Source organism: Ictidomys tridecemlineatus, chromosome 1, assembly GCF_052094955.1.
Source record: "Ictidomys tridecemlineatus isolate mIctTri1 chromosome 1, mIctTri1.hap1, whole genome shotgun sequence".
NCBI lineage: Eukaryota > Metazoa > Chordata > Mammalia > Rodentia > Sciuridae > Ictidomys > Ictidomys tridecemlineatus.
Window position 1 is genome coordinate 52,196,026 of NC_135477.1, and position 70,298 is coordinate 52,266,323.

Below are 70,298 nucleotides of genomic sequence, written 5' to 3' on the forward strand. Positions count from 1 at the left end.
GAAACCGCACGTGTCGGAGTCTGGAGCGTTCAGGGATGTTGGGAGGCCAGTGTGGCTGGAGCACGGACAGCCAGGGATCTGAGGAGCCAGACAAAGGCTTCAGCTTTCACCCTGAGGGAGAGGGAGGGAGAAGGCGCAGGCGCCCTGATCTGGCCTGGTGTTTTACTGGATCGCGGTGGCTGCTGGGTAGGAAACGGGCCATCAAGAGACCAGTCAGGAGGCCAGGAGTTTGGCCCAGGAGAGAGCTGACGGTAACAGAGAGGTGATGGAATCCTACAGGTGACTCGAAGGTGGCGCTAACAGGGTTTGATTGACAGGCAGGACGGCCACGCCCGACTCCAAGGGTCCTGGCCTAAGTAACTGGAAGTGAAGCTGGAGAAGTTGTCCCTGACCCAGGACAAGAGCTGCAGGGGGCCGTTTGGAGGGACCTTCAGGAAGGAGTCCGGAACTCTCAGGTGTGGGATGTTCCACTGGACATCCCAGGGCAGGTGCCGAGTGGTCAGCCTGGTCTAAGGGACAGAGGTCACTGTGGGAGTCACAGGTTCAGAGACGGTTTTCAAAGGCGGGATGAGGTCACCAAGAAAAGGCAGAGGAGGCCCTCAATGCAGAGAGGCTGGAGAGGAGGAGCCGACAGGTGAGACCCAGAAGGAGTGGGCGCAAGAAAGACCTGGCAGAGTCTTGAAAGACAGCGAGACCACGCTCTCAGAGAGGGGACCGTGACCAGCAGGCCAAGCTGCAGTCCAGGAGGTCAGGATGCCACGTGGACACTGGGCTTAGCAAGGTGCATATCACCTGTGACCGTCATAAGGGCAGTTTGGGTAGCAGTGTGGTGACAAGGGTCTAATCAGGGAGGCTCAAGAGTGAATGAGGCTGGGTGTGGCGGCGTACCCCTGTGATCCCAGAGTCTGGGAGGCTGAGGCAGGAGGATCGCAAGTTCAAAGCCAGCCTCAGCAATAGTGAGGCACTAAGCAACTCAGTGAGACCCTGTCTCTAAATAAGATATTAAAAAAAAGGGCTGGGATGTGGCTCAGAGGATATGCACCTCTGGGTTCAATCCCTGGTACAAAAAAAAAAAGTGAATGGGGTGGGCACCCTTTCAGAGTGTCCTCTGTATGTGACAGGGAGTGGGGGCGGGGTAAGATCAGAGAGCCGTGCTTTTACGTTAGTTTCACGATGGAGTAATCGTAGCTTGTCAATAGGGTCCAGCCTGTTCTTTGAGAAGATCCCTACAAATGAAAAACTCCTAACCCGACTCAGCAGGGAAAAGAGAGAAAATGACCAACGTCAGGAAAATGAGAAATGACATCACTGTAGATTCCAGGGTAAAAGGAAATGTTACCACCAATGCCGTGTCCCCCGAATGGGACCACTTGGATGAGTGGGTGAATTCCTTGAAGGACTCAATGGGGCAGGCTCTCAGGAAGAAAGGAAGGACCTAAATGCCTTGACTATGTCCACTAAAGAAACTGGATTCAAAGTTAGGAAATCTTCCTTCAAAGAAAACTCCAGGCCCAGGCGGCTTCGTTGGTGAATTCCATCAAACTTCTAAGCAAGAAATAATTCCAGTTCGACACGAACTCTTTCAGAAAATCGAATAGGAAGGAATACTTTCCACGGAATTCTACGAAGGCAGCCCAGCTCTGCAAAACCGAAGGAGACCCAGTGAGAGCCCGCCCTCCTGAACAAAGATGCAGAATTTCTACACAAAATTTTAGCAAATAAAATCTAACGATGTATTGAAAGGGTGGTAGGTCCTCACTGAGCTACACCCGGGCCCATTCCAGGAATACAGGGTTGATTTAACATCAGAAGATCAATCAGGAGAACCCACCAGATTAACACATTTTGAAAGGTGCAAAAAAGCATACTGGAAATGGATAAATGCATCCGTGAAAAACCCATCTATGACATTAGAGTTGATGATCAGGATGGATGCTGTCCCCTAAGATGACAAACAAGCCGGATGTCTGCTCTCACTCTTTCTACCCAATGTGGAATGAAACAGAATGGAAAAGTCCAGAAATACAGCCACGAGTACCCGGCGATCAATTTCCAACAAAGGCACAAAGGAATTCGGTGAAGATAGGATCTCTCCCCAGGCCCAGCTGGAGCAAATGGAACTGCACACACAGAATAAGTCAACTCTGACCCATACTCTGTACCATTCAAAACACAAACCCAAAATGAACCACTGACTTAAACATCATCATTTTTATATACTGACATAACTCTAAACTGCTAAAAGAAAATGCAGGAGAAAACCTCCGTGACCTTGGGTTAGGCAAAGATTGCTGAGCTATCACACCAAAACGAGATGCCCCCAAAAGAAAGATTGGTAAACTGGATTTCATCAAGTTAGAAACTTCTGCTTCTTTTGCTGGGTACAGTGGTGCACATCTGTGATCCAGACTTGAGAGGCTGAGGCAGGAGGATTGCAAATTCAAGGTCAACCTGGGCAACTGAGTGAAACCATGTCTCTCTCTCTCTCTCTCTCTCTCTCTCTCTCTCTATATATATATATATATATATATATATATATATATACATATATATATACATATATAAAATAAAAAGGCCTGGGGCCATACATAGCTCAGTCGCAGAGCACTTCTGGGTTTAAACCCCTGTACCCGCCCTCTACCCCCCCCAAAGAAAAAACTTATGCTTTTTGAAAAACACCATTAAGAAAACGAAAAAACAAGCCAGTCTGGGAGAAAATATTTGCAGATCATATATATTTGATAAAGAATTTGCATCCTGCACACCTGTAATCCCAGTGGCGTGGAAGGCTAAAGCCAGAGGATCTCAAGTTCAAAGCCAGTCTCAGCAATTTAGTGAGGCCCTAAGCAACTCAGACCCTGTCTCTAAATAAAATAAAAAAGGGGCTGGGGATGTGGCTCAGTGGTTCAATGCCCCTGGGTTCAATCCCTGGTACCAAGAAAAAAAAAAAAAAAAGAATTTGCAGACAGAATATAAAAAAAAAAAAATCTCAAAACTCAATAATATGAAAACAAAATAATTTTTGAAAGGCTTTCAACAAATGCTTTACCAAAAAAATTATATGGATGGCAAATAAACCCATGAAAATATACTCAGCACAATTGTTAAGGAAATGCAATTCACCACCCCAGTGAAATATCACCATGGACCCATTAGAATGGTCCCAATTCAGGCTGACCATGCCAAGTGCTGTCAAGGTGTAGAGGAACTGGGACTCTGGGAGCTGCAGGTGGGGACATAAAATCATGCCACTCTGTTGGACAGCAGTTGGGAAGTTTCTTAAATAGACAGACACTTACCAGGCGATCCAGCCATTCCACTCTTAGGTGTTTATTGAAGAGAAATAAAAGCATGTTTTCATAAAGACATGTACACAAATGTTCATGGCAACTGTTTTTTTTGTGTTTTTTTAATATTTTATTTTTTTAGGTGTAGATGTACACAATACCTTTATTTTATTTATTTATTTTTGAGGATCGGACCCAGGGCCTCCCACGTGCTGGGCGAGCGCTTTACCATTGAGCCACAACCCAGCCCAGCTTTATTTGTCGTAATAGTAAAATTGTAAGCAACATAACTCTCCATCAATTGGTGAGGAGCTAAATTAACTCCATTCAATGGATGGGACAATTACATAGACAATGACACAAGAAGGAACTACTGATATATGCTACAAAATGAATGAATCTTAATTGTGTCAAACGAAGGAAGCAGAAAAAAAAAAAAGAGTGCATACTATACAAATCCACTTTTCTTCTTTTCTTTTCTTGGTACCAGGGATTGAAAGTAGGGGTGTTTATTCACTGAGCCACATCCCCAGCCCTTTTTTGAATTTTATAGAGAGACAGGGTCTCACTGAGTTGCTTAGCGCCTCACTTTTACTGAGGCTGACTTTGAACTCACGATCCTCCTGTCTCAGCCTCCAGCACCACTGGGATTACAGGTGTGCAGCGTCATGCCCGGCCATGTATAAAACCACTTTTATAAAATTATAGAAAATTTGAAGTAATTAATGGGGAAAGTAGATGCTGGCTGGGGAGGGTGACAAAGGATTCTGAAGGGACAGGAGGAGGTCTTCGAGGTGGTGGACATGCCGGTTATCTTGACTGCGTTGAAGGTTTCCTGGACACCTATATTTGTCATTTTAAATATAGACAATTTATTTTGTCATGTGTACCTCAATGAATAGGTTAAATAAAAAAGTAAACAGGTAAAAAAAAAAAATCCAGTTGTCTTTGGAGTCTTTGTCCTGTGAGTTTTCCTTAATGCATTTTTTTTCTTCTAACAACAACAAAAAACACCTAAAATTGAAACCCACCGATCTCCTCTGCTTTCACATACATGGTGGATGGCACAAACACTGGCATTCCCTCTGTGTGCTAGGGATTGAAAAAAGCACCCGTTTGCAGGGCCATTCCTCAGTGAGACAAGGTGGCAAGGTGATGACGGTGACCTTGGAGCACAAAAAGGGGCAGGAGCAGGGCGTCTCGCCACAGCACAGGTGTGGCCATTGGAAAGAGTGACCCTGGAAAGGGAAATACAAGGTGCCCTGGTCTCCAGCTTTCAGAGTAACATCATTATTATTCTCTGCAAGGCCAGGTGGGACCCGAGGGCCTCACCCACTGGGTGGTCTCCACTGAGCCCGTCCTCAGCCCTAACCTGACTTGCACCAGCAGACTCCAGAGCAGCCCCAAGCCCTCCTCAGGGCCTCTGCCATCTTGCTGTCCCCCAAGGCACTCACCCTCTCTCTTATGAGCACCGAGAGAATTCTCAGAGTGCAGCTGGGGTCGTGAGGCCACCAGCCACCCAGAGCCTGCCCTGGCCTGGTGTCTGGGTCAACACGGGGACCAGAGGCCCAGCAGAGGCTGCAGCGGCCCCGTCATGGGAGGCAGGACATGGCAGCCCAGCCACACCTGGCCGTGCACGCCCAGAGGCAGGTGCACACGGACCCTGGGAGGCAGCAGCGGCCGCACGGCCAGCCATAGGCCTTGGCAAGGGACGTCCCCACCCTGCTTCAGTTCCCCATCCACAAAACGGAGACAGCAAGAACTACCAGCGAGGAGGCCGTGTTTAGAAGCTCCTGGCACCCCGTGCGGTCTGCTTGCCGTTTTATTTCCATGGCCCTGGCTACCAAGAACCTCCCTGGAAATCTACGACTCCTGCCTGGGGCAGGAGAGTGGTGGACTGGTGTGTGCAATCCCTGGATTCTCCAGCAGGGGGCGATCGGCACCAAGCTTTCCTTGGCACCAGCCACAGAGGGAGAAACATACTTGAACTTTTACAGTTTGTAAAGGCCCAGGAGGGTTTGAAGGCGCTGCTGCTCACCAAATCCTTGACTGTCCTGCTTCCTCGTCGTGGGACTGCATGCCATGCATCACCCAGCCTCAGTTTCCCAAACTGTAAAATGGGTGTAGTCGTCTTCTCTGCCTCCCCCTCTGAGATGTTCCCTGGCCTCCGTGTCCCAAACTACCAAATCTTCACCCCTGGGTGGTCCTCCTTCTATCCTTGCCCTCACGAGGGGCTTCCAAGTCCAGACTGAGCCCACCTCCTCCTCCCCTCCCCACCAAAGCAACAGCAATGAAAGACCAAAAAAAAAAAAAAAATCGTGTCTTTATTGTTTGATTAATGAACTGACTTGGAGCCAAAGCAGGAAAATGCCCGGCTCTGCACAGTCAGAAAGTCCTGTGAACTCTGCACAGAACATGAATGTTACAAAACTCACATAGAAAACAGGTCAGCAAAACAGCTGCCCCTGCAGAGGGCTGAAGGCACCTACGGAGGCTGAGAAATGGCCCGACCTCATCTGGGGCGTGGGAGGGATACCCCCTGCCCCTCCCGCCACTGTCTCCCCAAACTGGCAAATCACAGCAGAACTGCCCTTGAAGGGCCTACTGACCGCAAGCCCAGGGCACCGCCGGAAATACAGTGGGCCCCGAGCTGAGCCCCAAGTTCCTCTTTCCCTCATGGCCCAGATCCAGAGCAGGGACGCCACGCTCTCTCTCCTGGCAGGGTGGGCACGGAACCCAGAGTGTGCGGCCTGGAGAAGCCGTCCACAGGGGCACTCTACCCAGGCACAGGGCCGTGGTGCAGTCCTGTCCAGCCCCTAAGTGGACTGAGAGGTGCCACCCAGCCAGGTCCTGCTGGAGTGGGTGTCCAGGCCCTGGCCCTAATTGGGGTAGCACAAGCAGCAGCCTGTGCCCGCTGTGTCCGCGCTGGGCTTGGCGTCCGGGCCCAGGAGTCCGTCGGTGACAGAATGCTCCATGATGATGTCCTCCACGCGGGTGATGTACAGGAGTGTCAGCAGCACCCCCAAGAACTGAGAAGAAGGAGCAGGTTGGGGAGAGCCTCGTGGCCCCCAGGCAGCCCTCCCTGGCAGGTCCCGGCTCCAGAAACACAAGCAGCCAGTGCGGAGCCCTCCCAGGAGCTCCTCCCTGCACCCCACGACCTGGCAGCCCCAGCCTGGGCCTCCCGGGCCCCCCAGAAACCTCAGAGGCCTCCCGGGTCCCACCAGCCAGGGCCCCTGCAGACTGGGAACCTGCTCCCCACCCAGCTCTGCCGTGGCCCATCTAGCAGGGCTTAGGCACGTCACTTCACCTCGCCGAGCCTCAGTTTCCTTCTCTGTAAAATGGGAATGATCATCCCACTCCCTCACAGAGAGCCGGAGGAGAAGGTGCCTGTGAAGCACCTCAGACAGCTCAAGACCCCACGCTCCAGCCTCCTGGCCTCTCCTCCAGCCCTCCCAGAGCCCCCCCACCCCCTCCTTTCCTGCAATCACCCGGCTGCACAGGGGACCCTGGGGTTCCCACCTGGGGGAGCAGGATGCCCAGCAGGAGGCCCGCCATGATGGTGTAGTTATCCATGAACCAGATGAGCACAGCGTTGGTGCAGCCTCGCACGTAGATGACGTCCTGCACACTGAGGCGCTGCAGGGGGGAGGCTGGTCAGCCCGACAGCACGTCCCCCCTGCCACTCACCAGAGGTCCAGGTCAATCCTTTGGCCACTCTGGGCCTCTGCTTCTCCCATGCAATGTGGGAAGACGGCCACAGACCACTGATTCTCTAGTACCACTCCCCTAGAGAGCACCGGGGACACGGCGGTGGCACCTTGGTGTCCAAATGATCAGGGCTGGGTACTGGAGGACTGCAGAGCTCAGGGTGACCCTAGTCCACAAACACTCGCCCGTGTGCACGCCTCTCAGATGGACCCCTGGCCTGCCCACGGCCACCTGAGCCAAAAGCCTAACTCCAGGTATGTAGGAGGGAGAAAAAAGGTTTTTTTGGGGCATGCATGGTTTTAATGTACAAGGAATCTTCTAGAACGACTACTATGTAAATCAAATAATGATTATAAAGGTGGAGCATCCCCAATCCAAATCCCCAAATCTGAAATGCTCCCAAATGATGCACTTTCTCACGTGTTCCCACAGGGCCGCTGCTGCAGGGACCCCCCCAGTGCTCAGGAAGCTGACCCCGGGTACCCCCAGGGGCTCGCTGTCCTCCTGGGTCTCAGGCAGAGGTGAGCTGTCTGCAAACTGGCAACTCCACGGGCAGAAGCAGGCTGGGAGGGGGCAGAGCCAGGGACACAGTGTACAGGGGGTGCCTGCAAGGGCCACCGTCTCTCGTGCACAAGACTGAACGAGGAGCTCAGCAAACCTGGCAGGTGGCCTCCCCCAGACCCAGGGACGCGAGGACTCCTGGCTCCCTGAGCCCTTCTGGGTCTGGCAGGCCTGTCCCCGGCTCACAGCCAGGAGTGTGGCGAGTCACTACAGCAGGAACCCCACCTCTGGAAACCCCTCTGTCACCCTGGGGGAGGGACAGGAAGAGCCAAATCCTGGGACAAAGGAATTTCAAAGACGTTACCTCCTTGTCGATGGTTTTGTAGCCGCACATGGTGTTGACAACATCTGTCTGAAACAGAAAGGTGCGACCGGTGACCCTCCAGGGCGCACACTAAGACCCTTAGTCACCCATTTTACAGCAGGAAGGACTGAGGCCCAGAGAGTTGCACCATGGAGGAGGGAGCCGAGGGTCTGCCCAAGTGGCCCAGCTTGAGTCTGTGCCTAAACTGTCCCCTCCACCCGCAGGAGCCAGGCGGTGCTGTCCCAGGATCCCCAGCTGTTCCAAGAGCCACTAGGGTCAGACGCCTCTAAGAGGCTGGGGCCGGGCTCTTCCTGCTCCACTGGTTCCCATGAAGGAAAACCTCAGACCACAGCTGGGACCCTGCCGCGGGGTCCACCCTTCCCTGGGCCACTGGCCACACGTCCCTGCCACACGGCCTCAGCAGCGAGAGCACTGTAAGAGCTGGCCCCAGGGCTCCCGGCTGCTGGTCGACTCAGGCACAGAGAGAGCTGTGACCAGGCCCTGTCCCATCCCTTCCAGACAGGCGCCAGGGCACAGGCTGCAGGGGAACTTTCTGTCACCACCTGTGCCCTGCCTGATGCCATCTCCACTCATAAGGGGAGAGAGGTGGCCCCCAGGCCCAGCCCGTCCAGTGTGTCCCTCTATGTCTAAGTGAATGCCAGGGGGCCATGTGTGTCAGTGTCACAGAAGAGGCCACTGTGGCCTCCGGCATCACCCTCAACGGTTCCAGCTCCTTCTCTGCCACTTTAGAGCGCTGGACCAACCTCCCAGGTCTCTGGGAACCCCGGCTCTCCCGCTGCCCAGAGATCTACCCTAAAATGGCAGCTGGACGTGCCGTGCCCGCTCCCCTCCTGGCCTGGCCTTTTTTAGGGTGATGCACTGTCGCTGGCTCCGGCTCAGGGCGAGGCCCCCGCCCGTGGCTGCTCCGTTTACAGAACCCGCGGGCACGGAGCGGAGGTGTCAGCGGGGAATTTTCCATGACTCTTGGTGGCTTGAGTAATTGCCACGCCGTCTGCTCCATTCCGATCCAGAAACCAGGCAGCTCTGCGCACACTGGCTACACCCGAGGACTGACCGGCAGTGACTGCATAGGACAGCAGCCCAGGGGACTCGGGAGGTGACAGCTGAGGGGGGTGTGCCGGGGAGAGGCAGAAGCGGGCATTCACACCCCCAGACCCGCTTCTCCCAGTGCTCTGCTGCTGCGACTCCCAGAACCTCAAGCCCAAGGTCACGGGAGACACCCCCCCCCCCCCGGCCAGGGCCCCCTCCTCCTGCCGCTAACAGCTAGCACCGTGGAGCAGCTGCCCGGCCTGGAAGCTGCCCCTGCCCCGTCCCTGCCCTCAGCGCTCCAGGGCACAGCTGCGGGCATTCTACCCTAGAGCCCTGCCAAGTCTGGACAAGACGCCCAACCTCCCAGTGCCTCAGTTTCCCCATCTGGAAAGTGGGGACAATCCCAGGACCTGCTCACAGGCTGTAAGTGGAAAGTGAATTCACCCAACCAAAGGGCTCGTGCCCAACAGAGGCCAACTGACCCGGCTCCCGAGGCGGCACCCTCCCGGCCTGCCCCTGCAGGAGCCCTGGGAGCTCAGGAAAGCTCGGCTCTGGCCACCACCTCCGGCCCCCGTCACCCCACCACCCGGACCCGGGATCTGAGCATGGGTGCTCCCGGGCCCCCAGCAGCTACCGTGTTTCTGAAGCAGCAGGTGTAGGGCACCCCGCAGGCCAGCGGCCCGGGGGCGCTGCAGTCGTGGTACTGGTTCTTGCTCCAGTCTCGGTAGTCCTCCCCGCCACAGCACTTGAACTGAGGAGGACACAAGGGGACAGGGAGCCATCACTGCCCAGGAGGCCGGGTGGCAGGAAGGGGCCAGGGGACGGCGGTCTACGCGGGGGTCGCCCTGAGGCAGGGAGCCCTAGAGGGCATCGGCTGTGCGCTGTGGGGTCAGCCAGCGGGAGGCAGTGAGTGCCCCCGGGTCAGGGCCGCGCCTGGGCACCGGAAGAAAATCCCCCTTTGACAACTTCGCCATCCCTGTGTCCCCGTGTCCCCGTGTCCCTGTGCAGGCGCTGGGCTGGAGGAGGACCTTCATGGCACCAGAGACCATGAATCTGTGGAGGTCCCCGTCCACTGACCTTGGGGCACGTGCAGCTGCCCCGGCTCTCCCTCAGGTCAGCCCCCACGCCCTCCCCCGCAGCAGCGCCAGCCCCGTGGGCAGCAGGTGCATCTCTGAGGAGTGCAGGGCACAGCCAGGTTCTGCTCAGGGCTCTGGGCAGAAAGGGGTGAGCAAAAGTACCGAGGGGGACAGAGTAGGTGCTAAGTGAAAAGATCAGGTGGGGTTCTGTGCACCCTGGACACAAGAGACAGGTGGAGGGGGAGTAGGGTGGGGGGCTACAGGTTAGGAGGTCCAGAAAGGCCACTCTGAGAGAGGACATTGCATCTGAAAAGTAAATAAGGACAAGCCCGTTGACATGTGCAAAGGCCCTGCGCAGAAACGAGCCTGTACTTCAGCAGTGGGCACAAAAGCCAGCGAGTCTGGAACAGAGTGAGTGGCAGGTCATGAGAAGGAGGCAGAGCACCGCCAACCCCCGTCAGCCAGAGCAAGCGGGGAGCTGGGATTAGGTCCAGGAGAGAGAGCATCCCTGGGGAGAGCTTCAGTAGGAGGTCCTGGTAGAAACAGAAACCAGACACCCTTCCAGAGCCCCCATAGTGCCTCTTAAGCCATCAGCTTTCTGGATCTGTAAGTGCCTCTGTGCAGTTCAAGGGACATCTGCTTTGCCCGAGTTCAAATCCTCATACTGCCACTCCCAGCTGTGTGACTGCAGGTAAGTCAATCAGCCGCTCTGGGCTCAAATTCTCCTCTATAGATCAGGAAGAGCAACAGCAGCTTTGCAGAGCTAAGCTGTGATCACCAGAGAGGCTGGGCACAGCAGGGGCCCAGTGAGCTTTGGTCAGCCCTGCCCCACCCAGGAGATGGAGTCCCCGTGCCAGCCAGAGGCTGGTTCCAATGAAAACATCTTGCTCTCCCTGGAGTCTGACTTGACACTCCGGCCGGCGTTGGCAGGCACGGCCTGGCAGCAAGGGCTCCCAGAGCTGCACCTGTTCTGACCACAGAGAAGCTCTGAGCCAAGAGCCCTGGGTGTGCCGTGAGGCTGGTCCTCAAGGACCAGCCCAACCCCCAAGGTCACATCCCAGGACAGGCCACCAGGGCCGAGTGGGCCTGCGGCCTTCAAACCCTGCCGGCCTCAACCAGGAGAGTGTGAGGGTGGCCTCGCCGCTGGCACGCGCCGAGGCCTCCATATGTGCCTGGCTCCGTCCCTGAGAGAAGTCGGTGACCGTCAGGGCAGCGCCCAGGGGATGAGGACCGTGAGCCGGGACCAGAGGAGACAGGTGCAGGAGCGCATGGGGACACTGGCGGCCCTGCAGCTGTTCCATGGCACCCACGGAGCTGGGTGGGCCTGGGAGGACGGGGGCCCAGACGGCACAGTCTCATCACACTGGAGGACGCATGGTGGGGGCGGGGGTGGCTCTGTGCCCGACCTGGAGGAACGAGCCAGGGCAGAGGCCGGCCATCGGGTGTCCCGACCTGAGCAGGTGAGCTCCCCGGGGCCAGGGGACTTGGCATAGGAGGCTGGGGCTGGGGAGGCCACTCATCCCGCAGAGGAGGGTCACCCAGGACCCGGCAAGGTGGCCCGTAGCTCCGCCTGGCCTTGCTGTGGGGGTGATTATTTGGGGGTGGGAGGGACAGGCGAGGGTCCGTGTAACCAGAGCGGGTAGGATACGGTCATCTGGGCCAGGACTCGGGGGCAAGCTGGGCCCTGCTTCCTTGGTGGCCACGCCTCCCAACTGGGCCAGCCGCCCGCTTTGGGAATGGAGACGTCACCTGACCCCTGACACCTCTCCCTTCTGGAGCAGGGGCCCCTACTGTGGTGGGAGTCGGGGGGACGAAGGACCTCGAGGTACCCCTGACCCCCAGCCCCGGGGCTCACCTGCTTCTGAACGAAGTCCATGATGTTCTTGAAGTCCAGGTCGTCGTAGTAGTTCTCGATCCCTCGACGGATGTTGTCGTTCAGAAAGTCGATGGTCTAGGAGAAGAGGGGGCACAGGGAGGGCCTCAGGCCAGGTCCACCCCGAGGTCTTGGGAGGAAGATGGGTACCGACGCCTTCCGCTCCCCGAGCTCCCGGTCCCAGCACCCTCCCTGCGCCCCGAGGCCCAGTGGGCACCTGATCCCTGGCCAGGTCCAGCAGGGCAATGTCCCGGCTCCTTCGCAGAGTGGCCAGCCCAGGCCCGAGAGGCTGGGCCCAGCTTGGAAGCACTCAAGGGCGAGCTGGGCCCGGGGCACACTGGCCCCCAGCCCCATGCTGATGGCCCAGGGACAGACCTGAGCTGGAACCTTCCTCGGCCTTCCAAACCCCTCCCCTACGCCCCCATCCTCCTCATAGAGGAGGACACTAAGGGACCAGCAGGGAGCGCAGGGTGGGCAGGGAGTCACAGGGTCGCTGACCAGAGCTGGCCACCCTGGAATCCCCCCGCCTGGGCCTCCGTCCCTCTCTGTGGTGCCCACGGCCAGCAGGGGCAGGGACAGTCCTCCCAGGAAGTGTGCTGGCATGCCCCCTCCCGGTCAGTCACGCTGGGCGCTCTGGATCAACAGCCGGCTGTTGTGCCGAGATCTGGGACACAAAGGGCCCAGGGCAGGCAGGGGCGGGGGTGGCAGTGTGGGCAGCCTGGCTCCAGGGACAATCAGAGCTTTCACAGCACTGAGGCGAGGGCCGGCAGAGGCCGGGGACAAAGGGGCATTCTTGGCTCTGGTGCCAGAGAGAGGAGCCAGACAATTCCCGGGGCAGGAGCCACGGGGTACAGTGGACAGCAGGGCCACGGGGTACAGAGGGACAGCAGGGCCACAGGGTACAGGGGGACAGCAGGGCCACGGGGTACAGAGGGACAGGGGGACAGCAGGGCCACGGGGTACAGAGGGACAGGAGGGCCACGGGGTACAGGGGGACAGCAGGGCCACGGGGTACAGAGGGACAGCAGGGCCACGGGGTACAGGGGGACAGCAGGGCCACGGGGTACAGAGGGACAGCAGGGCCACGGGGTACAGGGGGACAGGAGGGCCACAGGGTACAAGGGGACAGGAGGGCCACGGGGTACAGTGGACAGCGGGGCCACGGGGTACAGTGGACAGCGGGGCCAGGTTCCAGGCCCCTCCCAGCTCATGTCCCCTCTCTGAGCCTCAGTCTCCCACGTGTAAGCCAACCCGTAGGCTGCCCTCAAGGAACCTTCCAGATCTGAAGATCGAAGTCCAGGGCCTCGACTGTCCAGCCTCCCTGTCCAGGGGACAGCCCCGGCCACCCCACGGCAGGCACGGTGACTTGCAAGCCTTCATTTCCTCACCTCCAAAATCTAGAGGCCAACACCTCTGGCTTATAAAGAGGCCGTGGGATTAGAATAACTAAAGCTCTGGACGCGTCTAGCAGGACACGGCACGCGGCACGCGGCTCACCACTGTTTCCAGGAGACAGACGCCTCGTGAGACACTCCACACCGTGGTCACAGCAGGGGAACGGAGGCCCCGACTCTCATCCAAAAGACCCACTGTAACAGGCAGCCTCTGGGGCGGAGTCCCAGGGCCATCCTCGCAGGCATCCTGGGGCCCACAGAGAGATGCAACCTGCCCAGAGGCTCAAATCCTCCTACCCCGACTCCCTGCTCTGTGACTGCAGGCAAGTCAATCAGCCTCTCTGGGCTTCCAATTCTCCTGTATAAAGCAGGAAGAGCAAGGGCAGCTTTGCTGTCCTACTGGACCCGGGTGAAGATGCCGACGCCAGGGTGTCAAACTCCCCGCTTGACACTTTAAGGTACCAAGCGAAGAACGCAAGATTCAGATTTGAGGTCATCTCTCCAAGATGGCCACCTCCTGCCCGAGACCCGAACTGCTCAAAGCCACGGTGATGCAGGAGCCTGGCTCTGGGAAGCAAGGGCCGCGCCCTCTGCTGCTAATCAACGGCAGCTCCAGAGCGGACCTGCCGAGGGGAAGGCCGGCCCGGCCCGGGAGGGAAGCCAGAGCCTCTAAACTCACCGTCCTGCTTCGCCCCTGGGGTCTGGCCCTGGACCCCAGGGCAGGGGCGGCTGGACCAGCTGCCTGCTCACCACTCGGCCCAGGCGGAGCGAGGACCGGCCTGGCCACAGGCCCACCCTCCCCAGAGGCCTCCAAGTGACGAAGCCTTTCCAACGTCCATCTGGGTGTGAAGGGCAGGCCAACTGGCCGGGGCCTGGCAGGGGATGGCGACGTAACGGGACACCAGGGTGGGTCAGTCAGTGACCCCAGGTGGGGCCGGGGAATGAGCTCACAGCACCCAGTGACTTGTGCCTGGTGACACCAGGTCAGGGACATGCCTGGGGCTACAGGGTGGGGATGTGGTGTGTGGCTTCCTTCCACCCTCAGAGCACTAGGGACACCCTCCTGGGCCTCTGGGCTGTTTGGACCCCTGAGAACTGGCAACAGGTGGACAAGCCAGGAGGCCAGGGCAGGAGGAAGACAGCGCAGAGGGAGGCTGGTGGCCCCAAGGGAAGGTCCTCCCCGGCCTCTCCCCACCGTCACTGAGCGCCTTCCCAGGGCACTGACCCCAAGGGAGGCCTCTGTGGAAATCCATATGGAAACTGAGCTGCCCTGCAGGGAACGGGGCCCTGCTGGAGGCCTCTGGGGACCTGGGAGTCGTGGGAGGGACAGATGGTCCTGCCCATGGGCAGCAGCTGCCCAGCTCCCAGGAGGGAGCTCTCTGGGTCAGGCTGGCTCTAGTGAGCGTGCACTGCTTCTGGCACTGTGAGTGCACGTGTGTACGTGTGTGAGTGCACGTGTGTACGTGTGTGTTTGCACATGAGCATGCTGAGGACTTACGCAGGACACTGGAGGGGCAGCTGGGGGGGGTGAGGGAGGAAGTCCTGGGCAGGGGCAGGCTGTGCCTTTCCCCCTGAACTATACAGCGCTCACTGATGTCACCAGCACCCGGCATGCTCCAAGGGACTCGAGCCAGTCGGAGGACGTGCCCTGGGAGTGTGGCAGCCAGAGAGAACTCGGCTTTCTGCAGCCACACCCAGAGGCCACCCGAGCCCGGCTCGGAGCCAGGTCACACCAGGGGAAAGCCACCTTTCCCAAGCACCCCCGGGCTCAGGAGGTGCGGGCTGGGTTATGTCAGGGGTAAGCGAAGGCCGCAGGCCGCGGGGTTTCCAGAGCACATTGTTGCAGCCACTAAATAAAGACAAAGAACTGTCCTTTCTAGATCTTTCTTTGAGATGGAGTTTTCAAGCTGTAGAACCTCTGCATCACCCTCCCTGGAGAGAGGAAAGTACAGGGATCGAACCCAGAGACACTCAACCCCTGAGCCCCAACCCCAGCCCTTTTTTATATTTTATTTAGAGACGGGGTCTCACTGAGTAACTCAGGGCCTCACCAAGTTGCTGAGGCTGGATTTGAACTCATGATCCTCCTGTCTCAGCCTCCCAAGTCACTGGGATTGCAGGCGTGTGCCACCTGCCTGGCTGGAAAGTTTTAAATGAGGAATCACAGAGGTTGCAGCTCCCTGGCAGCGGGGAAGAGCAAAGAGTCTAGCAGGAGCCTGCCCTGAGGGGACAGAGCCGTCCTGGGCCCTGCAGGCTGCCCAAGGCTTCCTGCACTTCCTTATTAGCCTCCAGACCAAAGGCTGGGGAGGCCTTGCCTTGGCAGCCCAGCTGCACGCCTGGGCCTCAGCTCCTGGAGGAGGGGCAGCCTGGCCTGGGCTTCCTGCCTCCCTTAGTGCCTATGCAGTCACCTGTGAATGTCCCCCAGTCCCCCTAGAAGGTGGGGACTCATCCTCATTGCCCCAGACCCGACAGAGGCCCAGTCTGACAGCCCAGGACAGAAGAGAATCCCGGGGTCAGAGCTGAGAGGCTCTTGGGGAATATTGGCCCGAGGCTCCCTGGGGTCCGTCTGGGAGTCACAGGCTGGTCCCTGGGTGGGGGGGGAGGTTATGCTTCAGTGTCCCAGGGACTTGGGGCTCCAGCCTTCACTCCCCAGCGGCCCCACAGTAGGTCCGCCCGCGGGGGAGTCTGGCCAGGCCAGTTCAGAGCCTCTCCCACCCGGAGCCCAGCAGCTTGGCTCTGGGGAAGGTCCCTGTGCTGAGGGGCTCAGCCGAGGGAGCCGTGGCGCGGTCTAGTCCTCCTGCCCCGACCTCGGGGTGTGTCCACAGCCAGCGCAGGTACCAGGTGGACAACCAGCCGCAGCTCCAAACGGTTCACTGGCCCTGCGCTGGGCAAGCCCTCCTTCAACGGAGAGCAAGAGAGAGGCCACTGCCCTCACTGGGCAGAGGCAGAGGGAAGGAGGCTGGCACGGGGACAGACATTCTGGCCATAGCCCAGGGCGCTCCAGGTGTCCACCACCGACCTCCTTAAGGGGAGGGCAGCAAGTGTCCAGAGGGACGAGACCTGGGCGGTGGGGGGTCACAGGGTCCTCCTCCCACCCGCCTGGTCAAGGTGCCACAGCCACTTGGGCTTCTGAAACCTGCGTTGTCCCTGCCCCCTGTGCCTGGCTGCGCCCCTCCATCCCCCACGAGCTCGGGGCCAGCGGCAGAGGCCTTGCCCAGCTCCCGCTGCGGAGTCCCTGCCTTTCACCAAGAGCTGACTTTTGGCCACTGTCTGAGCCCCTCCCTGAGAACCCACGTGGCATCCTCAGCCTGATCATTTGTTCTCGCTTGTCACCACACGCGTCGTCTTGTTATATGGTGGCTCGGGGAAACCTGTCTTCTGAAACATGGAACAGGGAACCGGGAACCCACCTCCTCCTGGAAGCTGGCCTGGATTGCTCCTCGCTGGTCTTTCCGCCTTCCTACCATCAACAGGCAAGCCCTCCTGCCGTGTCCCCAACACTGGCCCATCTCTTGCCTTACAAAGTCATGTTGCATTAAGAGTTGTAAAGCACGGTGTTTTGGGGTGGGGGGTTGGAGGGAGGGACTGGGGATTGAACTTGGGGCACTGGGCCACTGAGCCCCATCCCCAGCCCTTTTTTGAATTTTATGTAGAGACAGGGTCTCACTGTGTTGCTTAGCGCCTCACTTTTGCTGAGGCTGGCTTTGAACTCACCATCCTCCTGCCTCAGCCTCCCGAGAGGCTGGGATGACAGGTGTGTGTCACTGCGCTCGACGGAACAGTGTTTTTTTAATGTGGTGTTTTCCCCTTGACTTTAAAAAGCAAAAAAGGAAATCTGAGAACTAGGGAAAAAAATAGAGGGGCATCCCATCCCTCAAGCGCTGTAGTAATGCTCAGATTTCTGTTCCCTTCAGTCTTTTCCAGACCTATTTTTTTATTGTGAAGATTTTTACTGCATTTGTGATTTTGTGTCCTGCTTTAATATTTTTATTTATTACCATGGCTGTTATTATTATTATTACTATTATCATCATCATCATCATCATTATTTATTTATTTATTGGGTACCAGGGATTGACTCCAGGAACACTTTACCACTGAGCTACATCCCCATCCTTTTTTAGTTTTTATTTTATTTTAAAATAAAGACTACTTAAAATCACCCAGGTGGCCTAGAACTCGCGCTCCTCCCGCCCAGGCTTCCCGGGTCTCTGGGTGGCGGGCGTGCATCTCCTAGCTGGCTGCCTTGAACACTTTCTAAGTTGCCTTCCAGCTCTCTGACACCGTGAGACTGTTGTATTTTTACGTGTATGTGGATATATATACATTCCCTCCCCGCGGGAGGTCAGCGGGACTGGAATTTCCGAGTCGGGCGTGGCCGTGGGCACTGATGATCTCAGCTAGCCAGAGGCTTGAGGCAGAAGGTCTCAAGTTCAAGGCCAGCCTCAGCAACTCAGTGAGACCCTGTCTCAAAATACAATAAGAAGGGCTGGGGGTGAAGCTCAGTGGTAGAGCACCCGTGGGTTCCACCCCAGCACTACACACACACACACACTCACACACACACACACACACTCACACACACACACACACACTCACACACACACAGAAACGAGAACTCCTTCTCCTTGACGCAGGCCATAGGAACTCGAATCTTCCCCCATCTTTCAAGGACACAAAGACACCTCCAACCTACCCAGGTGTGATGGCAGGTCACCAGACCCTCCTCATTCCAGGGGTCTTGCCCACTCCCCTGAGGAAGCCATGCTGGAAGTCTGAACGCACAGGCCTCGCTGGGTGCCCACCCGCCACTCTCCACGGTGCCCACGCACCAGTCTCCGTGGGCCCCAAAGGACAGGTTCAGAGGCCTCCAGAGAGCAGGGCACAGCGAGGCCCTGCGGGGGACCTCAGAGGGCTGGGGCTCCGCGCCCTTTCCCCCAGACCTCGCCCGTGCGCCTCCTTCCCACTGTCCCCTAAGCCAGCACCACGCCCCCGGAGTCCCGCGAGCTTCCCCAGCAACCTGCTGACCTGCAGAGGGGCTGTGGGACCCCGATCGGGAGCTGGTTGGTCAGAAGCACACGTAGAACCACCTGGGACTTGTGACTGGCATCTGAGGGGAGGGGACAGTCTTGGGCATGGAGCCCTCAGCCTGTGGAGTCCACTGCTACCTCCAGGTAGATGCATCAACACTGAACTGTGTTACAGGGCACCCCGCTGGGGTCCACGACCGACACCGGGGTCACAGGAGGGACCTGGGCCTCCAGGACACAGGAGGAGAAACTGATTTTGGTTTTGAGCTGATTCTTCTCCACGCCTCTCCCCACCTCCACGCAGCACAGCCCCTGCCCACCAAGGCCCCAGGGGACACCCAATCAAAGGAGAAGGACACGCTCCACAGGCCGTGGCTCCTGCAAGGCTTGGGGACCGCTGGAAATTCTCCCAGTGACCTCAGGCCTGTGGCTTCCCGAGCAGAGAGTGGGAAGCCCCAGGAGGCTCCAGGGCCCTCAGTGGGCTCGGCTCCCTCACTTGAAAGGAGGCCACAGCATGGCCTTGTCGACCTCCCGGACATTGGGAAATGACAAAGCCAGCCGCCTGGCGAAGCATGCCAGAACTAAGACCGCTGCTCACTGAGGAGGGGACTGGTTATTAGGGTGGCAGAGGCTGCCGGCCAGGAGCTGGACTGGGCTCTGGCCTGGAAAACACTGACCCGTAACCCCGAAAAGGTCCCGAGCCAGACAGGGGCCCTGCAGCCTGCCCAGATGGAATGACCATGGCTCTCCCAGTGTCCTGGGTCTGCCAGCTCAGAGCAGACGATCCGGAAATTACCAAAGAAGCAAGGGGAGGAGCAGGTGGCAAGACTAGACTCATGTAGCCCTGAGCCGCCTCTGTCCGCTGTGTGCTCTTGAAAGAATTTCTTAACCTCTCTGTGCACTGATGACGCCCTGTCCTGAGGCTCACCCAACAGAAGGCAGACCCTTGGTTCCCAGGGTGTGGACCTGCCTGGAGACTAACATGAGGGAGTCGGAGACCGAGAGCCGTGAACCTCCCCAGCTTGGCTGGGCCCTTGCTCTGCAAACCCGCGGGGCCAGGACGTCAGGCACCGCCCCTCAAACGGCCTCGCTTTTATACCCATCACAACAGCCCTGTCGGGGCCGCCTCCAAAGCGCACACCAAACCCCACCATTTCAGTCCAGGCTTCCCGCCCCCCAGCCGCCAGCCCCTCTGCCCTGGCTGCCAAGGCTCCTAGCTGGTCTCCTCCAGCAGCCCCGCCTGCCCCCCGCCACCCTCTACCTGCAGCCCAGAGTAAAATCAAATCAGGCCTCATCCATCCCTGCTTGAGACTCTCCAAAGGCTCCCAGCGGCTTTGAAAATCATTTTGAGCTCCCAACCTGCACCTCTAAGGGCCCCTGTGGTCCCCAGACAGGCCTCCCGGCCCCCTCTTCTGTCCCCCTCCCCATCCCCCATCCAATCAGCCAAGCGGCCTCCATGAGGCTCTGCAAACCTGAGAGCTCATTCCTGCTCAGCCCCCTCTGCCCGGGCCACGCCTGGCTGGCTCCTTCTCCTTCTGGGGCCCTGTCCTCCTCCACGCCGCCCCCGGGTCTCTCAGGTCACCTGTTTCCTCGTCCCCAGCCGAGTGGAAGCCCCGTGAGGATGGTCTGCCCTGTTCGCTGCAGCCCCCGCTGACAGCCCAGGGCACACAGTAGGTGCACAGCACACAGGTAGCTGGTAAGTAAATCCCCAGGCCCACCTGGTTCCGGAAGATCAAGGCCACCACGCCACCAATGAGCTCCATGATGAGGCAGATGCCAAGGATGTACATGAACTGGAAGACAAAATTCAGACTCACCTGGGGCGGGCGGGGACGAGCGTGGGGCTCAGCTTCTTCTGCTCCGAGAGCGAGCAGATCAACAGGGAGTGTCACCTGTGGCAGCTCCGGGTCTCCCTGGCCTTGGCCTTTCCTCCCGGGAGAACTCGGGATCCGCTCAGCTGTGCCCGGGAGGCCCGTCTCTGGGGCCAGGGGGCAGGAAGACTGACTCGGCTGCCCCAAGCAGGCTGTCACCCCCTTTGGTCCCACGGTCCTCACTGGGGTCTCGGTGGTCTAGGTCCCCACTCCACCAAGAGGACAGCTGGGCTCACTCCAGCTCGGCCACAGGGGACAGGCCTGGCTCCATGGGCGGGCTTCCCAATCCACCCAGAGTGGCCAGGGGTCACCTGATGCCACCCCTTCAGCGGAGAACAGGCCACCTCCAGCTGATCCCAACACCTCCAGCCCCGGGCCGGACCAGGCCCTGTGTGTGGGACAGACAGGAAGCCTCCCAGAGGGAGCGGACACTGGAGGGTGGAGCGGTGGATCTGCTAGGATCTGCTACCTGGATGGTCCCCACCCTGGGTACAGGGGTTCAGGCGGGGCTGACGCCGCCCCCTGCCACCCCCCCATGTGACATGACCCAAGCCAGGCCACCAGAGCCTGAGAGTCAGCCAAGAGAGATGCCTGGGATCCAGCACTCCGAGGACGCTGTGGCCCGAGGCTGCAGTGACCCCAACACAGAGAGCCAGAGGACAGCGCTAGGCAGGAGCCGACCCCTGGGAGGTGGCCAGAGAGACAGCCCAGCCCTACCCAGGGGTACCGCTAACCACCCCCCAGCGTGGTCCGCGGGTCGCATGAGCTGATGCTGCTGTCTGGCTTTGCCTGTTGTCCCCTGAGTGTGGCTTCTCCTATTGCAACTGAGGTCGAGGGGAACAGTTCAAGGAGCAAGAGCAGCATTCAGACCAGCTTTGATAAGCACACGGGTGGCCCCGGCTCTCCTGGCCACCACGTCCTGTGGGCTGGCCCAGGGGGTGAAGCCGCTTGCTGGTGTGGACTGAGGAGACCAGGCTGCGTCAGGGTTGGGGGTGTCTCCTGGGCTTTCCTGGAGACCCCAGGGACCCCCCCCAGCACCACCTCCCGGCAGAGGCCAGGCTCACTCACCGCCTGGAGGAGGTACAGGTTGTCCCGCAGGGAGGCCAGCACGCCCACGAAGGAGACCAGGAACATGACCACTCCCAGGAGGATGAGGATGATGGCGGGCGCCAGGAAGGCACTCTCCAGGGTCTTGTACTTCTGCCGCTCCACCTCGGCGTAGATCCCCACAGACAGCACCAGGGCCCCGATGAGCTGCAGCAGAAGGCAGGGAGTGAGCTGGCCCGGGGTCACGCCTGCGGTCCCAGAGGCGCAGGGGGCTGAGACAGGAGGGTCTCAAGTTCACAGCCAGCCTCAGCAACTCAGGGAGGCCCTGGGCAACTTGAGAGACCCTGTCTCTAAATTAGATTTTTTTAAATATTATGTGTGGGTGTGGGTGTGGGTGTGGGTGTGAGTGTGTGGGGGCTGGGGTGTGGCTCAGTAGTGAAGCGCCCCTGGATTCAATCCCCAGGACCAAAAACAAAAAAAGAAGTCGGGGGGGGGGGGGGGGAGCCAGGTGCCGTGGCGCAGGCCTGCCATCCCAGTGGCTCGGGAGGCCGAGGCAGGAGGATCGCAGGTTCAAAGCCAGCCTCAGCAAAAACGAGGCCCTAAGCAGCCCGGTGAGACCCTGTCTCTAAATAAATACAGAAGAGGGCGGGGGAGGGGCTCAGTGGTCGAGGGCCCCCCGAGTTCAATCCCCAGGACCCGTCCCCCACCCCAAAAAAGAAAGGAGTCAGGGAGGGAGGGAGGGAGGGAGGGAGGGAGAGGGGAGAGGGGCTGACCTTCCCTTGAAGAGCCCGTCCAGGGGTCCTGGGGGACACCATTATGGGCTGAAGTGGGACCCCCAGATCCCTCTGCTGAAGAGCCTTAGACTGTGACTGGAGATCTTAAAGTGGTGACTAAGTCACAGCGAGGTCATGGGGCGGCCCCCTCCAACACGCCCGTGTCCTTCTACGCGGAGGTTGTGCTACAGACCCACAGATCACGGGGAGACACAGGAAGAGTCACTCACAGGAGGACCCCAAGGAAACCAGCCCTGTCCACACCTTGACCTGGGACTTCCGACCTCCAGACGGCTGGGAGACCCAGTCTGAGGGACTTAGTGGTGGTCCTGGATGCTACGGCAGCCCCGGAGGTTAGGGTTAGGGTGAGGGTAGCGAAGGGGAAACATAAGGAATTTACTTTCAGGATGACCAGGAGGAAGGCTGAAGGTTGAAACGAGGAATTTTGAGGGGATTTTAAAATAAGTCCCTTGTTATCAAAGTTTCTGACAACGGAGAGATGATCCACGCTGTTACTACGCACACTGTCATTCACCATCAGGAAAACCCAAGCTCCTCGCTGCTGCCAAACACACCTTATGTGCTCACCCCAGGGCCTTTGCACAGGTAGTCCCCACTACCTGAAATGCGCTTTCTCCTGACACCCACATGGCTCCAGCCCCATGTCCTTCCATCTTTGCTCAACGGTCACCGGCTCACTGAGGCCTTCTGGACACCTTATTTAGAAGTGGAAAGTCCCTCCCCATGAAATCCCTTTTTTCCGGTTTCATTTCCCTCCTTTGTATTTATCAGTATTTCACATACCACATTATTTCCTTTATTTTTATTTACTTATTTATTTTTGTCCTCTCCACCAGAACATAAGCTCCATGCCAAGGAGGATTTCTTTTTATGGTTCCAGCACCCTGACATTCCTGACACTGGCAAAGCACAACAGATCATCAGGGACTTGTATGAACCAGAGCTGGGCTTTCCCACCCACTCTCGGGTTTGAGTCAGACCCTATTTACCCAATCTCCTTCCTGTCCAAGGATCCTGACTTTCCAGAGGACGGGGGAAGTCAGATGACGGGATTCTCCACTGAGCTCAAGGCCTCGTGGGAGAGTAACCAGAAGCCTTGGTGTTATCAGTGAAGGTCTGAGTGTAGGAGGTGAGGGATACACAGAGGCAGCATTGACAAGATGTGCCAAAGCCATAGCTTTCCCAGTGTCACCATCCGGCCACCGAGAGGCTGCCTGAGCCGACTTACAGGGGTAGATGTAACAGGTCCCCTGCTGAGCGTCACATCCCCTTGGCCTCCTTCTGCACAGGCCAAGGCTATCCTGACTGGAAGGGCCCGCTTCCTCCCAGGTTTTGACAAGCCACGGGGACGCCAGAGTCACACAAAGAGGGCTTCCGACGGAGACACGGAGACACGCCACTGAGGGTTACAGGAAACCCCCCCCCCCCCCCCCCGGGCGCAGCACCCCGCGGTAGTTCATGGCCAGGTGCCTGCCTGCTGACTCTCGAGGCCTCTCTCTAGGGCACGGTCCCTCATGCTCCAAAACCCAGAACGTGCCGGGTGAGGGGGCGCACGCCTGCCATCCCAGCAGCTCAGGAGGCTGAGGCAGGAGGAGGGAGAGTTCAAAGCCAGCCTCAGCCGCTTACTGAGGCCCCAAGCAACTCAGCGAGACCCTGTCTCTAAATAAAATCTAAAAAGGGCTGGGGACATGGCTCAGCAGTTGAGTGCCCCTGGGTTCGATCCCTGGGGCCAAAAAAAACCAAAAAACAACCCAGAACGTGGTAAAAACCGTGGTTCAAGGCCGGCCTTGGCCCCCCAGGTCCTCCGAGAATGACAGCCAGCAGACTTCAAAAGGCCAGATCCCTGGTTCCAAGTGGCCCTCGTGACGAGGAATCACTCCCTAAACCCTAACCTGAGTACACAAAGGGCCCAGAGACCCGCCACCCAGGACCCCAGGTCCCCGCGGAACACCCCACGGAGCCTGAAGCCCCCGAGCCCAGGCGTGGAGCGAGGCAGACATCTAAAGGCCCCGCCGAGGGGCGTCCCTCCATCGGGATGGAAAGTGGGACTGTCCCCTGCCCCTGCGCCACACAAGGCTTCCATCCTATCACCTCCAGATCCACACCTTCCCCGGGACCTGGTTCCTGTTGCAGAAAGGGTCCCTCTTCCCCAGCAGGACGAGGACAGGAGCCCCGACGTCTCCCCCACTCCCCCATCGGCCCCTTCCTGCCCCGCCCTGTCCCTGCCGTGAGGTGCCCAGCGCTGGAAACCGTCTGGGGGGCCCCCTTCTGATCCTGCAGGCTCCCCAGGGACCGGACCCTCCAGACAGCTCGGCGGGCAGGAAGCGCACCCCACCCCCTAGCCTGATCCCACCCCTGTCAAGTTCGCCTGGTGACACTTCCAGACCACGGAAGCCACCGGAAAGGCTCCCAGGGCACATGCGAAGACCCCCCCCTCCTGCACGGAGCTGCCGGCTCCTCCTGTCCTGCAGGCAGACCCCACGTGGCTTCCACACAGCAGGGTCCATCCGGGATCCTCCTCGTCCACACAGTGCTTCAGGGACAAGGGGATGGAGAGGGGCCCGCAGAACCTTCCCAGGAACTTCAAAGTTTCCAAATGATATTTACATCTCCAGTGACACCACTTTATCCAGCAGAGCACAGAATGACTGGCCCCAGGCAGCAAGGTCCCTGCCCGTCCTGCTAATTATAGCCCTTCCCCAGGATCAGCCCCGCCCAGCCAGGAAGCAGAGGGCCCAGCTGTCAATCAGGATGGTTTCGGCCAGGCCAGGGGCCCGGCCCAGAGCTGAGGCTGGCCACCCTGCAGCATCTCCAGCAGGCGGTGGGAGAGCCCGCCAACCAGCCACCCAGACCCAGAGTTCCCCCGAGGCCAGGAGCTCAGCCGCCTCCTCTGCAGGGAGAGGCCGAAGCCCAGGCAGCCGCTGGGAAGCAGGAGGCCCCAGGATGCATCCTGGCACCTGGTGTCCTTCAGGAAACATCTGGTCACCATCCGGCTGGCTCGGCCCCAGCTGGAGCAGGTCAGCACTTAGAGGAGAACCGGTGGGTCCATTTTTACTCCTAAAGGGATAAATCAGGCTGCGTATGAGGCTTCATGGGGTTACACCGAGTCAGACAGAGGCCAGACTGAGGCCAGACAGAGGCCAGGACAGCAGCAGCTGGAGACATGCTGGGGTGGAGGCAAGGAGGCCTGGACAGGGGTCAGAAAAGCCAGGAGCAGGGCTGCATGCTGTCATCCCAGCAGCCCGGGAGGCTGAGGCAGGAGGACCGAGAGTTCAAGGCCAGCCTCAGCAACAGTGAGGCACTAAGCAATTCAGTGAGGCCCTGTCTCCAAATAAAATACAAAGCAGCGCTGGGGTGTGGCTCAGGGGTCGGTGCCCCTGGTTCAATCCCCGGCACCGAAAAACAAAGTCAGTAAATAAAGAAAAACGAACCTCTGCCACAGCCTGGATCTTAGGTGTCCCACCAAGGCCCACGGCCCAGGCTTCCCCCACATGGCCCTGCGGGAAGTGGTGGGGCCCAGGGAGAGGTCTTCAGGTCACTAGGGACATCCCTTGAAGGGAGTGATGGGCACTAGCCCTGCTTCTCCGTCTTTTTTTGCTTCCCTGACCACAGGGTGAGAGGTTCTGCTCTGTCACACGCTGCCCCCACGATGTGCCGCCTCCCCACAGACCCAAAAGCAACCGGCACAGTAGGTCATGGACGAGAACCTCCAAAAATGTGAGTTGGAATGAACCTTTCCTCTTTATAAGTTGGTGACCTTAACTGTCTGTTACAGTAACAGAAACATACGTTCCTTTCTATGGGAATGCAGGCCACAAGTGGAGGTCGTTAACAGACCTGCCACGGTCACCAGCAGCCATCGCATTGCCGTCCTTACAAGTACTTTAAAACATTGTCAGGTGTGGTGGCGCACGCCTGTAATCCCAGTGGCTCAGGAGGCTGAGACAAGAGGATCATGAGTTCAAAGCCAGCCTCAGCAACTCAGTGAGGCACTAAGCAACTCAGGGAGACCCTGTCTCTAAAAAAATATTTTAAAAGGGCTGGGGATGTGGCTCAAAAGTTAAACGCCCTGGGCTCAATCCCCAGGACTATGTATCAGTCATGTGTGTACCTATATTTATATCATGTTTATTAATTCAGAATTACAGGAGTATTAGACTCACTGCTAGATCTCATGATTTAATGCATTGGTAAAGGAGCATAATGCTACTCTACCACAAATTTGGTTTTATAAAATTTTAATGATTTTATCACCATGTGATTGGTCTCTCTGTGACACTGTGCATTTCATTATATGCACATAAATATGCTGTTCTGGGGAAGGGGTCCCCAGGCTTCCCCAGTTCCCAAAGTGAAGTCCCCTGGTCTGTGGGACGCCCAACAAGTCCCACTGTGGAGGCGCAGAGGGCCCTGGGGACTGACATGGAGAGTGGGAGAGGGAGACGTCAGAACCCCCGAGAACTCACTCTAGAACCTTCTCAGGAAGCACCTGAGGACCCCAAGCCATGTTGAGCCCAAGAAAAACACTTTTCAGAGTCCCAGCTTGCAAGGGGTGGGGAACTCAGAGCTGACTCCGCAGCCGGAGAGAGCGTGAATGACCTGGGGCCAGCAGGTGCCCTGCCTCTGGCCCAGAGAAACCAGCCCCTCCACCCGCCCTTCCTGGCCCTGGGCCAAGCCCACTCTGCAGACAGCCACCCACGGGCTCCGCCCCTTGTGTCCTCTCTCCCTGCAAGAGGTCAGGGTGCAGGAAGGGACAGTTCCGGGCAAAGTGAGAGGCCGGAGCGGCCCTGGACCTGGGTTTACCGACTCAGTCCCCACGGCCTGGGCATGCTCTCTTGGCCTCTCTTCCACCTGTGAGGCCGGAAGGCCTGCTGCTGTCACCGGGCAGTGACGTCATCGTGCATCACCCTGCCAGGCCGCACCTCCTCCTCACACCCAGGGAACCCGATTTCACTTCCCAGAGCAGAGACTGTGCAACCCAGAGCCCGTGAGAGCCAGGTCCAGGATTCCAGAACCCGACCAGTCTTCTGGCCTGTCACTAAAGTCCCCGGATGGAGAGACCTGGGGTGAAACAGCTTTGCAAAATGCAAAGATGCCAAGAGAAATGTCTATGACCGTGGCAATGCCTAACATGGTAGCCGCCAGCCATGGGTGCCTAGCGAGCTCCTGGAATGTGGCTCAGGTGCCTGAGGAACTGAGTCTGTCATTTTTTTTTTTTCTTTAAGAGATGAGGTCATGCCTTGTTGCCCAGGCTCACCCCAAACTTCTGGGCTCAAGAGATCCTCCTGCCTCAGCCTCCCAAGTAGCTGGGAGTATGGCACCCACCACTGCACTCCAGCCTGGATTTGTCATTTTCTTTCATCTTCATCCCGTTTCAGTTTGGTCACTTGTAGCTGGTGGCCACTACCGGGTGGCTTACCTAGAGCATCTGCCCTGGAGGTTGGGCCTCGCCACTCCCACGTGGCTCTTTGGGAAAGCAGAGAAGGATCACGTGCCCAGTCAGCCTTCTGCTACCTGATGGGACAGCATGAACCCGCTTCCTGTAGGAGGAAACCCTCTCTTCTCCCCTTTCCCAACAGAGCTCTGTCCCCAGGGAGAGCAAGACAACCAGATCCAGGGGATCAGGGCAGTGCCCCAACCCAAACTGAGACAGGGCCCCTCTGTTGCCCCGAGAAGGTACCTGCCCACCTTTAGGACCACCACAGAGTATCTAAGCTCTACAGACCTGGACCTCGGGCCTCCGGAGCAGGTTCCAGCCCTACTCCAAGCAGCCTGTGCTTAAGGACCTGGCTCCTCTCCAGCACCAACCCACAGCCAGTCCTGGAGAGAGCAGCGGAGGCTACCTCCCCCTGCCAGGCCCCTAGACTTTGTCACAGGTACTTTGCTGCCAACTCTCTTGAGCCTGGACAGGAAGAACTTCCCCCCTTTATAAAAACGGGACATCAAACTTGGTGCCTATCATGATGTCCGTCATCTCAGTGACTCAGGAGGCTGAGTCAGGAGGATCTCAAGTTCAAGGCCACCCTCAGCAACTTAGCAACTTAGCTGAGGAGCAACTTAGAAAGATCCTGTCTCAAAATAAAAAGTCAAAATGGCTGGGGATGTGGCTCAGCAATAAAGCACCCCTGGGTTCCACCCCCAGTACCAAAAAATAAATAAAAGCTGGACTTGGGGCACGGAGAACTTGATGCTTCCCGGACACATCCTCTGGCACAGGTGGCTTCTGTGTCACTTTTGGTCATGTCTGGGACCCTTTATTAGCCAGCCTTCCTGTCCCCACTGATCTGCTGTGACCCCACTGCCATTCCCTAAGTCACCTCACCTGCCTGGTCTACTCTCTGCCTCTCCCACTGGTCATTCTGCTGTTCTTACACAAAACTCCCTGCTGTGACTGTAGCTTTCTAATCTTGGCATCTCGGAGGCACAGTCCCCCACTTCCTGACTTTTTCCTGGATATTCTTGGATCTGGACTCTTTCATCATATCAACCTCTGCGAATAAAAGAAGGGGCGTTGGACACTGTGGTACACGCCTGCAATCCCACAGACTCGGGAGGCGGAGGCAGGAGGATCGCAAGTTCAAAGCCAGCCTCATCAACAGCAAGGCACTAAGCCACTCAGTGAGACCCTGTCTCTAAATAAAATACAGAATAGGGCTGGGGAGGTGGCTCAGTGGTCGAGGGCCCCTGGGTTCAATCCCCAGCACCAGGAAAAAAAACCAAGTGGGAGGGGGCGCTGACTGGGACTACACTGAATCTATAGATCCCGTTGGGGAGAAGTGACATTTTGGATCCTCTCAGGCCTTCTGGCCCACGAGCAAGGCCTATGGCTCCTATGCATGTCCTCTTTGTGTCCGTCTTCAGTAATAAGGCCCACCTACTCCCCGCTCACCCCCGCTGGCTGGCAGAGCTGGACAAGGCCTTGCAGGGTCCACCTGGCCCGCCTGTGAGCCAGCCCCGGGGGAACCCTGTCCTTGGAACACAGGCCCATCCAGGAAGCCGAGTGGGCACCGCAGCCGCTGTGCTGACCCTCCCGTCAGCAGAAACTTGATTTAAAAGACTCCTCCGCACGCAGCACATTCCAGGCTGGGACGGAGCTGGCTGGAAGCTCTGCAGGCCCTGGTTATGCATCCAGCCAGGGCAGAGTGGGCTTTCCGATCAAGAAGGGCCACAGCCACCAAGCACAGGCCCTGAGCTGGCCCAGCCCGGCCCCTTCTTGGGCAGCAGAGCTGGGGGCAGGTGGGTGGGCGTGGCCTAAGAAGTAACTGACCAGGACACTCTGAGGCCAGATGCAAGGAAATCACATCCCCTGGGGATATCAGAGGAGGCCCTGGGGTGAGAGTGGGGTGCACTGAGGCTCCTTCACGCTCCTCGGCCTGCCGTGGGCTCAGGGACTGGCCCCGTGTTTCTGCGGGACGAATAAATGTGAGAAATGATATTGCTTCAGCCGCCTCTAAGCCCAAAGAAGGAGCTCGTGGTGACTCTCCTGGAACACGGCCCTGGGAGCTGAGGGCTGAGGGTGACTCATGTCGAGTCTGAAAGCCGTGGAGACAGCCGCGGGAAAGAGGGGAGTCAAGAACAAGGCCCCTCCACCCACACCTCCTCCCGGGTTCCTTTCTTCCCCAGACCTGTCCGTCTTGCCACCCATGAGTCTGAACCATGAGACCCGGAGCCTGCCTTGGGGGGCTGTGTCCCCACCGTCCACAGCTAATGGGGTCAGCAGAGGATCTGTCCTGGCTCAGGCCTGCAGGGCCCAGGCCAGTGGACTCACTGGCCAGAGGCCAACCAGCGCAGAAGACAGTGCTCTAGGTGCACCCTGGATGCCTGACCACGGGACAGGACCCCCAGCTCAGGCCCCCTCCAGCAGCACCCCAGGCAGAGAGGTGGAGCTCTGAGGGGAGGGACGGGGAAGGGAGTTCTAGAGAAATGGGCTTGGGGACCCCGGGATGCAGAGCTATGTGGGGAGGGGGCTGCTCCCGGCTGGGGTCAGCACTTGGGTACACCCCTCTGCCACCCCACTGCGGGCCAGCCCTCCCCCGTCTTCCTGGGACCCAGGCCTGTCCCCTGCAGACCCCGGCGCCCACGCCCAGGCCCGGTGCTCACTGCTGCAGCTTCCAGCAGAAGTGGACAAGATTGTCCCCACGGACCCTTTAATAGGAGATGAGGCACACAGAGGTCACAGAATGACATCTGTCCAGTACAGTGCCCCCCAGTTCAGGTCCCAGCAGCCTTTCAGAGCCCACACTTGGCCACCAGGACCGGCCCAGGCACCCCTTCTCCTCCCACTGGCCTGGGGTCTTTACCAGAGGCGGAGCCGCTGTGGAACCCAAAGTGGGGACCAGAGGGATTTCAGGAACCGGGGAGGCGCCCCTGGGAGCTCTTGAAAGGAAGTGGGGGCGGGACAGGCGGGAAGGGAAGGAGAGACAGGCAACTCCAGCCGCAGGTGCAGGGGGCTGAGGCCCCAGAGCAGGGCTGTGTGTGCTGTCGGGAGAGACCCGGCTGAGCTGGCCACACATAAATCAGGGGCTCTCTCCACACACACACACACGATGGCAGGGCTTGCAGAGATGCCCTATCATTGCTGAAATCATGGCTCCTGTTTTGAATGCAAGATGCAGGGGTTTTTTTGCTTTGTTTTGTTTTGTTTTTAAATATCTCTATTTTACTTATTTATTTTCATGTGGTGCTGAGGATCGAACCCAGGGCCTTGCACATGCTCAGCGAGCACTTCAACACTGAGCCCCAGCCCCAGCCCCAGATGCAGTTTTATATGTAAGAAAAGAACAAACCAATGGCTTTACGTGTGTGGGGGGGGGACCTTGGGCGTTCTTCCCCTCTTGGCTCAGAATGCCACACCTCTGCCCCTTTGCTCTTGGAGCTGGAAGGGACAATGGGATCGCGGATGAGGACCTAACAGAGTGATTCCCAGGGCCGATTCCCAAGGCCACAGGGGAAAAGCAGGCAGCGTCGCTGGTCTGGACGGAGCCCTGGGCTGGACCGTGAGGGTGCCCGCCTCTGCCACCTGGACAAGCCCCTTCCCCGCGCTGCACTGGGTTGGGGAGTCGCGCACGTCAGCTGGCTGAGGCAGCGCAGTCCTGATTTCCATCTGGCCCAGGGATGTCGCAGTTCTGCATGAACAAAGAACCCCGAAAGGGGGCAGAGACGCCCCCACTCCCCCAGCCTCGATCATCAGGCACACACTGCCAGCACTTTGTCCCACAACAGCCCCAGAAGAAAGACCACTGTCATACAGCCAAAGGGGGCTCAACCAACCTCCAAAGCCCAACTCAAAGTCCTCCTCCCCCAGGAAGACTTCCTGGGTCACCCCTGTGATAAGGGCCTCCCTCCACTTCTTTATACTTAAGACACCAACCAGAAGAACCACTCACTGGGGTGATATTTAAGGAGTTAACCAGGCCTGGGGAACAGCTCATTCAGATATTTATTACCTACTGCCTGCAGGGCGTGGCGGCAGGACCCAGCACACACATGCAAATATGACCTCACAGCTAACACAGGAGGCTGTCCCGGAAGCTGGAGGGAAGTTTGGTAACTTACCGCCCAGACCACACTGCTGCCACAGAAGCCACAGGGAAACGGATGACTAAGCCCGGTCACCATGGCTCAATGAACCAAGACGCCCCTGAAGCAAGATGTCACACCAGAGCCCCTAGGACCCGACGGGAGCTCCTTATTTTGCTCCCCCAGTAATCTCGCGGTATTTTTGTAACTCAAACACTTCAAGACCCAACCAGACACCAGAAACCGTTTCCCCTTTAGAGACCTCTTGGTCCACACCTCATTCAAGGTGGACCTGTTCTGAATTCCAAGCCACACTCACTGACCCAACTGACATTAAGCACCTACGAGAGACCAGGCACTGGAAACGGACTGGTGAGACCTAGTTCCTGTCCTCAAGGAGCCCAGCCCGGCAAGAGGCAGCAGCACACCAAGAGACGTGGCAGAAACTCTGGGGCAGATGCCAAAAAGGGTATCCGGAAGGGACAGAGGAGGAGATGCTAAGTCAGACGGGCAGGATCTGGGAAGGCTTCCTGGAGGAGGAGGAGGTACTTGAACTGACTCCATTTAATGGACACGCAGGAATTGCTCGAGTGCACAAGGGACAAGGAGCCCCAGGTGCACATGGAGGTGCCACGGGGACAGATCGCAGGACTGGGGCCAAGGACAGACAGGAGGAGAGAGAGGAGGGGGCCCGGGAGGCTCTCGGAAGCCACCGGAGCCTGGTTTCATGGGTTAAGCCAAGAAGTTAGTTCATTCTTTCAACATCTGTTCACGGAGCACTTATTAGGCACCAGCCTTCTTGGAAGCCAGGGGTTCTCAAAGTTTGTGGTCTCAGAATTCCTTTCCGCCCCTCAAAAATCTTGAGGCCTCTAGAGCTTTCCTCCTCCATGGATGACGTCAGTTAAAACTGAGAGTGTTTTAAATATTTATCAACTTATTTAAAATGGTGATAGATTGACCTGTGAACATCCACGGCATATTTTTCAGAAATATTTTTTCCAGAAAAAAAAAATGAATGAGGAGAGTCGCACGGACTTTGCATTTTTGCAGGTATTAACGTGTGGCTAAGGGGACAACAGATTCTCATATCTGCTCCTGGTTCTGTCTATCGTCACACCAGCCGAGTGCCCTGAAATGCCCCACCAGGTGCCCCGAGGGAAGGAGAAGGGGGCTTCTTAGTATTCCCATGGAGGTGGTTTGACCTCATGGCCCCTGAAAGGGACCCCAGACCTTCTTGGAACCACTTTGAGGACACACCAAGGCACAATCCAAGGAAAAACCCCCACTTTCTTTCCTTCCCCTTCTCCATAAGTCTGAATTTGCTTTTCAATAAAAAGATAAGAACACAAGCGGGATCCAAGGCCCGCGCTGCCCAAGAGGAGGCCCGTGCCCGGCCTGAGCTGGCCTCTGGCTGCTGCTCCAGGCCCCGAAGGCAGCCGACAGGAGAACCTCCGGGCCACAGCCGGGGCCTGAGGGTCTTCCAGCCCAGAGTCATGCCGACCCAGGTATTCACTAACTGCTAACTGGCGCTAAACACAGGCTGGAACAAGAACCCAACTATTATACATAAGTGAACCTACTGAAAAACAGGACGCCCAGGGCTTCGGAACACGCTCTTTGTGCAAGAGACCTGGAGGGGAAGAGGACGGCTTGGCGCCTTAAATCTTTCTTCTCCTGCTTTAGAAAATCAGGACCAGAGAAGATAAACACCACAAAGCCACCTGACAGCGAAACCCCAGTGCTAAGAGGAGGGAAGGTCACAGTGTGCCCTCCCTGAGGGGGGCTGGCGTGACCCAATAATAAGTTCTCACTAGCTAAGGCACTCGCCCCTCGGGAGCTGTGTGACGCTGGATATCCTATATCCCTCTCTGAGCACGGTTTCTCTCTATTATAAAACAAGAATAGAACGGTCACTGAGAAGATCCCCAGAGAGAGCCAAGCTCCTTGGTAAACTGTAAAGGACTGTGACACACCATGAGCATCACCATTCTTTCTTTCAAAGTCGGCAAAGTACAGGCTGTGTTGGGACTGAACACATCACAGTGCTGAAGTCCCCGGAAAAGAGCAAGGAGCAGCCACCTGGGATCTGCATGCCTCCAAAGCTCCGGCCCTTCTCTTCCCACGATGGTCAGCCTCTGGTCAACACAGGGGGATTTCCTGGCTGAGAAGTCAAGTTCAATGCCATCCACTTGATATTTTTCTTTAAACCAACCGTCTTTTCCTCTGAAAATAAATTGGGTCCTGACCTAACCTCATCAGCACCTGTGCTGTCACAGACCTGAGGCACTAAGTCTTCAGAGACGTCACACTGAATACAGACACGCTGGACATTTCTAACGCTGCCCCATGGACCACCGAATGTCCGTGGACCCCCAGGAGTACGCACATGCATCCTGACATGGCCCAACCCCCAATTGTTCAGATGGGAATCTGAAGCCCAGAGAGAGACTGTCACTCCCACAAGGTCACACAGCGAATTAGCCCTCGGTCAGCAGCTGTGACCCAGTTCTTCCGGCTCCCAGGCCAATGCTCGTTCCTCTGCAAGCTGCCCCCCGCCCCCCAATCAGGAGCAAAGTTCTCACGCCCTGGCACATCCTCTCCAAAAAAAGAAAAAGAAAAAATTTTTCTGAAGGACAGAGAAGCCAGCTCTGTTTCTGCCTCCCTGCAGCCCTGGAGGGTCTGAGGAGACCAGGGCCCAGAGCCTTCGACCCTAGAGGTCTGCGTGCTCCCTCCCCCTGCCCCCCCCCCACAGGGTGCCCATCAGCCCTCTTCCTGGGGGAGCCCCGAGGACCAGGCTTCACTCCCGCGCCCTTGCTCCTCCAGCAGAGCCTCTGGGAGAACTGGAGGCACCCAGATGTCAGAAATGTGTGACCAGCGACTGAACAATGAGCAAAACCCCAATCCTGCCTGTAAGAGAGAAAAGTTCCCACCAAGCACAGGTGGTGGCGCACACCTGTCATCCCAGAGGCTCGGGAGGCTGCGGCGGAAGGATCATGAGTTCAAAGCCAGCCTCAGCATCTTGGTGAGGCTCTAAGCAGCTCAGCGAGACCCTGTCTCTAAATAAACTTTTTTAAAAAGGGGCTGGGGGTGTGTCTCCGTGGTTAAGCGCCCCTGGTTTCAATCCCGGGTACTTAAAAAGAGAAAAGTTCTCCTGCAAAAGAACAGACGCCGTCTCCAGCACGTACTGGCCAGTCCCTGAACTCTCCGCGCCTCCTTGCTCAGTAGCAGGACAGGGACAAGCTGCTCCCAGGCCAGAGCATCCCTAGCAAGGATGTCCACAGAGGAACCCAGCCCGAAGCGCGCACGGGAAGGGTGCACGTGAGCTCAGAAAGACAAAGGAAGAGGATGTGGGGGGCAGGCCCCGGGCAGAGAGAGGGCAGCACAGGGGGATTTCCTGGCCGGGAAGTCAAGTCCACGTGAGGCCAGCAGCAGAGGAGAGCTCAGTGGAGAAGGAAGACAGCAGGACACAGACCAGAAGCGGGCCCCGGCCCACCTTGACGACTCCAGCCCTCGTTGCGTTTCTGCTCTGACCACAAACCCCTCCCCTGCCCCTTGGGGATGTAAAGAGTCATGTGGCCACGGCTGTCCCTGGGAGAGCCCTGAGCCCAGCTCTGACCAAGTGTCCCCACCAGGGCCACCTGGGAGCTGCTGGCCCGACCCACCCAACATGTCCAGATCACCTAAGTCTGCAGGTTCACCGCTCGGACTCAGCCAGCTTCTCAAGGGACAGGGACAAATCCGGCTCGTCTGTCCCCACAGCCACCATCACAGGGCCTGGCAAACAGCAACCCCCGGGGGGTCAGAGGCTGAGCAGAACCGAGCAGGGGATGAGCTGGGTCCTGCTGCCTGGGCTCCGGCCCTGCAGTGAGCACTCTCCCTCTCTCTGACAGTCCCACGTCAGGCATCTGTCCCCAGGCACGGCAGCAGTCCCCTTTGCAGAGTGGACACCCACATCCTGGCTGGAGGGGACAAAACCAGGGGCCCGGGGCACTGCGGAGTACCCACGGGGCCTCGGGGGGCTGGAGGTTGTCCTCGGCCAGCATTCTAGAACCTGGGGCACTGCCGTGTGGCCTAAGGCTCAGTGTCCTCCTTTCTGTGAGAAAGGGGTAGACCAGATGCCCGGTACGGCCCCTGGACACTCAGCTCAACTGGAAGTCCAGTGCACACGCTGACCCCCACCCCACCCCGCTTCCCCCCCAGAAGGTCACATGCGAATCCCAAATACTGAATAGCCCTGTGAGCACGCAGCTGAGCTGCTTCCAGAACCAGGAAGTCCTTCCTGAGGAGAGTCGGCCCCATTCCCTTCCCCGGTTCTGACGCTCTGTCTCCCGTGTTCCTCCAGAGGGGACACCAGGAAACTGCTGCACCACGACTCCCCGACCTGGGTGAGGGCCTGTGCAGGGCGCTGCAGCCCCTCCCCTGCCACCTCCGCTGTCCCCGACACCCCCCCTCTCTGCCCTCTCCTTCCCTGGGTGTCAGTCCAGGAGGGGGAGGGCCCAGGGCCTGCTCAGTTGTGCCCCTCTCTAGGAAGGCCACCTGCTGAAGCAGAAAGAGCTTGGGACAGGCTCCCTGGCCCACCTGGGGGACCTGGAACAACAGATATTTTCCTCCCTCAACTTGGGGGTCCGAGGAGCAGCAGCCTCTTTGAGCTCCTGGGGGCTCCTGGCAATCCCAGCTTGTGTGCCCCTGCCCACGGGTGGCCATCCCCAGCGTGTGTCTGCATCTCTGCTGTCCCTCTCAAATAGCCCCCTGCCCTTCTCTCACAAAGGCACTTGTCACTGGATTGGGGCATGCCCAGGAGGGCCATGATGAAATCTCAGTGCCCTGAACTTCGTTGTGCGTGCAAAGACCCCCCCCCTCCTTTTTATATTTTTAGTTGTTTATAGTTGACCTTTGTTTTATTTATTCTATTTATGTGGTGCTGAGGATCAAACCCAGTGCCTCACACATACTAGGCAAGGGCTCTGCCACTGAGCCACAACTCCAGCCCTGCAAAGACCCTTTATCCAAACGAGGTCACATGCACAGATTCAGTGACATTGGCAGGTCACCATTCAACTGCTACAGAGCTCAGGAGTCAGAAAGCAAGTCCTCATCCCTGCTAGAACCCAAGGAAGGTCCTCACACTCGCTCGCCGGGCATCTCCACATCTGGAAAAGGAGGCGGGGCCCCGCCGCACCTCTCCTGGGTGGTCAGAACGGCAGCTGGTGGGCACTTGTGAGATCAGCTGGGCTTCCCCGTGGGACGCCCTTGAATCAGTAGCTGTCAAATGGGAGACCTGATTTAAGGGGGGAAATGACCTCAGATCACCCCCAAAGTTTGTGACTGGAATCTGAGGCTCTAGAACCGTCTCCAAGTTACAAACTGCAGAGAAACGTTTCCTTTAGAGCACATAATAGGTTGTCCCAAAGGGAACCAAAAGGAATGCCAACTGCTAGAAGTCACAGGGCCCCCCCACTTCCGTCCCCAGGACCTATCCAGGTTCCCTGGGGGAGACGCCCCATCACCCAGAGCCTCCCACGTCCCTGGGCTGGGGGTCCCCACACTTCTGTGCCAGCCTTCCTCACCCACACTGAGCCCATCAGCCCCTACTCCCCCGTCACCCCCTCTCCACCCCCTCTAGAATGCTCTTTCCCCTTCTGGGCCTCTACCAACCACACACACCAACTCTCCCTGCACAGAGAGACTGTCCACATCACCAGGGAAGTCAGCACTCCAGATCCCGCTCCAGAGAAAGCCAGTCCCACCAGAACTCGCTCCTGGAGGCCATGGTGGGCTGTGAGGGCCACTCCAGCCACACATTAGAACTACCTGGGGAAGCTACGCAATGACAGGTGTGTGGGCCTCGCCACAGCCCACTGAATCGGAGCTCTGAGGGCCAGGAGTGGACACGTGGCCTTGCGGAACCCTCCCTCCCATCCTAGGAGACCTCCAGGTGTGGAGCTCACCCCACTGGCCGACCAGGTGCTACCTTCTGAGCTCAGGAAGAGACCCAGCCTCAGAACCTGTACCAGCCTCAGACGCCTGCACCCACCCACTGCACCCGGGGGACTGTCTCAGTCTGCAGCAGCAGGGGTTGGCCCCAGCCCATGGGCAGCCACAGTTCCCATCCTGCACAGAAATGCCCCCCGACCACAGCCACCTCCAAGGGCTCCCCACGCTGGGCCTGGCACAGGAGAAACTGGGTGCAGCCAACCCGCTGACAGGGGACAGGAGCTGTGTGACCATCTGCAGAGGGACTTGCAGCTGCCCTGGGAGGTGGCAGTTGCCCTCTCCCAGACAGGAGGCGGGAGGGCTGCAAACACAGCGGCCAAGGCTGTTCCCTTCCACGCTCCAGGGAAATATCTGTCTCCTTGCGAGCCAAGATGCAAGGGCCTTCCCTGGTGAGAAAGCTCCTTTTGGGAAAAAAATTAAACAAAACTCAGGCACCATTTTCAGGGTGAAAGAGCTCACACCTCACAGACACAGGCAGATGGTGGCCTCAACAAGTCATTTCCCCTATGGGGGCCTCAGTCTCCACATCTGTAAGATGGGACAAGACTTCCGGTCCTGCCCAGCTCCGGGGATTGTTTTGAGGATCCAAAGAGGTAAAGCAAAGCCTCGTGACATCAGGTGCCGGGGGGTGGCTGCTCCCAGTATCTGTGAGACCGATGGCCAAGGACTCTCGAGGCCCTGCCCATCCACGCCTCACCCCTGGGGAAGCACAATGGTTATCCCTTCCAACAGAAAAGGAAACTGAGGCAAGAGAGTTGTCCTCACCTGTCCCTGGTCACAGAGCCAACGGACTCTGCTCATCTACCAATAAGTGCCCCTTCTCCCAACCGGGTGTCTAACAGAGCGGGCCTCCTGGCCTGGCCTGCCTCAGCCTGCGCCCCAGCTCCCGCTCGGGCTCACCCCCCTCCGCGTCCTCCGGCAGCCACGTGGAGCAGCCCAGCTCAGCCTCTGCCGCTGACACCCACTTCCCCTCCTCTATGTGGGGAGACCACACCTGAGACTGCTCCCTCTCACCTCTTCTGGCCCCAGAGGCCTCGCCTGGAGCCAAACAGATGCACCACATCCACGGCCACCTGACGGCACCCTTTGCGCAGCACAGACCCTGGCCCCAGGCTCCCATAAGGGCTTCTTGCAGCCCCACTGCTCTGGGTGCTGGGACCAGCTCTCACGTCCTTGCCTGGACCCGGCTGCCTGGCCCACAACCAGTCCAGGGCGGAAAGGGCAGGAACAGACCAACCCCTGGGAAAGCCATGTGCACCAGGGGTCAGAGCTCAGCTTACAGACCCACCACCACCATCTGCTCTAGGCAGACGGCAACCCCAGGAGGAGGCAGCCTCCTCTGGCAGAACTGACTCCAGAGTCCCCAGCCCCCTAAGCCATGCAAGGTACCCCAGAAAGTCTCCATCCTCCCGGGGCATGGGGTCTGGGACCTTCGCTCTCATAGGAGTCTCCCCATAACCTGCTGGGGTGTCCACAGATGAGGGGCTATCAAGCACAGAGAGGTGATCCTTTACCCAGGGTCACACAGAAGAGCTGACACTGGGTCTAGGTCTCCAGATGGCCCTGCCACCAGTCATGATAACTAAACCTCTACTTTCAGTTGCTTAGACTCCAACTCCTCATACATATGATTGGGTCTCAGCCACGCTCTCCACCCACATCTTGGTCCCTCTTAGGGCTCCCCTTCTGTTTCAGGTTTGCTCGCCTATGTGCCTCAGGGCCTTTGCACTTACTGTCCCCTCTGCCTGGGATGTGCTCTACAAGCCTTTTACCATGGCTGGCTCCTTCTCATTCTTTGAGCCTCAGCTGAGATGTCAGCTCCTCATTAAGGCCTTCCTTGACCATATCATCTACAGCAGGAACCCCCAGCCCTCCCCACTGACACCCTGACTCCCTCCTCAGCAAGGATGTTTGTTTTCTGCTTTGTCGGCAGCCTCTCTGGTTCACAGTATTTTCCTGCACCTACCACAGTGCATACAACAGGTATCATGTAACTATTTGTCCACTGAATGAATAAGCAACTGAATTGTCCCCACCCACCCAGAAAGAATGGCTGCCTTAGACTGGACCCTCCTGTCTCCTAGCAAGATATCAGTTCAACCCCACTCACACCCGTTCACATGTCTGGGAATGGCCCTCCGTCCCGGTTCACCCAGATGACATCGTTCCCTGCCAGTGGAGCCGACTGGTACAGACATCTCACGATCAGGCCCTTATCTGCTTGCCTCAGAGCCCCACCCAGGGTGGCACTGTGAGTCACGTAGAGAGAAAAGTCGGGGTAGGCAGGCAGCTGGTTATACCTGCTTCTCCAGGAACCAAAAGCCAAAGGTCCAGGGTCCAGTCCTGCAGGTTGAAGCAGTGTCCCCCAGGAGGGGCCACCCACAGAACCTAGACTGAGTGGGGGGATTCTCTTGGGGTCATGCTTTGGCCTTCTGTACGAGGAGGGCACTGGGGGGCTTTCCAACACGCCCTGTAGGAAGACAGGACTGCTCTGTGCTCAGGTCCAAGGTCAGCCCCAGGCTGTGAGGCCATCCCCATCCCACAGCCCACTGGGCAGGCTGACCACTCTCCAAAGTGAACGCTGCCCACTTCCGACAGCAGCTTCCCGATTTCCCCTTTGAAGTACCTGCCTGGCACAGAGGACGCCCTGCCCAAGAACCGAAAAACAACGTAAGGAGATAAAACCTCTACCTAGACGCACAGAGAGACCCGGGTGGGTGTCCACTAACAAATCACCGCAGCTCCCTTGGGGGCAGAACTGGAGGGGACTTCTAGGGTCCCCACGGTGCTTTGCCAAGTGGCTGGAACTCGGTTTTTAACCAGGTACCCGTATTATTTTTCACCAAAACAACAAAGCTCTTTTTCCAAGAGCTGGAAACGGAATCCACATTCTTTTCTGTCTGTCGTCACCTGGTCCCACACAGGGGGAGGCCAGGGACCTGGTTCCTCTCCAAAGGCCACCTCTGACCCTCTCCTGCTCCCTGGAAGATGAGCTGGGGGCCTAGAAAGGTCACTTTTACATGTGAATCCATTTAACCTTCTGGCAGGTTCTAACATCCACAGGTTACGGAGGCCCAGGGAGTGAGGGCCTCATCCATTTGACCTGTGCGTGCCAGTTAGGATGTGGGACCCGGGCAGCCTGGGACAGAGGCCACCCTCTAACCCCGGCACCACAGGGAAGTACAGAACTCATGGGCCAAGCTCCACCGAACCCCTCCATCCCCGGAAGGAGGCCAGAGAGAGCTCACGTTGCCTCTGGCGCTCATTTCCGCTGCCACCTGTCCACGCGCACTTCCTCCCCACTCCCCGGCCCCCTGGGCTCTTTTCTCCCTCATCAGGCAACACTCCAGCCCTGACTCCCTTACCCAGCTGGAAACCCTGCCCCATTGTCACGGCAACTAGAGAGCCAGTGGCTGCACGGTCTGCCCAGCCCACTCTGCTCACCCGACTACCAGGGCTGCCCGGCAAGCCAGCCTCTGCCCCAGGCCCCACCTGCCCTGTAGCACAGCTGGGACTCAACCTCAACGGCCCTCGTGCAACAAGCATTCCCTGAGCACCTACTGTGTGCCCAGCCCCAAGCCCAGCATTCAGAGGAAGACTCAAATGAGCCACACCCCTGACCTCCAGGAGCCCACAGTCCAGCAAGGAAAAGCAGCCATGTAAGCAGATCTCTCGAATACCCCGGGCAGAGCTGGGAGAACTGGCCTGCAGAGGAAAAGAGATCTGGGGGGCTCAAGCCAGCTGCCCTAGAGACCCGAAACACATTGGGTCTCTCAGCCCCCTCTGCAAACAAGAGCACAACCCCCCCCCCCCCCCCGTGCAAAACCAAAGATCACTGTAGGTGGCTCTGGGTCTCACTGTTCATATTGACTCAAAGGCCTGAACTTCTCTTTGGAGTCAATTCCCTTCTGACCCCTCCAATCACATGAGTCTCAGTCTAAAGTTCAAGCTGCTAAAGTACCTGCCAACCTGCCTGTTGAAAAGAGAGGGGGACCCCAGCACCCACAACACATAGCTAGTATTTCATAAAGTTGTCTCATTATCCCTGTATTTTATTTTAACCATTATCTGTTATCTATGTTGAGGGGGACAGGTTTTCCATTAGTAGAAAAGATACAGCACCCCTTTAAATTTGAAGTCAGTTTCAAGAAATATATGAAGTAAATATTACAATTGGCATCACGTCTCTTAAGGGAAATTTAACAACATTAAAATCAAGGGCTGGGCTGGGTGCATGGCACACATCTGTCATCCCAGTGGCTTGGGATGCTGAGGCAGGAAGATTGCGAGTTCAAAGCCAGCCTCAGCAACTTAGAGAGGCCCTAAGCAACTCAGCAAGACTCTGTTTCTAAATAAAATATTAAAAAGGCTGGGGATGTGGCTCTGTGGTTAAGCATCCCTAGGTTAAATCTTTAATACAAAAAAAAAAAAATCAAGGGCTGGGGTGTGACTCAGTGGTAGAGCGCTTGCCTAGAATGCTCAAGGTCCTGGGTTCCATCCCCAGCCTTGCAAAATAGAAAAGAAAAATGTAAATACCCACGCAAAACCAGGCAACCCTATTCTACCTCGCCAGAGGTTCCCGTGGTGACTGACTGTCCCTGCAGGGAACGCGAGGGAAAAGACTGAAGGGAGCAGGAGGGACCCTCCGTTTTCCTCTGTTCCATTGGTCGGCACTGGAGTGGACGTATGGTGCCCAGCTCCCACTTTTCAAGAACTCATCCAGCCGCGCATGGCTGTGTTAGCTGATTAGCTCATCCTCATTAGCCAACAACTCCACTTCTAGAAATCACCCTGCAGACAGGCACACACACACACACACACATACACACACACACACAAAAAAAAATAACCCACAGTATCACCTGCCTGCTCCCACGAAAGATTAGAACAACCTCAGAATTCCCTAGCGGGTCCTGTTCAAATAAATTCTGGCATAGCCTGGAGTGACATCTGTGTAGCCATGAAGAATGAGGCAGCCCCTGGCAGGTCTCCAAACTTTCCAAGGATTTAAGTGAAAAAGTAAGGGGCCATACATGGTTCTGGGTACAGTGTTGCCTTATGTGGGAAAAAAAAATATATATATATATATATAAAATATACACATACTATATATATATTATTTTGTATATACTATTTATATTATTTTGTAGGCAAGGATGTTTGTGCCTACAGCATCCTTTGCCTAGGACACCTCAGTCAATGATATCACAAGAACCTGTGGCGAGGGTCCCTCTGGACGGGGTAAGCTAGGAGAGAAGAAGGGAGGTTGTTACTAATGCTTTTCTGCTTTCAAATTTTGCACAAAGGGCAGGGGATCACTTCCTGTCAAAAATAATTTTTAAGGGGAGTCTTACAGAAGGTGCATGGCTACACGGTAAATTTTAGGGTCCCAACCCCAGGCCTAAAGACAGAAAACGTTAGCACTCTGGGCTTATAAAGCAAATAACCCTTGCCCCACCCTCCTCTCACAGAGGGTTGGAACCAAGATAATGGGCTTTCCTGCAAATGGTTTCCAATTAACAGCAGACTCCGTCCAGGACAAATTACTTAACTCAGATCGTGAGTCTCTGCCCTGCAGTCAAACTCTGGCACCTGGAGCTACCCGGGCAGAGCCAGCAGGTGTCTGAGTTCTTGGCAACGGTGGTAAGATTATTAAGCAGAAATACTTCCAGGGACAGCAGTAAAGCAACCTCAGGTGGCCAGAAGTAGGCTTCCAAGTTCTGAGTTCTGCCTGGCCTCAAGCAAAGCAAAGCAAGGGCCAAGGGGTGGGCTTCTCTGGGGGCTGCAAAGGACAATGACAGAACAAGTCCTTGAAATTTGCAATTGCATAATTTGCCCTTGTATAGTACTTTTCTCTCACTACATTATTAATCCAGTGGGTTGCTGTGCAAGGCAGGGGATCACTTATCCATTCCACAGATGAGAAAACAGAGGCATGGGGAGGTGAAGAGACGGCCAGGAGAAGGAGTAAATCCTCTCTATCAGCCTTGGCCTTTGCTTTCAACTGCAGAAAGAAAGAAGAGTTCTAAGCTAGACAAGGTGGGCAAAGAATCCCTGGGGACTTACAGGACACATAAGACCATCTAATGCAGCAGTTTTGTGTGTGTGTTTTACATTTTAGTTGTAAATAGACACAATACCTTTATTTTATTTGTTCATTTATTTTTATGCGGTGCTGGGAACCGAACCCAGTGCCTCCCACATGATAGGCAAGTGCTCTACCACTGAGCCACAACCCCAGCCCCTAATGCAGCAGTTTTTAATCTGGACTGCCTACTAAAATTACCTGGAGCCTAAGTAAATTTAAATAAATAAACTTTGCCAGGGCTCAGGAATCTGTAGTGTTTTTAAAAATGCTTTAGTTGAGAGCTGGGGGTGTTGCTCAGTGGTAGAGCACTTGCCTAGCTTGTGCACAGCCCTGGGTTCTGTCCCACACTGCAAAAACAAACTCTGGTTGGTTCTGATGCAACATTGGCTGAGAGCCACTGAATTACAGCTCAAATCACCCATCCCAACCCCACAACTGCTTCTCTGTCGCCTCTGCCCTGGTCCTTGCCCTATCCTTTAGCCCCAAAACATACTATGCATCTCTCTGTCACTGTCCTAGAGCCAGGAAATTGGACTGGAAGCTGGCCTGAGGCTAGAATTTTCTACATGGAAAAATTAATGAACAGTTTTGAGACCCAAAACAGAGGAGGGATTTGCCTAAGATATCCCAGTAGGTCAGTTATAGAGTAGGACTAGAATCATGATGTGGGTTCCCACCCACAAAGGGGTCCCATCAAAAGTCCTGATAGCAAATGCAACAGCTTCTGTCAGCAGAAAAGGTTCAGTGAGAGGCTGGGGGTGAAACCAGGAGAGAGTGTTTCAGAGGGGCACAGGGTGTCTGCCCTTGTGGCAGAGCAGAGACAGGGGAGCTATTCTAGAGGGGCAGGGGTAGGGCCAGCCTGTAGAAAAGTATCCTGATTTCTTCACTAAGGCCCAGGTCGTCTGAAAATGCCCTTATAAAAACCAGGCTCTTAGGGAGCTTACCCCACTGTATGTCCAGATTCCCTGCCCAGAATAATGGCTCCTGCTTCTTGAACTCTGCACTGATCTCCATGCTAAGTACTGACATTTCACTTAATCTCCACCTGCATCCTAAAAGGTGAAAATAATTACTGCCTCCATCTGCAGATGAGGAAACTGTGGCCCAGAATAACTTCCCCAAGATCACTCAGCTAGAAAGTGATAGCGACAAGATTCAAAGCCTAGTTCGTGTCCAACTACTGCCATTCTGCTCCTCAACAAGGCAGCAGAGGAGGGAAAGCCCAGTGACAGTGGAAACAGTAACTGAGCATGTGGGAGCCCAAGAGACCTCGTCCACTGTAATCCTCCACTCCGGGCGGAAGCACGTGCATCCTCCTTCCACCCAACAAGCCACCAAGATGCAGAGGGGGAAGTGCCTTGACCTGGGGTACAGGCAAGTAATTGCGGGGACCAGACCCAGAATCCAAGTGACTCCAATCACAAAGACTAACCACTTCTTCACCCGCTGATCCGGAGGCAAACTCTTAACACCCTACAGGCGTGGTGGGCGCGGCCAACAACGTAACCACCGCCTACCAGCCTGCCAGCTGATGCGCAGAGGGCTCGGGTGGCAGACTCTACCACCATTCAGGTAACAGTTGCTCTTGGTCGGCAAACTGGCACTAATATTCCAGTTGAAGCAGCTGAAATTAGGGCTGAACTGGAGCGGGCAGAATTTCCCGGTTCCAGGGAGAGTCTGGCGAGAAGCCAGAAGGCGCTCCCCGCGCTCTCCCCGGAGCAGCTGAATCAGGAAACAACTCCCGGCCCCGCGTGGGAGCTGTCGAGGGAGTGCGGACCCCCACCCCGCTCGGCCCGGACCCCACTGGGAGCACTCACCCAGAACACCGTCGAGTAGATGATGAGCGAGAACTTAAGCCAGAGATAGGAGAAGCGCGCGCAGTAGCGCACCTGCTCCGAGTCCCCGCGGGGCATCCTGGCGGGTCCCCGTGCAGGGATTCGGGGATTCGGAGCTTCGGGGACTCAGGGTTCGGGCTCCGTTCCTTGGCCACTGCTCCAGGCTCCACCTGCGGCTACCCGGCGGCCCGCCCAGTTACCAGCGCTCTCTTCCGGACTGACAGGGGCGCGCCGCAATCACTGCCCCCGCCGGGGAGCCAGCGGCCCTGGCGGCCAATGGGAGAGAGGCGGCGGCCCAGCCTCGGGGAGGTGACGGGCCGGGGGCGGGGCTGCGGCTCGAGATTGGGGTAGACAGAGCAAGAGGAGGGGGCCGGGTTTGCAATTGAGCGGGCATTCAGCTCTGGCAGTGCCTATTTTCCAAGCGTAAAGTGGGGCGTGGGAGAGAGTGAACTAGAAGCGCGCTAGAGAGAGCGCGAGCTTGCTGCACCCGGGGCTTGGAAAACACGCATTCGGAGGCGGGATGCATAGCTTTGTGTGCAGCTGAAGACTGGGAGTTTGATCTCTAGGCCCCACCACCTCCCTCCCCACACACACACACACACACACACACACACACACGCGCGCGCGCGCGCACGGGAATGGGGGATTGGGGAGAAGTGAATTGAAAGGGCAGGAATTACCTTCCAAGGTGCTAAACGTGCAAATAGGCCAGACTCAGTGGCACACGCTTGTAATACCAACTAGGGAGGCTGAGGCAGGAAGATCACAAATTCAAGGCCAGTCTGAGCAATTTCATGAGACCCTGTCTCAAAATAAAAAGGACAGGCGTGGGGGTGTCGCTCAGTGGTACAGCACCCCTGGATTCAATCCCAGTATGGATGGGGGAAGAGGGAGTGCAAATGCTTGTCCTAGAGGTGAATGGAGTAAGGAAGGGGAGCAGTCCAGGATGGGGCTCAGGGACCCCCATAGAGCTGCAGTCTCCTGGAACAGATCTGCTCCTGGCCTTTCCCCAACTGACCATGGAAATTCCCCTTTTGGGCGCCTGGTGATGTCCCAGCCCTGCCCCCAAGGCTTCTTCCTTCTGGAAACCCTCCTCTAGGCAGACCGATGCTCAAGGCTGGGCGGGGGGGAGGCAGCTCTCTCATTGCACTCTCAGCCTGTTCTGACCCCGCCTCCCCCACCAGCCTTTTCTCCACCAGGGATCAGAAGTGCCATTGAGTCTGTCTTCCACACGAGATGGCCCCAGCTTTACTCAACTGCTGTTTTCCTGACTGCCAGGCCCAGCTCAGCCTAGGGCTTGGGAGCCAGGCCATCTGTGGTTGTGGCTTTCAGTAATTAAACGCTGGCCCAAAGGTCATGAGCTCCAGCAGGGCTGGGTGGGGTCCCTAGTGGTGGTTCTAGGAATGGCACCCTCTCCAAGGGCCCTGTTCTGGTTCTCCCACACCCTCTGCACACACCCACCAACAGAACTGAACACAGAGGCCAGGCTGGTCCTAGCCCTCAGTCTCTGTCCTAGCAGGAAGAGAGTCAGGCTGGGGGTGTGAAGAAGGCAATGTCCTTCCTGGAAGGGTGAAAAGAAACCAGCTTCCTGGTAGGAAAGGGGCCTTGCCGGGGTGTTTGCTTGGGCAGAGAAGTGGAGCCAGGGGCCCATGCCAGTTACCTTAAAATGAACAGCCAAGAGCCAGAAAGACTGTTTCTCTCCAGGGGCTACAGCCTCCCCGGCCCTGCAGAGTTAGACACTGTTGAGGCACTGGTCTCTGTCCCTGCCCCTAGAAGTTTGTAGCCTTCTCCATCCCATAGACGGCTAGCTTAGCACCTGGCCTCCTGGAGGCCAGCCTCCTGACCTCCTTCCCCAGGCCTGGGATGAAGCTGCAGCCCCAGCTACCCATGCTCCTCTCTGCTCTGAATTTTCCTTCCTTTTGTCTTTCAAATATTGCCTGGTGACACACAGCTTCTGATCAGGCCCTTGCAGCTCTCCCTCCCCATGAGATGCCCCGAGGAATGAGGGTGAGATGTCCCTGGAGAGGGAGCCTGGGGCTCTCTGAACGGGCACAGGGCTGCTTTGTTGTCCTTGTCCACTCGGACAATGCCAGACGCTAGGTCTTCTCTGACCCATTTGCAAACAGCCCTCAGAAGAAATGGCGAACTCTTTTCCACTCCTCCCTCCTTTGCCCAGAAGCCCTGGGTTGAGGGGCCGGCCGGCAGGCCCATGCTCATCCTGGTTTGGCTATTACCTTTCTGTGGCACTGTCAGGATGTGTGGCATAGTGTGGCATACAGGCATGAATGCCACCCTGGCTGCAGATTAAAATCATCTGGTGAACTTAAATGTACCCTGATATCCAAAACTTTCATCCCAGTCAAGTTGGAACCTCACCAATGGGGACCTGGGAATCAGTATTAATCTAGAGCTCCCCAGGTAATTTCTAACCCACAGCCAAGATTGACTGGTTATAGCAGTAGTTAGTTGTGAGGGGGAGGAGGTCAGCTAACATTTCATCAGAAAGCCACAATCCAGAGGTCACTTAGCTCTCCTCTGGTACACTGGAAAATGTTTAAGAGCTAACTGGGGGCGGGGGGGAGGCAGTTATTAATTTCGATAGTGTAAAGATTTCTGCCACGTCTAACTTCAAGTTACCAACTTGAAGTCAATGAATCAGAAGAGAGGGACAGCTGGGCTGGTGGCGCACACCTGTAATCCCAGCAGCTCGGGAGGCTGAGGCAGGAGGATCATGAGTTTAAAGCCAGCCTCAGCAATTCAGTGAGACCCTGTCTCTAAACAAAATACAAAAAAAAAAAAAAAAAAACAGTCTGGAGGTGTTGTTCAGTGGTTAAGTGCCCTGAGTTCAATCCCCAGTGTGGGGTGGGGGGGACACAATTTTCCATATCTCAATTCACCCCAGGGCTTCACTTATTAGCATCGTGGATGCATTGATGAAATTCTCTATTTATTAATAAAACCTATCAGGTGTTAGAAATGATTTTCTGGCAAAAGTAATAGTATTCAAGATAAATAAATTGCTAAACTGGCTGAGACTCCACTTGTTTATTGTTCAAAGAGAGTTAAAGACTCTCAAGTAATGGCTGATTTTCACTTAGAGATGGTGCAAATCGCCTTGATGCCCGAGTTAGTGGATCAGTCCTGCCTGTTGAAGGTTATATTTTCCTGAGCAGAACCTTCCTGCGAGGTAATAGATCTCCTAAAGGACACAGAGCTGGGCCTGCACGGATATTACAGAAGAAGTCATGTGAACTGGTTTTGTGCTAATAAAGATGTTTTATAGATGGGCAGCAAAATGTGTTCTAAGATCTGTGTTCAAGATAACTTGGCAGGGAGATTCAGCAGCAAATAACCCTTGCCTTTGTGGTTGTGACAGTTGACAGGGGCGCAGAAAGGGGGGCAGGCTAAGTATCACGCACGGCTGACCTGCTTGGGTAAATCCGCATCAGTGCAGCTGGGCACGTGACCCTGTGCCTGTTTTTCCCATCTGTGAAACAATGAGGTTGGGCGGTTTCTATTCCAGCTTTGACAATCTTGGATTATAGAATCCTCACACTTTGCAGATGTAGATCAGATATGGATCAGTTGAAAAATATATCCTAAGATGCTACTAGGAATCAAGAAAAAATCAAGTCCTGCCCAGGATCTGGGGAGATGCTTCAAATAACATCCACAAGAATTTCTGTCCTATTCCCTTGGGAAGTGGGGGTTGTGGGAAGATGCAACACAGGAAAACACACGTGAAAAGAGTAACGGGATGCATCAGATGCGGTGCCTGCTGCAGATCTGGGAGGAGAGCTTCCCCATGGAAGAATCAGCAGGTGCAAAGTCCCTGAGACAGGACACCCTGGAGAGAGCCTGGGGCGGCAGGGAGAGAAGGAGGCAGGGTCAGAGATAGGAAGATGCTTGTAGGCTCCATGAAAGGGCTAGAGGCATTTCCAGTTTAGTACTGCCAGAGGGGGAAGAGGGGGAGGGGGAGGAGGGGGAGATTGTTTAGCCAGTGAGCTGTTGGGGTGCTTAGGGAAGCTGAATGAGAAGTAAAACAGGCTGTGGCGTCCCGTGGTCTCCCTCCACACACCAAGGCTTGTACTGCGTCCTCAGAGGTCAAGTGCGGGAAGAACAAAGAATAAATCATTGGCTTTGACAGATGGGGAGTCATCCGTGACCTTCATAAGACCTTTTTTTTTTTTTTAATAAAATGTGAAATATTTTTATGGCAAATGGGAAATCTGTTTTATTTTTCAAGTTATTGGTTTGCTCTCTTCATACAGATTATTTTTAACTACAGGAGTTGTTAGTAAGGATGAAGCTTGCCAGGCACAGAAGCACAGCCTGTAATCCCAGCGGCTTGGCAGACTGAGGCAGGAGGATCATGAGTTCAAAGCCAGCCTCAGCAACAGCAAGGCGCTAAGCAATTCAGTGAGACCGTGTCTCTAAATAAAATACAAAATAGGGCTGGGGGTGTGGCTCAGTGGTGGAGGGCCCCTGAGTGCCCCAGTACCCCTCAAAAAAGAAAAAAAGAATGAAGCAATTAGTGAATATGGATTTAGCTGCATGACTCTCAGGGTCCTCTTGGGGTGAAGAGGGAATCGCCATCATTGAATTGTTTCATTCACACATTTCAAGAATATCTTTGCTTGGGGAGCTGAATCTTTCATTTCCTGGAGGTAGTGACACAGTTCAGGTTTGTTGATCCAAATATGGAAGAAGAATCACCAACAAAGTCAGCAGTTTGCTTCCCCTTAGGGAAAAGGAGCTAAAAAGGAAAAGTGAAGGGAAAGGAGGTGCTCTGGAGCAGACAACTGGTGGCCTCCAGGGTGACATGTGACTCCGCAAGTCTCTTAGGCTCTCCTCCGATTTTCTTTCACCTTCACCAACAGGACCCTTTGGGACGTCAGCACTTCTGTGGACCTAATGTAAAATACTTGAACTCATTGAAGTTCACTGAATGAACACAATGGTGGCACGCGGCCCCCAATTCAGGAGGACTTCTGAATGACTTTGTGTTCACTAATCTCGTTGAATGACATCTCTGCGTGTTTACCTCATGGTGGGACATGTGTGTGTGTGATAGATTAGTTTGTTCTGGAAATGGATAATGTTGGCTATGCATCTGGATTTCAGGACACTGGTATAACCCCTGGCCTCCCCAGGGCTCTTGAGCCATCCGCTGGGAGCTATTGAAACTTTTCTGCTAAAGACTATTTGGTATAGAACAGACTTTGGGAAGGTATTCCAATACATTATCCTGCAAAAATTTGCAAATCTGTAGGCACTGAAAAAGAGAGGATTATATATTAAAATGGTAACTGTTCATGGCTACCTATGACATTTTGGGGTGATTCATTCACTTTTGTATGTTTTCTGAACTTTCAACAATAACTATTTATCCATTTTGTCAGAAAGCCAAACAAGCAACAATCATGAAATCTTAACAAAAGGCCTCAAGGCCACGATATCAGGAACACACCCACAGTCACCCTGGTCCCCTATGAATTTTAAATGTCCTTAACTGTTGTTTTCACTTTTCCTGGGGACCCATTCCTACAAAGTGACATAGGAAATGAAGGAAAATCAAATGTGCATTCTAGCAGCATGGCACTCCAGAAAAGCTGTTTCTGGCTAGAAAACTTTATTCACATTGCACAAGTCTCCCTGGAACACTCCTTGAAGTCGTTCCATGGTCCCCTCGGCAGCTGTAGGGCAATTTCATGGCCTCAAAAGATTTCTGAATCTGCCCCACTAACCTCCCTAACCTCCCACAAAACCACTTCCCTTAACAGCCTCTTCCGGCTCTGTCACGGTTCACCGCCATTGTGCTTTGAACCTCTTGGGAGAGTCTAGTCATTCCTCAGAGTCCTCGCTGCTGGAACAAAGGCTCTCCAATTCCCTTAACAGGATGCTCAGGACTCTGTGTATCCCCAGCATAGATTACAAAGAGAATGAACCCCATTTTCTTTTTAGTATTTAATTGCAACCCAGATATGTCCTCATCATATAGTCATTCAAAAGTTATATGTCTAAAACATTGTTGATGCAAAAACTAAAGTTAGGTCCAAAAGAAGGCCAAATCAAAGCATCTGTATTGAGGGTGCACAGATTTATTTTGGGGGAGGGAGAAGAGTACCTGGGATCGAACTCAGGGCCACTCAACCACTGAGCCACATCCCATCCCTATTTTTCAAATTTTATTTAGAGACAGGGTCTCGCTGAGTTGCTTAGCACCTGTCATTGTTAAGGCTGGTTTTGAACTCCTGTCTCAGCCTCCCAAAACACTGGGATTAAGGTGTGCACCACGAAGCCCAGCCTAGAATTTTTGATAAACCAATGATCTCTGCGTCTGCATCAGGAGGATTATGCAACTCAGCTCAAATGTCAGTTGATAGTCCAATACTGGTTAGAGTTGAAACTTTCATAGAGTTATAGTTATTGTAAATTTCTGCAAAGTTGTAGTTTTGTGAGACTAAGGGTTTTGATTAGAAAAAGAAAAAAAGACCAAATAAGTGTGGGAACTCTTTTATTTATTTATTTATTTTTAATAACAGTACTGGGATCCTGTGCCCTGAACTGAGTGCTTACCAGCTGTTAACATCTCAGGGAACTTGTGTTCCTCCCTGAGAATGCGCTTTGGGAAATGCACATTCCCCCTCAACATGTTCCTAATTCTTTAGGATTTTAATGCAACAAAGTTATACTCTCAGCAATAAAAGAGAATAAAATCATGGCATTTGCAGGTAAATGGATGGCGTTGGAGAAGATAATGCTAAGTGAAGTTAGCCAATCCTAAAAATCCAAATGCCGAATGTTTTCTCTGATATAAGGAGGCTGACTCATAGTCGGGTAGGGAGGAAGAGCATGGGAGGAATAGATGAATTCTAGATAGGGCAGAGGGGTAGGAGGGAAAGGGTGGAGGCAGGGGATTAGCAAGGATGGTGGATTGTGATGGATATTGTTAGCCAAGTACACGTATGAAGACATGAATTGGGTGTCAATACAAATAGAGATATGAAAAATTGTGGTATATGTATGTAATAAGAACTGTAATGCAAAAAAAGTACATATATAAAGACATGAATTGGTATGAACATACTTTATGTACAAAGATGTGAAAAATTTTGCTCTATACGTGTAACAAGAAAGGTAATGCATTCCGCTATCGTGTATTTAAAAAAAACGAAATCAATTAAATAAAAAAAAGAGTTATACCCTCCATATTTAAGAGGAAAGTTAAAGCCAATAATGACTATTTATTTACATTTCGTGCTTGATTTAGCAAAAGTATACAATCTTCTCTGCTATGATTGTCCAACAAGACCTGTCTGCCATCTTCCCCCTTAGGACCCTGCCTGGAGTGAGGGTGCACATGGGTGATTTTGAGGCCCAAGGAAACCCAGGACAAGAATGTCCAAACCCTAAATGCCCATTGCTCCGAGGGACTGCTCACTGAGCGGATTCCCATTTGTGGAGAGCTGCCTCTACAAGCCCTGCTCCTGGCCCTCTGCCCTCCACTGCCCCAGGAGCTCTGCTCAGAGGCTGACTGCCCCCCAGGGGGGCACCCCATTGTCTCCTTCCTGCCCTTGGCTGCTGACGCCCCTCCTGGCAGCCCCTACCCCAGGCTGTTTTCACTCCAGGGCCACACTCTTCCTCCTGGCCCAGCTGCCAGCCCTGGGCTTCTGTCTGTTTCTGGGCCTCCAAAACCCCAGAGGGCATCCTGCCTCGTTCTGAGCAGCCAGGGCCAAAGGCCCTGACCTAGTGGCCCACCCTGGTCCTGGAGGCCCACTGCGCCTGTCCTCTCCCCACCAACCCTCCTGAGACATGACCTTGGCAACTGTACAGATGCTTCCCTCCCACTGAGATCAAGGAGGCCCTGGCCCTCCCTCCTACTGTCCCCTGTGTCTGGGCTGCAAGGCTGCAGTGAGGCTTTCTGGCCTTCAACCCCAGGAGGGGATGCAGTGAGCAGAGGTGGTTCCAGCAGGTGGGTGGAGCGGATAGAGGAAGTGTTGTGGGCCTTCAGAAAGGGGCTTCTAGGGAGTCCCGGGGACAGTGGCACAGGCTGAACACAGAAAACCAAACTGGAGGGTCCTGGATTTGGCAAGTGGGTGGATCTTACAAAAGATGGTCACTCCAGGCAGAGCTCCTAGGGCTGGCAACGGGATCAGGAGGTGACTGAGTCAGCTGGGCCTGTGAGCTTGGTTGGGAGGGGGTGGGCTCTGAAGGCCCACCGTCCCTTGGTGATCGATGTGTTCGTGAGTTGGGCGCTGCCTAGGGGATCACTGCGCATAAGGCCGGTTCATCCTGTGGTGGGGGAGAGGGGAGAACAGGCCACCTGGCAGTAAGTTCCATAGGATCGTACCTTCCCCTTCCCGCCCCTCCTTGTGTGGGGGTGAGGTCACACCTCTATGGAAGGGGAGCTGTTTGAGGAGCTGGGGGAGGGAGGGTTCTGCTCAAATGGAAAACCGAGAGATGTCCAGGCCTCACTCTGAGGCTCAGTTTCCCAGCCTGGGCCCCAGGTGCTGTGGGACTTTTCCACTCCTCAGCAAGTCTCTTCAGTGAAATGATGGGGGGCCTGCGGCTACACGTTCCTGAAGATGGTGTGAGGTGCAGCCGTTCAGCAACCTCCCCCAAAGTCCTCCCAGACTCCCCGACTGTGAGTGTGAGCCGAGACTTCAGGTGCACAGAGGCTGGCCAGGCCTTCCCCAGGGCCACCAGGGGGGAATCCTTTCTGGGATCCAACCCCTGGACCCCTGAAGGTGCCGGCTCTCTTCCTTCTCCACCTCTCACCCTCTGGATCTATGAGATGGATGCCCGGGAAAGATGTCTTCTAGGGTGATCAACCAGACCGAGGGTGGCTCCAGCCATCGGGGACTTTACATTTCTAAATCAGGACAGACCCTAGCACACCAGAACAGCTTGCCTGGGACTGAGGGGTTTCCCGGATGCAGGACTTTAGGTGCCGTGACTGGGAAAATCCTGGGCAAAACCAAGCCAATATGGTCACCCTGGTTCTTTCCATCCTGCCCCCATCTCACAGATGTTTGGAGCGGGGTAGCCTGGGTGACAGGGCCTGGAGCTACGCCCTCCGAGGAAAAGGAGAGAAACAGGAAGGAAAGTGCAGGAAACGTGGGTGAGCTAACTTCCAGCTACCAGAAGGCTGTCCATTGAAGGGGAGACCCTGATTCCACTGGATTCCCTAAGTCAGGGGCCAGACCAATGGGACAGCTCAGGGAGGGTCCAGCCCCCGCCCCCCCAACAACACACAAGGCAACAAACACACAGGCTGTGAAAACAGAGTCAAAAGGGAGATCACGTGACCACTTTACCACATCCAAGCTGACTCTGAGAGAGGACAAGGGATGTTGGTCACCCTCTCAGAACACCAATGTTGTCCTAAACCAAATGACTCCCTGCAAGGTGACCAGATGAAGTCACCAAGCACGATGCCCGGAATAAAGTGGGTACGAAAAACAGGGAGTTAAATCTGCCAATGGCTCACACTCCTCTGTTCAGCCCCAAGGGTGAGTGCACAAGAACCAACATACCTAGGGTGGGGCAGGAGCTCGGGGTGCCCACAACAATATACTTCCTCCAGGCCCCGTGTGACAGACGGATGCCAGGAGTCCAGGGCTGGGAGGACCTTCAGAAGTCACCGTGTCCAACACGACATGGACAGAGAGAGAAAGTGTAGCCAAAAGAGGAGTGGCCTGTGTCCACATTTGCATATTCATGTGCCATCCTTTTCTTCATTTGTGCTATTGAACACGATTACATTTTGTTGGCCAGGCATCATGGTGCCTGCCTGTCATCCCAGTGACTCAGGAGGCTGAGGCAGGAGGATCACGAATTCAAAGCCAGCCTCAGCAACTTAGAGAGGCCCTAAGCAACTCAGTGAGACCTTGTCCCTAAATAAAATATAAAAAAAATGGCTGGGGATGCGGCCCAATGGTTAAGCACTCCTGGGTTCAATCCCCAGTACCAAAATCATCATCATCATCATCTGTGGTGGTGGTAGTGCTGGGGATGGAGCCTGGGGCCCCACACATGCGAGGCAAGCCCTCTACCACCATGTTACAACCAGCCTTTAAGATGCTTTGTAAAAAGAAAAATATTCTTGTTTTAATTTTCATTACCATGATGGCTGGTGAGGCTGGGTGTATTTTACCATGATGACTGATCATTCGTAGTTCTGTAAATTTCCTGTTTTTGTTCTTTGCACATTTTCCAATTAAGTAATGGATTCTTGTAAGAGGCCAATGCCGATGACTGACAGGCTGAGAAAATTCCACCCGAGCCTCTCTGCCCAGAGAAGAGGGGCTCCCCTAGCTGAGGGGATCCAGGCTGGTCTTCCAGCTTTGACAGAGGAGGGGTCTCAGAACCAGCCACCAGCTGGGGTTGCTTTATTGGGGTGCAGTTAGGAGTCCGAGGAAAGCCACCCAGGAGCTCTGCTGGATGGGATCTTGGGCCAGGCCTGTGTGACTCACACTGGGAGCAGCTGGGTACCCTGGTCATTCCACCTGTCACTTGGGAGGTTAGGGCAGCTGCTTCAGGAAAAGCTGGGTGCTGCTGGGGAAGGGGAGCCTCGGAGGAGCTGGCTGGGCTCCCAGGGCAGCCAGGGGTCTGCTTTCTGTTGCTCTAATAAAATACCCGAGACCCACCATTTTATAAAGAACTGGAGTTTAGTTGACTCATGATTCTGGAGGCTGGAAACGCTAGAACTTGGTGCAGGCATCTGCTGAGCATCTGGTGAGGGCCTTATGGTATCATAACATGGCACAGGGCATCACACAGGGGGACTTTCTTCTCCTTATGAAGCCACTGTTGCCACTTGGGGGGGGGCGGGCCCACCCTCAGGACCTCATCTAATCCTAATTATCTCTGGAGGCACCACTTCCAAACACCATCAGCATATGAATGTGGGGATTAGGAACCAACACCTGACCTCTGGGGCCAAACCTTCCTATAATAGCAGGGGCCAAGGACAGGTGCTGGGGGTAAGGAGTGAGGTCTGAACCTGCTCCCGTAGCTATACAGGAGGCAGGCAGGAGGGATGCAAGGCTTTTACATTCAGAAAACATGGATCTCCTGGGGGGGCCAGGGAAGGTGACGAGCCACAGTGTTCTTCTGTGGGCTGGTGTGACTTCACTGTTGACGGAATACTTTCACCCCACTTACTAGAACCCTAGGTTTATTTGGGTAGTGCCCCCTTCCCTGCTGGGTGGTTGAAACAATGAGGGGAAAAGGACCATCTGACCCCAGATGACATAGGTTCTGGGAACAGGTAGATGGTCACCAAACAGAGACGCCACGAGTCAGCTGTCCCCTGGGCCATGCAGGCTGACCCTGCTGGCCGCCCCACGTCAGACTGCAGGGTGGCCTTCCCTGGCTTCTGTCAGCCATGGCGTGGCCTGGGCATTCCACGGAAACCTGGCTGGCTCCCCAGGAGGGGTCCGTCGTCTGCTCCCAGACTTGGAGGTTCCTTTCTACTTCCTGTATTTCCCAACCGGGCATTCCAACTTCCTCTTTCCTGTTCCTGAGCTCAGCTCAGCTACCAGAACCTACTTTCTGTCTTACACACCCCAATCCCTCTCGGCTTTGCCCAGAAAGAAAGTCCCTCTGTTAGCAAAATATGAATCCCTGTTGGCAACATTGACGTTGACTTCATTGCTCTTTTATCCTCCCTCATAGGTCACACAGAGCTCTGTGAGGAAAAGAAGACAAGAGTGTGTCCAGGGTCACCCAGCCCTTTAGAATCCACGCAGGGCCAGTTTCTACCTCCCCCAGCCTCAAACTTCCCTCCAAACTATTTTCCCACTCCCTGGGCCAGCAAATGTCCTGCAGCATTTCATAAGGACTGCAGAGACCCCGGCCTGGTCTAGATGTCTTAGAGGGTGGAATTGGGGTGCTGGGGAGAGATTCGCTGTGAGCATCCAGCTAGCCTGCTACTTAGCAGTTAGTGTATCACAAATGCTCTGAGAGGACCTGCCCATTAAAGTCATCTCAGGATGGAGGGAGTCGTAGAATTCTTTTAATAAAGATCCTAATCTTCCTGCAATTTTATTCTTCCTGTGAAGCCAAATCAACTGTTCTAGAATATCCTCTAACTTAGCATTGCTCAGACCATTTTTTTTTTTTTTAAAGATAGGGCCTCCCTATGTTACTCAGGCTGGCTTTGAATTCCTGGGCCCAAGTAATCCTCCTGTCTCAGCCTCTCAAGGAGCTGGGACCACAGGTGTACGTCACCACACCTGTCTTGCCTATACATTATCAGAAATATGTTATAGCCCAGAGTACAGTCAGGCGTCACTTAACGATGGGGGTCTATTCTGAGAATCGTGGTCTCTGGCAATTTCTGTCATTATGCGAACATGGTGGAGTGTGCTTACAAGAACTAAGTCGCCTATGACATCAGCGGGTGACATCTTCAAACGGGAGCACCTTCCGTATGTGGCTTGTCACTGACCAAAAACGTCAGGACGCAGTGCATGGTGGTACATACAAAACACAAAACTGGCTCTTTTTCGTGGTGCCTTGTGGCCATCAGCTGCACCAAGATGAAGCTGATATCTCCTTCCCAGCCACTGGCCGCCAGAAACTGGCTGAAGTGGACAGTCAACGCAAAGCTTGTACTTTTTTGGAGAAGCGGATGGCCACAGAAGTTGCTACTGATGCTCTGGGTGAAGAATGGTTATGTGGTCTGAATCAGTGGTGGGAACGACAGACAAGGTTTCCCCCATTAAGCAGGTTATCTGGCCGGGTTCACCTGCCACTGAGCCAGGGGCATTCCTGTTACAGACCAAGGTGAACTGGAGAGAGAAGATGCCAATCCGTTAGAGGTTGCACTGTGAATGCCCACCTGAGTGTTCTCAACTTGGTTGTTATTAAAAAAAAGGAGAGAAAGATATCCCTGGACTTACGGATGCTACTGTATCTCATCAACCGGGACCCAGAAGAGCTCATAGAAGCCGCAAATTTCTCAGTCTCCCTAAGAAAGATGATGCCTGCTAATATCTTGTCAGGAAACCCTTAAACAAGGAAGGTAAGAAAGCTCTGAGGATTGAGCATCTTGTTACCCCGTGTGAACTGCGACACAGGTGCCCGAGTATTGCTCTGAAGAACAGCTTACTGAGAAGAATAAGGAAGAGGCTGCAGAATACTCAAACTTTTGGCCAAGAGAATAAAAGAAGCCAAAGAAAAATGCCAGGACCAGATTGCCAAGAGACACAGGCTGTCCTCTGAATCCAGTCAAAAATAAGAATTTGTAAAAGTAACAAGTAAATAAGATCAAACCTTTAAAACACATACACACACCAATAATAATAATAATAATAATAATAGTAATAATAAAAACTGAGCAAAACTTGCAGGAAACAAACTCACCCTTAGTGTAAGATGCTTTCTTAGATTTCCAATACCCTCCGTTTTGCCTTGACTCTGGTCCCGACCCCACTAGTCTAATTCAATCAAACTGCTGACAGAATGCCTCCAGAGACTCTACTAGGTCTCTGTCAGCAAACAGGGGAGGCACACCTGGATTCCCAACATCTGTTTGTTCAGAAAGTAGCCATCATGAAGGAAAAGCTAAACCTTTATAAATCTGCAATCCACGTGCAATCCATGCTCATTTCCACACTGAGCATGGATTGCACGTGTGCCTTACCCCTGTCCCCACTGCTGCTTCACTCTGGGTGACGTAAAGCCCAGATGGGGCAGCTGAGGCTGAGGAGAGTCCCTCCCTCTCCAAGGGCAAGGGCAGGTTTGGGCTTCGCTCTCCTGAGCCACAGCTGAAGGACCAGTGGGAAGAGAGGCGAGCGCTCCTGGGCCAGAGGAGGACTGCACTGTGGGTTAACGGCCTGAGCCAGCCTGGAGCCTCTGGGCGCACCTGGAATGGACAGGGGTGAGGAGAGACTGCTTGTCAGAACTGCCCTTGCTGCAGACCCAAGAGACACACAGAAAAGGATCCTCCAGCATGGGGTGGGGGGTGGGGGATGGGGAAAACCAGAGTAAAGAGAAACCTCACTGTTCAAGAGCACTCAAGGTCAGTGGAGGAACAGGTGGACTAGCAGGAAGAGCAGCGGAAGGTTGTGGGAATCCTCCAGAAGGTGTGAGAGGAGCGCCCAGAAAGATTCTTGAAGACTAAAAACATTGTTTTCAAGTATCTGTTCAACAGAGGACAGCGAGGCTGAGGATTCAGTCCGTGGAAGAGAGAGTGTGAGGCAAAGCCCCGGGAGCGCAATCCACGGAGAGGCAGCCGTCAGGAGAGATGTTGAGGACTGATCCGAGCTAAAGTGCTGGCCCTTCCCCGCTCCCCCCCATCTCTGACTCCAAGACAAGGCAAGAGGCCGAGAAATACATTCACTTCCAGCTTCCCCTGCTGCATGACACACTTCTGGACACTGAGCCAAAAACTTGCAGAAAGTTCCACCAAAGCCAACACCTGACAACTTCTATGATTCTTGTTTGAAGTAAGTGAGAACCGATTGCTTCACATCATTCTTTACTCAAACTTTCCGGTACTTGTATCTGCAAACATTTCTAAATAGTGTGAGGAGTAACCATTAAAGATGTGATACAAAAATTTACCTGTAGTGAAGAAAACTGTGAGTTTTCAAATCGAAAGGACTCACTGAGTACCAAGCGAATTTAAATAAAACCAATACTTTTGTAGGGCATGGTGATGTATGCCTGTAATCCCAGTGACTCAGGAGGCTGAGGCAGGAGGATTGCAGATTCGAAGCCAGCCTCAGCAATTCACAAGGATATAAGCAGCCTACTGAGACCTGTCTCAAAAATAAATAAATAAATAAAAATAAAAAGGACTGGGGATGTGGCTCAGTGGCTAAGTGTCAGTGGGTTCAGTCCCTGGAAAAGAGAGAGAGAGAGAGAAGAAGGAGGAGGAGGAGGAGGAGGAGGAGGAGGAGGAGGAAGAGGAAGGAGGGGGGAGGGGAGGGGGAGGAGAGAGGAGGAAAAAAGAAAGACAGACATACAGACTTTTATATACCCATGGTATATATTGGTAAATCCTAAATTCTCAAGATAATGGAGGTAAAAGAAAAATCTACAATCTTCCAGCAGAAAGAACAGATTCCTTAAAGAAATGAATAACAAGCAAGCATTAGATATTTGCATTTTAAAAAATATTTTTAGTTTTAGATGGACATAATGCTTTTATTTTATTTATCTTTATGTGGTGCTGAGGATTGAACCCAGTGCCTCACTCTTGCTAGGCAACCGTTGCTCTACCACTGAGCCACAACCCCAACCCCTAGAGTTTGCATTTTTAACTCTTAAATCTGAAAGATAGGGAAGTAGTGTCAATGGATTATTGAGAAGAAATAGCCATGATCCAAGAATCCATCCACATCCTGTCAAGATCTCATTCATTTGAAGGACATTGTTTTTTTTTTTTTTTTTCTTAGATACGTGAAGTTTCAGAGGGAACGCTATGCATGTGCTCACACACACCGGTAGAACACCCAGAACCCAGAAAGTACTCTAACCAAATGGCAATTTAAATCAGAGCAGAGATCTCAAAACAGAGGAACAAAGAGAAATAGTGTGGGCAACTCATAGAGTTAACTCTGAATAGATGCCATCTTGTGATCCAACACTCCCTGTTCTGGGCATACACCCAAATTAAATGAAATGACATCTTATGAAGTTAGCCACACTGACTTGCAGCTTTATTCACAACAGCCTAAGTGTCTGTCAAAAGATGAGCAGATAAAGAAACTGATATGTATACATGATGGAAGATTATTCAGCCCTAAAAAAGAATGAGATCTTGCCACACAGGGCATGGATGAGCCTGGACAATGTTATGCTTGTTGAAATCAGTCAGGCACAGAAAAACAACACAGCATGATCTCTTCAAATAAAATCCAAACATACAGAGATAGAAGACAAAACAGTGGCCAAGGAGGGAAAGGAATGGGAAGACTAGTTGAAGGATAAAAAGTAGCAAATTTGTAGGATAAACAAGTCTAGAGACCGGAAGGACATGAGGACTACAAGTAATAAAAGTGTATTGTACGTGGGATTTACATTAAAGGAAGAGATTTTAGCTGTTTTGCCAAGGGTGACTGTGAGAGGATAGAGGTTAAGTGATAAAATGACCAAAACCTCTCTGTTGAGTCCTCTATGTTCTCTATCTGGGATCAGTAGACCATATGCTGGGGCCTTGCAGCCCTGAGGGTTGAATATTGATGGTAACAAAACTTACAGTAAGATATAGCTAGGTAGACATGCATGTGTTTATGTATAAGTACTACATATAAATTTTACATATAAATTATATGTGTAAATTCACACACACACACACACACACACACACACACACACACACATGCAAGCTCTTGGAATAAAATATCCATAAAACAAAAAGACTCGACCCTGGGACTAAAGAAGCTACACAATCTCAGCAAAACCCAGGCCTTTGACAGGAGAAGAGGGTGAAGAAGACAAAAGTTTCTAAAAATTTTATTTATCATGCAAAAGAGAGGATAAATACAATGTCTTCATAGAGGAGAAGTGGTTATTTGATACTTATATATTAATAAAGAACCAAAGATTTAATTGATGCGGCTAGGCACCTCCCAGCAGGTATACCAGAATTTGACCAAAAAGTAAAGGAAGAAAACACATTGCACACATTGCACAAAATAAGGTTTAAGTGTAAAACATAAAGAAGGAGTAAGTATTTCAGTTACAATACAGAATGTGAATGGCATTATTCTCTTTGTGTGTGTGTGTGTGGGGTGCTGTGGTGGCAACTTTTTAAACCATATAATTATATTGTTGTGATAAAAATTAAATTTAAACCGTTTTGGAGAGTGGAGGGAAAGGGGCGCTCTGGGACCTCAACTCATATCAGAGAGAATATGGATCATCAGATAAACTCGAATTTGAATTTTCTCTCTACTACTTATTTAGTCTTGGGTGATCTAGTCTTTACGTGTGAGTTCTTCCTTTGTCAGAGGAGGCACTGGCTTGAATGACCACAATAGGAGGGGACAGGACCTGTGGCCGCAGCCCGCGTCCCCTTCCACCCCACCGCGGCGCAGGCAGGACGTCCGCGCAGATTAACCCAGCCCGTCTGCCCCCTGCTCTCCCTTCCTGATTAATATTTGTGGTTTGGGTTTTGTTCCTCCATAAACCATGGGGTGTTTCCGTCGTCTCCAGGTAGCTGAGCTGCTATGAGCCACAGCTTGGGAATTTCGAGCAGAAACCAGCAAACTGGTTCTGAGAGTAGGAGGGACAGGTTTCTCCATACCCACACCCACGTAGAAAGAGAAAATGCACCTCTTTATCATCCAACCTGAAAACGGAGAGGCTACAAAAACAAAAACTTGGCGCAAAATTCAAAGGTGTCCGCGAAGGTCTGCTCCCAGGTTTTCACGCCCAGAGCGGAGCCCGGCTGGATGGAGACGGGGGCGGGGCAGGTGTGGACCAACGCGAGGGACGCAGTGGGTTGGTGGCCCCGAGTGCCCGGCGACGTTAAGTCCTGCCGGATGAGCGGCAGTCGCCCGGGGCGAAAAGGCGTGGATGGTGGTCTCCCACCAGGGGCAGAGGGGTGCCTAAACGTAGCTGCAAGCTGGAACCACCTGGGGATCTTCCAAAAGTCCTGCTGCCTGGTCCCACCCCCGCCACCTGACCTCATGGGTCTGGAGCACCAGGCGGGCAGCTGGAGTTTTCCGGTTTCTCCAGGCGGTTCCTACGCGCAGCACAGTCTGGGATGCACGGGTCTCCGTCAGGGCACGAGGGGACAGCCTGGGTAGACCGAATGGGGAGTGGAGAGGGAAAGACCAGCCGGGGAAGGAGAGGAGTTGATGGGCTAGGATCCAGGGTGTAGACTGGCGCAGAGGCAGGGGATGGTGTGGACACGGTGAGGGAGGACAAAACTGAGGCCGATGCCCAGGTTTGAGGCTTGGGTAACTCGGGGCACGGGGTCCACTCTCTGGGATTTAGAACACAGGAGGAAAATGGGGTATGCATGGGAAGACGTGTTGATCGCAGATGTTGTGTGTTTAGTGGTGGCTTGGCTCCATAAATAGTAGCCTTGGCTGCCGCCGCCGCCACCACCACCATCACCATTATCACCACCGTCACCACTGGTTGAGCCCAGGTGGGGAGAGGTGGAGAGGCCCCCGGAAGCTTATGCAGCCACAGGATTGCAGCGGTGAGGCCGCTCTCTAGTGTCCGCATCTGTGTACTACAGGCCCCGTTGACCGTCTGCACCCTCCGCAGGGGATGAGGGCCTCTGGGCCCAGGAAATAGCAGGGGCGGAGAGGAGGGTCAGGAATTTGAGAAAGACGTGATTTCCCCTTAATGCTCAGGCCAAGGTATCCCCGTGAGCCCAAGCCGGGCGTACTGTGTAAGGGTGTGCTCTGGATGAGCCAGTGTCTCTGCCAAATGTTCACAGGTCGAGGAGGAAGCCCTGAGGAGTCTGGGCGTCTGAGCTCCAGCCACAGCACCACCAACTGCTCAGCTGTTGGAGCTTCGATGTCCTGAACAGGCTGAGAGGCTCCAGAGGCCTTTGATGAGCACAGTAGGGCAGGATGGGCATTCTCTGTCCCTCGCAGGAGAGACAAGAGGCAGCTCTTAAGTTCTCTGGAAGGTCCTGCAAGTGCCAGGGAGGGGCAGAGAGTGCCTGGGAGGCTTCCAGGAGGAGGTGATGTTCCACTGGGAACTAAAAGGATTAATAAATTGGTGCATAAATATTGTCTATGATAACACATCCCTGGGACATTCAGGAGAAACTCCCACTCACAGAGAAACTCATGGGAAGAGAAGAAAAGGTGTAGTCACCACCTAGGCTTTGTCTGTGGTATCCTCCCAACTGTGTGACCTTGGACAACATACTTAACTTTGCTGAACACATATTCCTATCCATGAAATGGGGATAGATAAATCAGCAATAGTAAATATGGCTTTAGTCCTATGTGCCAGGCATTACCCTAGCCATTTTACATCCATGCACCAATTTATTCCTCACAGCAATCCTAGATCGTCAAATGGAAGTCCCATTTGACAGGCAAAAGGCAGCACAAGCTGGGCCTGTTGACTCTGTTTGTAATCCCAGTGGCTCTGGAGCTTGAGGCAGGAGGATCACAAGTTCAAAGCCAGCCTCAGCAATTTAGCAAGACTCTGTGTCAAAATTAAATTAAATTAAAAAGGGCTGGGGATGTGGCTCAGTGGTTAAGCACTGGGTTCAATGGCTGATATATATATATAAATGCAGCACAAACGGGTTATGTAACTCATTCGATCACCAGGCACTGGTTGGCACTCAGTATATAGCTGCTGCTGTGACCACAGAGATGATGTCACTGACTGGGCTGAAACAGGTGAACTCATGGGCAGAACCAAGGAGAGAATTTCAAAAGATGGAAAGTGATGTTCTCCAGCACACATCTAGCATATTTCATGGACATTTGTTTGTGACTATAGCATCTGCCCTCATTGTCTTTGGGGTTTACGTAATGATACCATCTGGGCAAGGAGGGCCAGGGTTCTTAAAGCTGGCTTCCTCCCATAAGCCCCAGGGACAAAATCCAGCTGGGTCCTGAAAGGAAGAAGGTCCCTCCCCAGCTTCTCTTGCAGTTAGATAGTGCTGGCCAACGGGCTGTAAGGGACATCTACTAGGGGCATCCTGGGGAAGAATGTTCTGCCTAACAGAGAGAAACAGAAGCAGAGTTCTGTTCCTCCTTGCTCCCTTCCTGGGATGCAGGTGCTGCATAAATGGACATGATACTTGGAGTTGTTATAGCCACTTTGTAGCCATGAGAGGAAATCCAAGAAATATCAAAATTCCCAAAGAGCTTTTGTTATCACTGAGCTGTTTCTCATGCAATCTCCTGCTTTCAGACTTTGTTACTCACAGAAAAAGCATTCCTACGGTCACGTCCAAGTTGTCTCAAAGTGCTTGTTCATTTGTCCGACCATTCACTTGTTTAAAGAGCAAAGAGCATTGAGCATATACCAGCTGTCAATCACAGCCAGGGTCACAGGGGTGGCAGGGAGGACGGAGCCACAATCAAGACACACTTGATTCCTGGCTTTGTAGATTTCTTAGCTTAGTAGGACTAAGTGTGATGGGTCAGGATATTAACAGAAAGGGAAGCTCAGGAATGTTATTGGAATGTAAAACAAAGATAGTCAACTCAGCTTACATCAGGGAAGTTCTTAAAGGCAGTGATTATCTGGTTAGATGCTCTAATAAAGATACCTCAAAACACAGGGCCTTGAATAAGAGAGAAGTTTGGATGGCTTGTTTCCTTTTTCTTTTTTGCATAACGGCCCTCTTTTCTGTGTTCTGTCCAGGCTCTGCCATTCTCAATGTGACTTCCCCCTGTGGATTCAAGATGGCCGCTCCTGCTGTTGCCACTGCCCAGCCAGGAGGAGGCCAGGAGCGGGGATGATGGATGATCCCTTCCCTTTCTAAAGATGAGAGTTGAAAGCTGTGTGCATCATTCTGCCCACATCCCATTGGCCAGATCTTAGTCATGTGAACCACTTTCCCATGGAGTCTGGGAAATGTAGTCTTTAGCTGGTCAGAGAGGTTCTATTAAAAACAAAAGGAAGGAAGGAAGGAAGGAAGGAAGGAAGGAAGGAAGGAAGGAAGGAAGGAAGGAAGGAAGGGAGGGAAGGAAAAAGGGAAAGTGGCTCCAGAGGGACACTTAGCAGTCACAGCTGTAAAAGACTGGGACAGTTTTCCTCCTAGCCCTGAGAGCAATGAGGAGTCATGGAAGGACTTTAGCAGAGGTGCCAGGTGACATGATTCTATACCTAGAGGATCCAAAAAACTCTGCCAGAAAGCTTCTAGAATTAATAAACGAATTCAGCAAAGTCACAGGATATAAGATCAATATCCATCAATCAAAGGCATTTCTAAACATCAGTGAAAGAGAAATTAGGAAAACTACCCCATTCACAATAGCCTCAAAAAATGTACTTGGGAATAAATTTAACAAAAGAAGTGAAAGACCTCTACATTTAAAACTACAGAACACTAAAGAAAGAAATTGAAGAAGATCTTAGAACATGGAAAATGTCCATGCTCTTAGATAGGCAGATTCAATATTGTCAAAATGGCCATACTACCCAAAGCACTATACAGATTCATTGTGATTCCAATTACAATCCCAATGTCATTCCTTATAGAAATAGGAAAAGCAATCATGGAATTCATTTGGAAAAAATAAAAGACCCAGAATGGCCAAAGCAATCCTTAGCAAGAAAAGTAAAGCAGGAGGCATCACAATATCAGACCTTAAATTATACTACAAAGCCATAGTAACAAAACCAGCATGGTATTGGTACCAAAATAGAGAGGTAGCCAAAATAAAAGACACAGAGATACACCCACATAAATACAGTTAGACAAAGGCACTAAAAACATACTGTGGAGAAAAGATAGGCTCTTCAACAAATGGTGCTGGGAAAACTGGAAATCCATATGCAGCAAAATGAAACGAAACCCCTATCTAGTACCATGCACAAAACTCAACTCAAAGTGGATCAAGGACCTAGTAATTAAAACAGAGACCCTACGCCTAATAGAAGAAAAAGTAGGTCCAAATCTTCATCATGTCAGATTAGGCCCCAACATCCTTAACGAAACGCCTAAAGCGCAAGAAAGAAAATCAAGAATCAATAAATGGGATGGACTCAAACTAAAAAGCTTCTTCTCATCGAAAGAAGCAATCAATAAGGTGAAGACAGAGCCTACATTTGGGGAGCAAATTTTTGCCACACGCACATCAGATAGAACACTAATCACCAGGATATATAAAGAACTCAAAAAACTTCACACCAAAAAAAACAAAAACCCAATCAATAAGTGGGCTAAGGAGCTGAACAGACGCTTCTCAGAAGAAGATATGCAAGCGATCAACAAATGTATGAAAAAATGTTCAACATCTCTAGCAATTAGAGAAATGCAAATCAAAACTACTCTAAGATTTCATCTCACTCCAGTCAGAATGACAATTATCAAGAATACAAGAAACAGTAAGTGTTAGCAAGGATGTGGGGGAACAGGCACACTTATACATTGCTGATGAGACTATAACTTGGTGTGACCACTCTAGAAAGCAGTTTGGATACTCCTTAGAAAACTTGGAATGGAACCACCATTTGACCCAGCTATCCTTCTCCTCTGTCTATACCCAAAAGACTTAAAAAAAGCATACTACAGGGACACAGCCACATCAATGTTTACAGCAGCACAATTCACAATAGCTAAACTGTGGAACCAACCTGGATGCCTTTCAGTGGATGAATGGATAAAGAAATTGTGGTATATATATATATCATGGAATATTACTCAGCATTAAAAGAGAATAAAATTATGGCATTTGCAGATAAATGGATGGAGCTGGAGAATATCATGCTAAGCGAAATAAGCCAATCCCCCCAAACCAGGGGCCAAATGTTTTCTCTGATAAGTGAATGCTGATCCATAATGGGGGGGGGCATGAGACAGGTTGATGGGGCAAAGGGAAGGGGGGGTAGGGAAGGAGGGGAGGAGGTAGGAACAATGGTGGAATGAGACAGTCTTCATTACGCTGGGTACATGTATGATTGCACGAATGGTGTGACTCTACTTCATGTACAACCAGAAAAGTGAGAAATTCCGCTCCATTTGTGTTTGATGAATCAGAGAGCTCCCTACTGTCATGTATAACTGATTGGAACTAATAAAGAAAAAAAGGGCCAGTTCAGATTTATGTCTTGGAAAGATCCTTGTGGCAGCCATGAGGATGGAATGAAGGGGGGAAAATAACACAAAGGCTGGCTCTAAGGAAGCTATCTGGAAAATCTATTGATATACTGACCTGGACCAGATGGGAGTAGAGAGGAGGGCCCATGGATCCAGGCATAATTTGTGCCAATGAAAAACTATATCACAGCTACTCCTCGGGAGGCTGAGGCAGGAGGATCACAAGTTCTAGGTCAGCCTCAGAAACGTAGTGAGACCGTGTTTCCAATTTAAAAATAAAAAGGGCTGGGGGTGTGGCTCAGTGGTTAGGTGCTGAAAGTGCTATTTGAGGGGGTCTGGAAGGAGTAGTATAGTGACTTCCAACAGAGTCACAGAAGGAGCGTTCAAAGTGCCCCCCTTCCCCACCAACCAGCCTTGCTCTCCTCTCCAGCCTGAGACAGGAGGTGGATATTCCGATTGCTATCATATGCACTTAGCTTCAGTTTTTCCTGCCTTGCTTTGTCACACTTGAAGAAAGGAATGCAAATATTTCTTTTCTTTTCTTTTTTTTTTTTTCTAGTTCTTAAGAAGGTTCTAAGATTAAAGTTCTCCACACCCAGGAAGAAATGTCTTGAATGCTTTTTTTTTTTTCTTTTTCAGGAGGGTGGGGTGGGGGAAGGGTTGCCAGTGTTGAGGGTGCTATCAGAATCCTGTGAAAAAACAGGAAGGGCTGGGTAGTGGCCCGTACCTGGAACCCCAAGCATTCGTGGGGCTGAGGCAGGAGGATTGCAAGTTCGAGGCCAGCCTCAGCAACTTAGCAAGATCCTCAGCAACTTAGTGAGACCCTGTCTCAAGATTTGAAAAATTGCTAAAAGGGCTGGGATGTAGCTCAGTGGTAAAGAGAGGTTCAGTCTCCAGTCGAAAAAAAAAAAAAAAAGCAAACAAAGAAAGAACCAAGAACATGAAGGGTGGTGAGTTTGGAGGAAGGCTAAGCTTTTTATGGCCGTGGGCCTTCCTAGAGAGGGCAAGGAGAGAAGACCACGGGGCCAGGAGAAGAGGGTGTGCAGTCCCTGCTCCTTCAGGGCCCTGGACGAACGGTCATGGTGTTGGGGAAAGGGTCAGGTTCTGGAAACTCGGGCCTCAGGGCCCACTTCCCAGCTGAGCCCCAAATTCCTGGGCCCCAGGCATGTCTCAGAAACAGTCCCCCAGCCTCTAGAACCCTGAAGACAGGACCTGAGGTGTCCCCTTAAAGAAACCAATGAAGACCTGACCCTCGGGCCTTGGCAGTATAGACACACCCCCCAGGCAGTGGCTAGTGGGCCCCAGGGGGACAGGCTGGGTCTTCCCACCAGCTCAGCTCAACAAGACGGAGACTCAGAGGAGATGAAGCTGACTTTGCTGAATAAGAAAATGGGACCTTTCCTGTCCCCTGCCCCTCCCCCGCATTTGGAACTGAGATTTCTACTCGCTCTATCTCCCGTTCCTTTCTGGCAGGACCCTGCTACTCCAGCCAGGCTGTCCTGACCTGTCATTCCCATGTCCCCTCCTCTGTGACCTCCAGGAGCCACTTCATACCAGCCCAGTCCCCGCTGCCTGCAGCCCCCAGAGGCCTCTCCCACCCTCCTCTGAAGCTAGAGGATCCCCACGTCACCAGTGGATAGAAGGACGTGAGCCTCTGGCGAGGCTGGGACTCGGCTGGTGGAGATAAGGGATGTGACCCTTCCTCCCAGCTCAGGGCCGATGGCCTCCACGCCCGGTCAGGGAGCAGCTGGCCACAGGCCAGGGCCGGCTCCGTGGGCAGAGGGCTTTGTTCAGCCCTTTTCCTCCTTTGGTGCCACATTGGCCGACACCCTGGGCAGCACCAAGTCCCCTCTGCCTGCAACACCCAGGCTGCTTCTGCGCTGACCCCGCTACCCACCCAGCGAGTGGGCGACAGGGCGCTCCCCCCACTTCCTCCTCCACCTGCCATACAAGGGCAGATTTTGCAGGAGCCCCATGTTGAGGAATGAAGGCGTTTTGTGTTGAAAGCCTGTGCGCTCTGTGTACACCAGGCCCGGCAGATGTAAACACCCGGCCTGTCTTCTCCAGCCACATAAACTCAGACTTTCAGGGCCAGCGCTGCCCCGCGCATTCTCGGTGTTTAAAGAAGATGTCAGCAGCAGCCAGTGCAC

The 70,298-nt window shown here is 54.2% G+C and overlaps 1 protein-coding gene across 4 annotated transcripts; it reads right to left on the bottom strand.

Moving 5' to 3' along the window:
- Positions 1-5,592: 5,592 nt before the first annotated feature.
- Positions 5,593-45,660, bottom strand: Tspan15 (tetraspanin 15). Of its 4 annotated transcripts, none has more exons than XM_005325958.5 (8): positions 45,414-45,656; positions 21,223-21,408; positions 20,002-20,076; positions 11,842-11,937; positions 9,545-9,661; positions 7,861-7,908; positions 6,807-6,923; positions 5,593-6,316 (listed from the first exon to the last, which is right to left on the bottom strand). In XM_005325958.5, the coding sequence occupies exons 1-8, from the start codon at positions 45,507-45,509 to the stop codon at positions 6,167-6,169; spliced, it is 885 nt and encodes a 294-aa protein (XP_005326015.2). In that variant the 5' UTR covers positions 45,510-45,656; the 3' UTR covers positions 5,593-6,166. The 4 variants fall into 4 exon arrangements, with proteins under 4 accessions (XP_005326015.2, XP_077897232.1, XP_077897236.1 ...); XM_078041106.1 differs by lacking the exon at positions 45,414-45,656 and adding an exon at positions 21,975-22,060; XM_040272155.2 differs by lacking the exons at positions 5,593-6,316; positions 6,807-6,923 and adding an exon at positions 6,944-7,558 and having other exon boundaries at positions 45,414-45,660.
- Between the last annotated feature and the right edge of the window lie 24,638 nt (positions 45,661-70,298).

Coding starts and splice junctions, on each gene's coding strand:
- Tspan15 (XM_005325958.5), bottom strand. CDS start 45,509: ATGCCCCGCGGGGACTCGGAGCAGGTGCGCTACTGCGCGCGCTTCTCC. Junction 11,938..20,001: donor CCTTGATCTTCCGGAACCAG/GTGGGCCTGGGG, acceptor CTCTTCTCCTAG/ACCATCGACTTTCTGAACGA. Junction 6,317..6,806: donor TGGGCATCCTGCTCCCCCAG/GTGGGAACCCCA, acceptor CCTTCTTCTCAG/TTCTTGGGGGTGCTGCTGAC.